Source organism: Nicotiana sylvestris, chromosome 6 (assembly GCF_000393655.2).
Source record: "Nicotiana sylvestris chromosome 6, ASM39365v2, whole genome shotgun sequence".
Taxonomy (NCBI): Eukaryota; Viridiplantae; Streptophyta; class Magnoliopsida; order Solanales; family Solanaceae; genus Nicotiana; species Nicotiana sylvestris.
Genome location: NC_091062.1, coordinates 173,715,130 through 173,787,218, shown reverse-complemented (window position 1 = coordinate 173,787,218; position 72,089 = coordinate 173,715,130).

Sequence of the window (72,089 nt, the reverse complement as noted above, 5' to 3'; positions counted from 1 at the left end):
CACGATCTTCCCCACTTCATTAGGTACTAGCTTTTGATCACTACTTAATTGAGAACTTGACAGACGAAAGGGGGAGGGAATTGAAGGATATTTAAGAGACAAGCTTAAGAGATAACATGGGATTTTTTTTAGATATAAAGAAAGAATTGCGCCCTTTAATTTGAAAAATATTTGGAAGGAGAAAGCATGGAGTTTAAATTTCAGTCGACGTTCGGTTTATCGTTCGGGTTTTTATCTCCTCTCGCTATTGTTTGTCGCTGGGATTTTCGTCACTATTGTTTAACCCAAAAAATAGTTTTCAAGGTCAACGCAATAATTTTATATGACGGGCCACAAGCAACCGATTCAATTCAAAAGATATAAAATTTCGTTAATACAACGTGATAGAGAAGTGGAAAATAAATTCAATGACAGATAATATAATAAAAATAAATCAGAGAAGAAAGAATTCTTATTGAATGATCCTTGATAGGATAATGAGCCGAACAGAGCTTGAAGGGCCGAACTATGGCTAACTTGGGAGCAATATGCTATAAATTACAATGTATAGAATTGTAGAGAAGAAAATTAGATTCCCCTGATGGTGGTAAAAGTATGCCTATTTATAGGGCTAAATCTAAGTAACTAGTCTCCTTGAATTAAGGGTCCATTATGAGCATTTACTCAATCCATCCATTACTTTTGGAAGACTTGTAACAACTATGTAAATGCTGGAATTCCGTAACTGATGAGTTAATTCCATAATGATGAGTTAATTCCATAACTGATGAATTAATTCCGTAATTAATGAGTCAATCTCGTGCCTGTTGAGTCAATCCCGTGCATGTTGAGTCAATCTCGTGCCTGTTGAGTCAATCTCGTAATTGATTGCCTTGTTCTGACCGTTACAATCATTTATTGCATTTATTAATAATTGATTTGTAACTCATGGTGTAATGATGGTAAATCCCATATAATCCGGGATGAATTTATTCCTTCCTCATTTGTAATTATGAGATATTCTCCCGCGCCTGATCTGGGCTATTTCATGATGATCAGTTTCGGGGCTAACAGGCACGATATGAGTATGTTCGGTCTCGGGGGTATTTCACATATCATTTTTACATGTCATTCTTCATTTTTCTTCAAACTTTACTGACACGTGTCGCCATTTAATAGACCCACATGACGAGTCTAATTTTCACTAATACAGATAGTCCCCCCACTTTCTGGTTACTCACTATGATGTTACCGGAAAGTGGAAGATTTTATCCTTTTCATCCTTGCCTCTGCCTCATTAAAAACCTTGCCAGAAAAACCCAATAGGGACAAAAACCGGACGAAGGAAAAAAGAGTGCAGAACTTAGATATTCAGGTGATAACTCAACCGCTTATGTTCCTTTTGTCAATAATCGGTTGGTTTACCCCTGTCTTGTTTTGGGGTTTAAAGACAAATCTTTACCTTATGTTTGCAAAGTTTGATATATATATTTCGGCTTTATTTTCTGCCTATTTTAATGTTTGGGTTTTTGTTTCACGCTTTAACTTTGCATTAAAAATGCTTCAATGCTTCGTGACTTTTTTGAATAAGCACGAATTATAAAAGAGGGCCCTTTTATGAACGACACTTAATGAAGAAGACGTCTCAACTTCATAATGGTGTAAATATACAAAAGAGAGATAGGAATTTTCACATGTTTTTCTTTAACAATATTTTGAAGAAAGTTTTTACATTTAACTTTCATAACATTTCACATGTGTTTGTGTATCGTCTATAACTCATTTTGCAATTGTTTTTTCTTTTAATAGATTCGATATAAGCTTGCACTCGTAACTGCTTTTCTTTTGCAATAGTTTTTTTTTGAATTAGTACAAGGAGATAACTATTTTTGTTTACAATAGTTTTAAATATAAGGGTATGAATTTTTACCCATAACTATTTTTATTGATAACAATTTTCAAATGAATACAAGGGTAATGCTTTTTCATCCGTAACTGTTTTCAGTTACAACAGTTTTTGAGTAAGTACAAAGATGTTCATTTTTACCCGTAACTAATATTCTGCCTTTAACCTTTTTTGAAACATTCGTTTATATTTACGAATATGTTTTCAAAGGTTTTCGAGTCATGCTTGTGTTTTTGGCTCGTGACTTTGCTCTTAACTTTCGATTTGTTTGGTAGACCTTAGGGTTGACTTAAATTTTGATTTTTCTAGTCTTCTTTGCCTTCCATATATATAGTCCCCAAGTGTTAGAGCTTTGAAGTATGAAATCTCGAGCATTTGATTATTCCTTCCACGTGGTCCATTTCCTGAAAAGGAAAAACATACGGGACTCGGAGATATATATTTAGATGATGACTGCTTAACCCCCCCTTTTTTTTACCAAAAGGGTTGTAACCTAGACCGAGATTAATACAATGTTACTCATGTCTTTCGGGTCTAATATCATCATTTGGTATTTAGAGAATTTATCCGAGTACTAATTTTTTTTGGCACTTTAAAAAATTATTTGTGTACTCATACTTAGTCTTTTAGGCTTAAAATATATATTTGGATGCATCGTTACATGTGCGATGTCTTAATATTGCACCTTTGGGTGTCTAACTTTTATATGAAAGAGGGCTCTTTTATATACTTTAAATTATAAAGAGGACGTCTCCTTTTCATTCAGGCATAAAATAGGATCAATTGATCTGAGTAGACTTTTAGTCTGAGGGAATATTAATCCCGGTAGGATTTACAAGAGTATTGACCCCATTAAAATTAATGGGAGTATTGACCCCAGTATGACATTGAGTTTGAGGGAGTATTGATCCCAAATAAATATATATCTTAGTAGATTTGTCCTGAAGAGACATTTAATCTGATTAGATTTTGAATCTAAATTGGAGTATATGAACCTACTTCCAAGTAGAGAGGGACACATGTCCAAAATAATATTTGAGATTTACGGGATAATCGATCCGAGTCATAATACAATTAGCCATTAAGAAAGGCTTAGATATTTAGCTTGAATGGTCATTGTTGGACCGAATATTAATCGCGTGTTTGTTCAAAGTGAACTTTATTCTGGTGGCTTATTTGCATACATTTTTCTTGACTTAGATGTAACACTCTCGTTTTTTATCGTGGGATTCTTGACTCTGACATGGAGTTCTTGATCCTTTTTGTGTACGTGTAGTATATGTATTTTTGAAGAACTCATTCAACACTGTTTGAAGTGTTTATGCTTGATATGAGTAATACAACTAATTGAGTTGAGCTGGTAAATAATGTCAGGTCAAATTGACTAATATTCAAGTATGAGTAATCTCCCTAGTGTTTGAGTTTTGAGGTATAAGAACTCAAACACTGGAATCATATTTTGACAGTTCGCGGTCTAGTAGTCCCCAGTAGGATAGTTAGTTTCGATATTGATGGGCTTTTAAATGGTCCAGTTCCAACATAGAGACGGTACCGAAGCTCTTTTTATCAAATATTTTATACTCTGGCCGGGAACTACGGAAGTTCCAAAATGTTCTCGAGGATCATGCCATATCTTGATTTGAGCTATTCATACTGACTTTGATGAGTTTTTGATTTGAAGCCTTATTACCAGAGTAATTTTCACTGCTTTCTTTATAAATTTCTCGCATCATATATTTGTTTGTTTAGTCCATGTGTCATTTTAGCTTTTGGAGCCTTGAATATTCTCAAATATAATTCTCCTCCAACAAGGCAGGTAGTACGGGATGAGACGCACTCAGAGTTATCGAGAGCATGCTTATCTTTGGCTAAAGTCCTATTCTGCAAGTAATAAATGAATTTATTATGCCAATTCCAAATTAAATTAGTCAGGCTTACCTTATTTTCATTCTAATTGATGATAGATCAGGAATCGCCTAAATAAGAGATGGCTCGATCCCGAGACTGTTTGATCCGGAAACGATATTTCTCAATAAGTGCCCGGAGTTACTTTCTAAGTCAGTGATATCAGCAGTAGATCTAAGACTAACACATCCGACTCGATTTTCTTGGGCCGCATAGTTTTCTTGGATTTGATCAATCGTTAAATCAATATTTTTGCTCTGAGTCCCCAAGCTAATTTAATCCCTGTAGCATATGCTTCATACTCGGCTGTGTTGTTAGTAATAAAATAATTTTTATGAATTATCTAACTACTTTCCCTAATAGGCATTAAGCATTGCCCCTAACTCGGGATGTTTAGTACTTGTGGACCTAATTGTGTAGAAGGTCCAGATCCCGAGAATTATCCTAGAAATAACATGTTCGGTAATATGTTCGAGCTAAAATTAATCATGAAATCTGCTAAATTTGTGATTTTATAGTAGTACGCGGCTGATAAACAATATCATATTCACTTAGTTCGACTACTCATTTAGCTAGCCTTCCTGATAGTTCATGTTTATGCAAAATATTTCGTAATGAAAATATAGTGACTACGGGAATTGAATGACATTGAAAATAAGGCCTTAGATTTAGGGAAACTATTAATGCCAACTTATCAAAATGTAGATTTGTAGTTTCCGTATCTAAGAGCATTTTATAATAGATAGGAGAATGTGTACCTTTATCTTCTTGAATTAAAATTGCATTTACCGAGACATCCGAGACAATTTGGTGTACCGGCAATCATCTTTTTCCTAGGGATTTTTAAAGTAATGATGCATTGTTGTTAGATAGCAAGTTTGAATGATTTGACTTTTCGGACTAAACCAATCTTTCGAAGATCTGTAACTTTATCTTTTATGATTTGACTCTAGTTTCTTCTTTTGCTTGGCCGGATTATACCGTGGGTCAATATTGAGCATATAAAACTTTTCCTCTGGTGGTACACCTACTATGTTAGCATGGAGGCAAGTAAAGCAATTTTTGTTAGCATGTAAAAGTTTAATCACCTTACCTTTAAATTCGGTGTCGAGTCTCGACCAACGTAAACCTTCCTATTTGGAAAGTCAATGATAATTTCTAGTTCTTCAGCATTTGACCTCGTGGCTTTTGATGCCTTCGGTTCAATAATTGCTTCTGAAAATATTTGTATAATTGTCCAAGGTTATTAATGAACCTTCCTTCCTCGTGTCTATTCCATCCCGCAGTTATCTCTTCTTTTTCAGTTGTTAGGTGTGGTATCTTTGTAAGCAATCTCGTGGGTGTTTTACCCATGTTCTTCCTAATCTTCATTCTTCTCTTGTGAAATTTTATAATTTAGCAAGGTAATTCCTTGCCTATTCGGGTAGAGCCGAATCTTTTCCAGCCCGTGAAGAAAATCTTGTTTCTCTTTGCTCGGACCTGTTTTTTTAGATTTTTGCATTTAGATTCGAATCACCCAAGAATCACATCCACTTGATCTCCGGACCTGTTTTTGACTTTCAATTGAATGAACGTGTCTTCCTCTATTCGAAGCTTTGTATTATATCGAATGTAAATTTTACTCCTCAGTTCCGAGAAGGTCCGACATTATTCTTATGACTCCTACAATCATATCCGGAATCACCTCAGTTTAGTTTTCGAACCTGTTTTTGGACACTTATTAGTGTCGATTCGACTTACTGTGTCTTCTTCTGTTTAAATTCCGGTGGTGCAACGGTTATGCATATCATTCTCACAGGATAGATAGGAATTCCCGGAGGTGTTCTATCCGCTCGTTCTGTTCCTTGATCTGTTTCTGTAAGGTTAGAACTAAATTTTGCAAATTAAAATTACCCGGTGTATCTGAACCTCCTGTTCCGGAACTGTTTCGTACAAATCCGTTATAATCAGCTCTGGTACAGATAGTTGCGGTACCAATATATCGATGTACATTCTCTATTTTTCTCTGTTTGTTACTTACATACCATTATCATAGCTATTCTTCCCTTTTTATTTTGCATGGTACGCCATCTCCAACTTGGTTGTCCTCAACTGTGTTGATTGGTAAATTTCGGCCATGATGAAGGTTTAAACTGAAAACAAGCGAATATTAACAAAAATTGTTACTATCTTTGGATGAATAACAAATTTGCTTGAGTTCCCGGTAACGGAACCAAACTGTTTAACCCAAAAAATAGTTTTCAAGGTCAAAGCAATAATTTTATATGACGGGCCACAAGTAACCGATTCAATCCAAAAGATATAAAATTTCGTTAATACAACGTGATAGAGAAGTGAGAAATAAATTCAATGACAGATAATATAATAAAAATAAAGCAGAGAAGAAATAATTCTTATTGAATGATCCTTGATAGGATAATGAGCCAAACAGAGCTTGAAGGGCCGAACTATGGCTAACTTGGGAGCAAGATGCTATGAATTACAATGTATAGAATTGTAGAGAAGAAAATTAGATTCCCCTGATGGTGGTAAAAGTATGCCTATTTATAGGACTAAATCTAAGTAACTAGTCTCCTTGAATTAAGGGTCCATTATGAGCATTTACTCATTCCATCCATTACTTTTGGAAGACTTGTAACAACTATGTAAATGCTGGAATTCCGTAACTGATGAGTTAATTCCATAACTGATGAATTAATTCCGTAATTAATGAGTCAATCTCGTGCCTGTTGAGTCAATCCTGTGCCTGTTGAGTCAATCTCGTGCCTGTTGAGTCAATCTCGTAATTGATTGCCTTGTTCTGACCGTTACAATCATTTATTGCATTTATTAAAAATTGATTTGTAACTGATGGTGTAATGATGGTAAATCTCATATAATCCGAGATTAATTTTTTCCTTCCTCATTTGTAATTATGAGATATTCTCCCGCGCCTGATTTGAACTATTTCATGATGATCAGTTTCGGGGCTAACAGGCACGGTATGAGTATGTTCGGTCTCGGGGGTGTTTCACATATCATCTTTACATGTCATTCTTCACTTTTCTTCAAACTTTACTGACACGTATCGCCATTTAATATACCCACATGGCGAGTCTAATTTTCACTAATACAACTATAAAATTATTTTGTAGGCTCCTCTCTTATATATTGAAGAGGCTTTGCTCTACAGGTTTTCTTCTATATTATCTATTCACCTTTTACTTGTTTTAAGGTTCTAGTTTTGCCTTTTGAAAAGTTATCTAGAGATGAATGAATTATGTGCTGTTTGAAATATTTTAAGGAAGGAACTCTTCTAAGTTTATTTTTTCTCCTTTATTTTTTTTTTCAGTTTTATTATTATGTATGAAGTGTGCTTATGATTCTCTCATTAGCGTTATTTTATATCTTTTTGACACCTTAGAATTGGGTTCATTTTGGATATAGAAATATGAATTCTAAAATTTTTTCCATGGTTCAGTCCATTATTCAGGTTGCCTAATCTTGTTTCTTTGTAAATAGTTAGAATCACTACATATATTAAATTGTTGTGGATTAAAATTTTACAACGAATTGGCTGCACAAATTAGTAGGTTGCCCATTTCTTTTCTTCTTTTATTTTTAAGTAAAGATGCATGTCAAAAGTTTTCATTAGTCTCCTTACAGATTCTTAGGTAATTAATTCATGTATTTGTTTGAAAGTTCATGTATTAGTATTAAAATGATATTTGCATTAGTTGTTAGAATAGATTTGGTGGTAAATTTGAAGGAACTCCATTGGCGTATCTTAAGGAATTTTCTTTAGTTTTTATGATAGGCCTTCAGTTGTTTTTTCCATTTGACCTCCAAATGTGCATGTCAAGACAAGCTGGAGAATAATTTTTATCATTAATTATTTTTTTTTTTTTTTCATTTGCAATTGATAAATTGTTTTAAAAAAAAATTCTTTAGGATTATTTAATTCTAGAGCATATTGGTTATTCATATTCATTGCATATAACGCTAATAAATTGGCTTGTTTCATCAAATCAATACCATGTTTAAATATTTGTATTAAGCCTAGTATATCTTTTACACATAATGAAAACTAAATGAGAGGGCCATGGGGCTGCGTATTGATTCCAAAACCTTTCTGAGAAATAAATAATTAGAGCGATAACAAATAATTATAAGGGTACGAGATGAGCCACGAACTAATTCATGACTCGTTGCAATATAAAAGAAAAAGCACATAAATAAATGTCTTGGATATGAAAGAGATAAATTATTGGAATACTCTAGAAATGCTAGAAATTTTTTAGATGTATTTTGAATATTAGCCCATGTGTTTATACCCGAACTTTAGATTGATATGCTTAAATAATGCGCATTCCGCGTCTCGATGCCTTTAGATTTAAAATAATTATGTTATAACCATGTGTACATTTTGTATCTTGGTTTAACATTTAATTTCAAAGAAGTACCTTGTGTGCGTTCTGCATCTTGGTGAACACAATTAATAAAATATAATAATTAATTAAGCGGTAATAAATAAGCCATAATCAATAAAATACAAGAATAGCTAAAAATTGATTTAAGCCTTACATTAGTCAATAAAAGAGACATTGCTAGAACCACGGGACTCGAGGGGTGCCTCACACCTTCCCCTCGGTCAACAAAATTCCTTACTCAGTCTTCTATTTTCGTAGACCATAAATTAAGAGTCAAACCTTCCTTTTGAAAGGGGATTCAAATAAAAGGTGACTTGTCGAAAGGTGTCTTTGGATTAGTTTCAAACAATTGGTATTCTATTCTAATCAATGGTCAAGCTCATGGGTTCTTTAAGTCCTCAAGGGGAGTAAAACAAGGTGATCCTGTATCTCCAACTTTGTTTATCTTGGCAGCAGAAGCATTATCTAGGGGTCTCAATGCACTACATACTAACCTGTATTTTTGTGGATTTGGGATGCCAAAGTGGAGTCCAAAGATCAATCATTTGGCGTATGCAGATGACATGATTATTTTCTCATCCTCAGATGAAACATATCTGATGTTGATTATGCAAGTGCTGAATGCATATGAAGTTGCATCTGGGCAGCTTGTTAACAAGACCAAATTAGTTGTGTACATGCATCATTTAACAGACATAGAAGTGGTCAACAAGGTGGAAAGGATCACAGGCATTCATAGGAATGATTTTCCTATCATATATCTAGGTTGTCCTATATTTTATGCAAGGAGAAAGCTGGAATACTATCAACCCCTAATTACTAAGGTATGGACAAACTGCAATCATGGCAGGGTAAGTTATTATCAGTAGGGGGCAGGGCAGTTCTCATATCCCATGTACTGCAAAGCATGCCTATGCATCTATTATCAGCTGTAAACCCTTCAAATTATGTGATAAATAGGTTGCACAAATTGTTTGCTCAGTTTTTCTGGAGCAGCTCACTAGGAGGAACTAGTAGGCATTGGACTTCATGGAATACCTTATGCATGCTAGTTGAGGAAGGATGAATAGGTTTCAGGTCACTGTATGATGTAACAAAGGCATTGTTCAGCAAGTTGTGGTAGAATTTCAGAACAAAACCAAGCCTATGGAGCTCTTTCGTATGTCAGAAATACTGTAAAAAATTAAATTCTGTAATTGTTTCATGGAAAAGGGGGTCTCACATTTGGAGAAAAATATTGGAATGCAGAGATCTGATTGAACATCAAATCTTTTGGCAAACAAAAAGAGGATCCTCACTATTTTGGTTTGAAAATTGGACAGGTCTTGGGGCACTATATTTTTTAGTTCCTCAGGACTTTGGCATTGATGAAACTGTACATAATGTACATGATGTTACCTTAGATGGTGAGTGGGATGTGGACAGGCTATTTGAAATGCTTCCTGAAGACTTAGTAGTACACATTCTGGAGAAAATCAAACCACATTCACCTCAGCAGGTTCTTGACATGCCTTGTTGGATGCTGGAAACAAGAGAATATTTCAGTGTTAAGTCAGCATGAGATTATACGAGAAGAAGAGACGAATCAAGAACAACTTATAGGATGATTTGGGTAAAGGGACTGCCTTTTAAAATAGCATTTTTCATGTGGAAAGTGTGGAAAGCAAAGCTACCTTTAGATGATTTCTTGAAAAGGGTAGGCTACTACATGCCATCAAAATGTTGGTGTTGTGTACAGCCTGACGAGGAATCTCTTCAGCACTTGTTTTTTAGATCAGAAACTGCAAGGACAACTTGGAAGTATTTTCTACCGAGGGAAGGAATAGCTGTGGAGGGATTAACATTACACCAAGCAATCACAAAATGTTGGACTGCAAATGTGTGCTTAAGGCTCAAACCAGTAATGCAACCACTCCCCTTATGTGTAGTCTGGGAACTCTGGAAAAGAAGAAATAGTATGAAGTATGGTGATGCTGTGACAACTAGCAGGGTGATTTATCAAGTTTCATCAAATCTCCAAGCATTGGTGAAAGTGAGAAAGCCTGGGATGGACATGGTACCTCACAAATGGCAAGATCTATTAGCTATGATGGAAAATTTTACTCCTAAACTTAAGGTTACCAAAGTCATGTGGGAATTTCCAAGTGCAGGATGACTAAAAGTTAATACGGATGGTGCATCGAGGGGAAATCCAGGCAGAAGCTCAATAGGTTTTTGTATAAGAAATGAAAATGGTGACATAGTCAAGTCAGTAGGGAAGGAGATTGAGGAGACAACAAACACAGTAGTTGAAGCGAAGACCATGGTAGAAGCACTAAGGTTCTGCAGATTTCATCAATACTCTCATGTATGGCTTCAAACTGACTCAATGTTATTAAAAAAGATAATGGATGGGATCTGGAAACTACCATGGATCATATCTGAGCAGGTAGAGGAAATGATGCAACTAATGAATGGGGGCAATTACACAGTTACTCATATTCATAGGGAGGGCAACAAGCTGGCAGATCACTTGGCTAATTATGCTTTAGATCATGGAGAAATAGAATGCCAACAATTCTGGCATCTACATGCACAGGGAAGGAGGTTAGTTAATGAAGATAAGCTGCAATGTCCAAGTCTAAGGGTGAAGGTGGACAGGAGATAAGAAGCAAAGAGAAAAGGAAGAGCAGGAGCCATGTCAACTTAATCGACCAATATATTCAAATCCAAAGGGAGGAGGATATAATGGTTGGTATTTCTAACTATCTTTTCTCTCGTGCAGGTGCCATTACAAGTATATTATCCTATGCTTTCAGAAAGCCAAGAATTAAAATGCATATATGGGCAATGACTTGGGAATGTCTTGTTTTCCATCAAGACAAAAGGAATGACAAAGGCAGGCACGCCTGGAGTTTTAATTTAATACAAATGCATGGGATCGAGGAGTCATCGTTAGAAGCAAAATTCGAACTTTTTTGTAAGCACACATCCAACAGCTTGAGAGAATATGAAGGCATGTGCATTGGGATAACAAAAATGGATGTAATCAGAGACATGGAATACACGCATGCTTCTAGCATTACTATATGAATGAATGCTTCAAGATGTTTGGGTCCCGGAGATTACTCGATCGACGAGCTACAACAGTTGGGAGGACAGTTTAAATTCCAACAGGGATGCACGCCTATTTTTAAAAGGAATTGCACGCTGGCATACACATGGGAAAGAAGGCATGCGCATGGGGATTCGACAAAAAAAAATGGGACATGCAATTGCTCGCTGGCAGTGTAACAAAAGCTGGACAATGAATTGGAATATGGTCAAGTATGATTTCTCACGCTTTTGGAGGGGCACGCATGGCATACGCATGGATGCAGAAAGCCATGCGCTAGTACATTGGGATGGAAACGCTGTCGAGAAAGCAAGGACAACAACTGGAGTAAGAATCGAAAGGAGCAATTTACGATGGATGTTCATTCACGCTACCTACAAGCACTAAGATATGGGGACAGAGAAATCGTGCCACGCCTGGTAAACAAAGGCTTGGCAATGTAACGCTTAACAAGACTAATGCTTTAAAAGTGTCATCGATGCAAACGAAAAGCTTAGAACCGTGGTTGCAATTTACAAGAACAAAGCTGGAAAGTATAGGCATGCACACATGGTTTAGTAACTTTGGGTGTTGTGCTAGCACACCTAATTCGAGCTGCTGGCAGTGTGTATGCATGTTTATGCACATCACTTTTCTCCAGGATACAACACACGCCTGTAGTTTATTCTTTTGGAAATGCAATGGAAAAGTTTGCAGCACATGGAAAGGACATCAAGACATTAGCATGATGCTGGTTATTTTTTGGAAATACAAACTCATGTATCAAAAGGAGCAAAAGCATGTGAAACATGGGTTCAAATACCAAACAATGAAGTTGATAATGCAGACAAGCACATTGTAGGCATGTGCATTACTTTGGGTGCAAATGACAAAGATCTTGGCCCCCTCAATAGTGTGGGAATCTCAAGGGGACATCACATGATCAGGTGCTACAGTACCGGCTACTACAGTAACCGTATGCTACAGTGCCGTATGCTACAGTACCGAGCTACCAAATTGGTTGAGTCGACGTGAAGTTGCTGAAAAGGGGCTATTCACGCAAATCAAATTTAACTCTAGAACTGGGACGCTTTGGACTGGAGATACAACGTCGACATGGACTCACTTGGGCTGTTTTGACAACTACAAAGTTTTAGTAGGCATAATGTGATATCAATTTGAGTATTATGCTCAATTTTGATAGTACGTTACATTAGAGTGCAAAGTCTATTTCCTTTCATTGAAGGAAGACAATGACAATTTCCTAATTATTGTATTTTCTTTTCTATTTTTAATAAAAAACTAGCCCTAGGCGCTTGCCTAGCGGATTGAAAAAAAAAAACTCAATTCCAAGTGGCGACTCCAAATAATAAATAATTCCTTTTCAAAACGTCACTTTAATTGGAAAAACTCTTCTCACTCAACCACATAATAGGGTTGCGTGGAACATAAAAGAGGTGTGACAAGCGGTGCCCTACCGTGGTAAGCGGTGGTTTTTGTGCGGTCAGCAGTGGTGGCAATCCTGGGGTGCACTATAAATACGAGGTTTAGGGTTTTATTTCATATTTTGACCTAGATAGCTCGGATTTTGGCAATTTTTCGAAGGCTTTTCAAGAAATTCATCGGGATAAGTGATTCTAAGTCGGATTTGGCTAGAGTACATGAATATATCATTGAATTCATCATTTAATTCGTGATTTGGGATGGAATTTGGGAAGATAATTGTGAAATCTTTCAAAAATGTAAAATGATGATTTGAAGGACCAAATGCTATCAGAATTGAATAATTTTGGTATGGTTAGACTCGTGAGGGTATGGGGATTTCAAAAATGTAAATTTTACCCGATTTCGAGACGTGGTCCCGAGGGGCGTTTTGGTCATTTTACCTAATTCCGCGTATTAGCTAAGAATTTAATTGTAGAATCAGTTACTTGAAGTGTTATTTACATTATGCAATTGAATTGAATAGATTTGGGCCATTTGGAGTCGAGTACTCGTGGCAAGAGCGTGGTTTCTAATTGATTATTGAGCCGATTCGAGGTAAGTGACTTGTCTAACTTTGTGTGGGGGACCTTCCCCTTAGGATTGATATATTTGGTAATTGAAATGCCTTGTATGTGAGGTGACGAGTGCGTACTTGTGCTAATTGTTGGAAATCTGATTTTCTTTAAGTAATTACTAGTATGTTTCCTTTCCTGTTTCTATTACTTGCACTAGTAAGCCTGTTGTTAGCTTAGGAAAGCATGTCTAAGTGACTTAATTGCTTTATTTGCTCAACCTGCCTTACTTAACTTCTGTGCAGCATGCTAGGATAGAATCACTTGTTGCTTTAATATGAAATTTTTGCCATTTCTGTATATTTTTTATTGCTGTTGTGTATTTATTTTGGGACTACGGATGTGAAATTCCGGTAGCTCCCCCTTGTCTGTTTATTTTGGGACTACGGATGTGGGATTCCGGTAGATCCCCCTGCACAGTTTTATGGAACTACGGGAATGCACTCGGTAGATTCCCCTAGTACTGGGTATTTACATTTGGGGCTACGGAACGGGATTCTGGTAGATCCTCGCGCACTATGAGTTGGACTACAGGACGGGATCCCGGGAGATCCATTGGATATGTACATATGGGACTACAAGACGGTATCCTGGGAGATCCCCGATTGTTATTATTGGTGCTGAGCTGTATTTCCTTTCCTGTTTACCTTTCTTCTGTATAGTTGTTGCTGTCCTGTACATCCTGTGTTATTTTACTGTTGTACTTATTTATATTGTTCTGTTCTATACTGTCGATCTTTATATTTTATTTAAACTTAGTAGAGCCCTGACCTTCCTGGTCACTACCCAACCGAGGTTAGGCTTGGCACTTACTGAGTACTGCTGTGGTGTACTCATTCCCCTTCTACGCATGTTTTTCATGTGCAGATCCAGGTACTGCTACTCAGACCTACCATCCTTGAGGGAGATGACTACTCTAGAGACTTCGAGGTACATCTGCCGCATCCGCAGACCGAGAAGTCCCTTTCTATTCTAGCTCTTAAACATTGCTCTTCTATATTTTCTTTCTTGTTAGATATTCTGGAGTTAGACTATTAGATATTCCAAAGGCTTGTGTTTCCATGAGTTTCGGGTTTTGGGATAGTGTACTTGGCTTTGAGAATGTTGTGTTGTATATTCCGAGCGGTATTATAACTATTGTTCCATTCAGTTATTTTGGCTTTTGATTATTTCTTCCGCAAGTTTTGTTTATGTTCCGCATTTGTTAGGCTTACCTAGTCGTAGATACTAGGTGCCATCACGACATTTCATGGAGGGCGAACTGGGGTCGTGACAATCAGATCCAAGTAATTGTATCATCCAATTCTTGAACATTCTTGCTGATTGATCGGAAGGACTTGAAAAGGATTCGGTAAGAAGAATTTGGATTGAATTAAAACTTTGGAATATTTTAGGCGAAACCAACGTAAAATCATTGTAACATCTGCCCTAGTTTTCACTTTTGGAAAAAACGTGAATTTTTGTTTTGGTGTGATTGAACCCCAGAGTGAGGCTACCTATATATCCTTTCGGAATCAGGTCAAGTGTAGTTTAATTACATGTACTTTTTTTTGACAATGACTTCCAGGTTCCAAAGGGGGTAATCAAAGGAAGGGAATCGACTCAAAGGGTTTTCAAAGGGTTTATAGTGCTTGGGCAGCGAGAAAGAAAAACTTTGTCATTCCAATCAGAGAATGTTAAAGCTACGTAGAGGGTCAAGCATAATATCTTTTGACCGCTTCTGCATTGGCAGCTGTCTCAGGGAAATTTCCTTCGATGTCTCTCAACTACATCACTTCCTTTGGTAGCACTCTTGTTACAATGTATGGACCTTTCTAATTCAGGGCTAATTTTCCTTTAGCTTCCTCATGATGCGGGAGAATACGTCTCAGAATGAGTTTACCCACTTCAAATTTTCTGGGCCGCACTTTCTTGTTGTAGGCACGGGCCATTCTTTGTTGGTACAACTGCCTTGGAAAATTGTAGCCAATCATTTTTCATCAATCATAGTCAATTGTTCCAACCGAGTTTTGACCCATTCATCATCGTTGATCTCGACTTCAACAATGATCCAAAGGAAGGAATCTCGACTTCTGCGGGCATTACGGCTTCAGTGCCATAAACCAATAAGTAAGAGGTGGCCCCAACTGATGTGCACACGGTTGTGTGCTATCCTAATAGTGCAAAAGGCAACTTTTCATGCCACTGTCTGGAACCCTTAACCATTTTCCTGAGAATCTTTTTAATATTCTTGTTTACAGCCTCTGTCGTTAGCTTTGGGCCGATAAGGGGTAGAATTACGATGCGTAATTTTAAATTGTTCACATACTTCCCTCATCAAATGGCTATTCAGATTTGTAGCATTGTCTGTAATGATAGTTTTAGGAATACCAAAAGGACAAATAATGTAGGAATGCACAAAGTCCACCACTACTTTCTTAGGGACAACTTTTAAAGTGACTACTTTGACCCACTTTGTGAAATAGTCAATGACAACCAAAATGAATCTGTGCCCATTTAAAGCTTTCAGATCGATTGGCCCAATAACATCCATTCCTCAGGCAACAAACGACCAAGGCGCTGACATAGGATGCAACTCTGAAGGTAGTGAATGAATCAACTCACTGTGTATTTGACACTGATGACATTTTCGAACAAAACTGAAACAATCTTTTTCCATGGTCATCCAATAATAACCTGCCTGGAGGATTTTCTTTGTAAGGACATGACCGTTCATGTGAGGCCCACATACTCCTGAATGCACTTCGTTCATGATCCTGTTAGCTTCTCGGGAATCTACACATCTTAACAAATCCAAATTTGGGGTTCTTTTGTACAAGATTTCTCCACTCATAAAGAAACTGCTTGCAAGTCATCTAATAGTTCTCTTTTGATCCCCACTGGCCTGCTCGGGATATTCTTTCGTTTTCAAGAACCTTTTGATATGATGGTACCATGACTCACCATCTCGCTCTATTTCAATTACATTGCAATAGTCATGCCTTTCTCGAACATTAATTTCCAACGTGTCAATATTAACATTACTCGGGTATGGCAGTATTGAGGCCAAAGTAGCTAGTGTATCTGCTAGCTCATTGTGGAATCGAGGAATATACTTGAACTTGATGAACTTAAACCGTTTACTTAGATCTTCCACATGTTGCCTATAAGGGATAAGCTTGATGTATCGAGTTTCCCACACTCTTGCTTGCCGAATGATTAAATCAGAATCCCCCCATGATTAATAACTCATGTACATCTAGATCAACTACCATATTCATACCCATGATGCAAGCTTCATACTCGGCAGTGTTGTTTGTACAATATAATCGAAGCCGGATGGTGGTCGGATAGTGCTGACTTGTGGGCAAAATCAGAAATTCCCCAATCCTACGCCTTTTGCATTCACAGCCCCATCAAAAAATATTTTCCAAGCATTGATGTTCTCTGGAATCGTTTGACTAATTTTACTTCCTCGTCTGGAAAATAAGTGCACAAGGGTTGGCATTCATCATCAACCAGGTTCTCAGCAAGATGATCTGCCAAGGCTTGAGCTTTCATTGTCGTGCGAGTAACATAGACAATGTCGAACTCGATGAGCAGGATCTGCCACTTTGCTAACCTTCCAGTGGGAATTGGCTTCTAGAATATATACTTCAAATGATCCATCCTAGTTATGAGATATGTTGTGCAAGCCAATAAGTAGTGTCTCAACTTCTGGGCGACCCAAGTTAGGGCACAACAGGTTGTTTCCAACAAAATGTACTTGACTTCATAACTGGTGAACTTCTTGCTCAGATAATATATGGCTTGTTCTCTCTCCCGACTACATCGTGTTGCCCCATAACACAACTGAAAGAATTTTCCAAGACTGTCAGATACAAGAACAAAGGTCTTCCTGATTCAGGTGGAACCAATATCGGAGTATTTGATAGATAATATTTGATTTCATCAAAATCTTCTTGACACTAGTTCGTCTATTTGATTGATGCATCTTTCTTCAACAACTTGAATATTGGCTCACAAGTGGTGGTAAGCTGAGTGATGAATCTGCTGATGTAATTCAATCTCCCTAGCAGACCCACAACCTCTTTTTTGCTCTTCGGAGGTGGTAAATGCCGAATAGACTTTATCTTTGTCAGATCTAATTTGATGCCCCTCCGACTGACTCTAAACCCCAAGAGTTTCCTAGATGGAACTCTGAATGCACATTTAGTTGGGTTTAATTTCAAGTCATACCTGCCCAAGTGCTCTCGCACATAGTCTACTTGCGTTCTAGATTTAATGATCACATTATCCACGTATACCTCAATCTCTTGATGCATCATGTCATGGAAGACGATAGTCATAACTCTCATATAGGCTGATCCAACATGTTTTAGACCAAATGGCATGACCCTGTAACAGTAAGTACCCCAAGGTGTGGTAAAAATAGTCTTTCTGCATCTTTTTCAACCATCAAAACCTGGTGATACCTGGTATAAAAATCTACAAAAGATTGTATCTCGTGTTTAACACAATTGTCAACAAGAATGTGGATATTTGGAAATGAAAAGTTGTCCTTGGGACTTGCCTTATTTAAATCACGATAATTAACACAAACTCGGGTTATTCCGTCTTTCTTTGGCACTGGTACCATATTAGCTAGCCATGTGGTGTATCGAACCACTGATCACACCAGCTTTTAATTATTTTATGACTTCTTCCTTAATCTTATCACTAATGTCAGTTTTAAACTTTCTCTGCTTTTGTTGGAGGGGCGGATAACTGGGATAGTTAGGAAATTTATATACAACCAAATCAACACTCAGCCCTAGCATATCATCATAAGACCATGCAAATACGTCTATGAATTCAAACAAAAGTTGGATCATGGCATCTCTAGTTGTCTCATCAGCATGAATACTTATCTTGGTTTCTCGGACCTCTTCTGAATTGCCCAAATTAACTGGCTCAATTTCATTTAAGTTTGGCTTAGACTTATTCTCAAACTGTTCCAATTCTCGATTTATTTACCTAAAATCTCATCTTGATCATATTATGGTTCTTGATTCATACATAGATTCATAGTTTATAGAATAATTTGTAAAGTTAATTAGTTGTGTTTTAATCAATCATGTTGTATATTAATCATTTATGTGGACACATTTTCAGTAAACTACTCTATTGAAATCAGATATAGGAGACGAATGTTTTTGGCATGATTAGTAGTGATGTTGTTTGTTAAATGACTAAACTCTGAAAAGTTATAATTCCTAATGCTTTCCAATATGGGCCTGGCGAGAAGATGGCCCAGTTGGTAGGCCTTAACGAACAAGGACTCCCAAGCCTGTCACGACCCAAACTGGAGGGTCATGACTAGCACACGACCATACTTGTTCCGAGGGTCAAATATCCATGGTGATACTAATATTGTCTCCTTTTGTCTTTTTGTTTTCTTGAGCCGAGAGTCTTTCAAAAATAACCTCTCTACTCATTTGGGGTAGGGGTAAGGTCTGCGTATATACTACCCTCCCTAGACCCGACTATGAGATTTTACTGGGTTGTTGTTGTTGTTGTTGAGTTCACGTATGAGGAATCCTTGTTAACAAGACCTAGCAATGGGAATTTTCTGCATTTCCATTCCACATTGAGGAAATCGTTGGTGGATATACATAGATTCATAGTTTATAGGATAATTTGTAAAGTTAATTAGTTGTGTTTTGATCAATCGTGTTGTATATCAATCATTTATGTGGACACATTTTCAGTAAACTACTCTATTGAAATCAGATATAGGAGACGAATGTTTTTGGCATGATTAGTAGTGATGTTGTTTGTTAAATGACTAAACTCTTGAAAAGTTATAATTCCTTATGCTTTCCAATAAGGGCCTGGCGAGAAGATGGCCCAGTTGGTAGGCCTTAATGACCAAGGACTCCCAGGCCTGCCACGACGCAAACTGGAGGGTCATGACTAGCACACGGGCCATACTTGTCGAGCACCAACATACATTTTATCTAACCTTCCTTAATATCTTTAAGGGCCGACGAGACCAATATAAATGGTAGATATGAATCCTAAACAACCAAAAATGACAGATAATGACATGAACATATATAATATGGGCCGATAAGGCTATCATGAAGCTATATATAAGGTACGAGCTGACAAGCTGCCATGAGAGACTATACAACAAAAATCAGTCGACAAGACAATCCAAACTATACATGAGTCAATACATGTCTATGAACCTCTAAAGAAACATAAGTGTTGCAACATTGCCGGAACAGGACCCCAACATACCCATAATGTCTATAACAAAAATGCATACCAAGACCACAGCAAGTCCGGAGAAGGGATCTTGCCAATAACCACTGAGCTGGGCAACCTACTGTGGTGGGAAAGCTGTGTTAACCTATCTATCAGGATTTGCAGCATGACATGCAGTGTCCACAAATAAAAAAGGCGACAGTATGAATAAAGTACTGAGTATGTAAGGTAGGAAAGCATAAGTAAGAATAGTAATGTATACGGGGATAGAGAATGTACAACATGTAACATCTGGGTACCTCTGAAGGCTACTGAAATAAAATGCATGATACATACATATATATACATAAATTTTTAAAACATACGCATGTGGGAATCGTCATCATCATATCATACCCGGCCATAATAAGCTCGGTAAAAATGTACTCAGCCATCATAAGGCTCAATAGAATCGTACCCGGCCATGTGAAGCTCAGTAAAACCCAACTGATCAGCGGTTGCACAATAGGTGTCGTATCCGACTGACTATAGCATGACTTGATAGAGTAAAATAGATACATATATATAATACATGCTAGACATATTGGAATCACATTCTGAACCTTTCGGAGTGACGTAAGGTCGGTATCCTCCGTACACATTATTAGGACTAACTCTTCATCATGAATCTTATAAGATGCAGGAAGTAACAACAACATTGATAACATAAGAATAAGAGAAGAAACCTCAACATCAATTGTTCCATAAGAAGGGAATCAATGTAAACACTGCTAGCTTCTAAGAGTAGAGTATCTTTGGAAGCTCGTTCATTACATTATGTAAAATAGGAGTCGTGCAAAAGAAGGAAAGGGATAGCCTCACATACCTTTTATATACTGCCCAACCTCAAGCTATGTAAATGTCACAACTCCTTAGTTTAAAATAAGAGAAATGATACTTCCGTTATCGTTTAAGCGTCGTAACTATTATATATCGACCGCAACTTATTTTATGATGAAACGGACACCACATCCCCTTTTTATATGACTTCCCACAACGTAAAAAATTATGAAACTTCCCAAAACATCAAAAATAATCATATTAAGCCTCCCAAAACAGTCCACCAACCAACAACATTACTAACAAGCCTTTCGATAGTTATTTCACAAGTTCTAGCTTCAACGACTTAGCTGTAACTTGGATAATCTTAAATACATGTAGGGTAATAGGTTCCTTACCTTTAAACAAAAAGAACAACTCCAATTTGACCTTAATTGACCATGAAACATCTCTCCAATACTATCACAAGAATAAGAAAGCGAAACTAGCAATCAATTAGGATTTTCGGCACTAGAATCACTTTAGAAGACTTGAAATCACCTAGGGTTAATATTAAAACTTGAGGGAGTATTTACAAAACAGAAACCACTTAAAAAAAACCCCCCACACGAGCTGGAACAACACAAAAATCAGCAACAACAAGGAGAACAAGAAACTTACTAGTGCCACGGGATTCCCGACACTTGATTTGTGTTGTTTTCCCTTTGTTTGGGTCTTAGATCATGAGAGAACCTTGGGAGAGTGTTTTTAGGATTCTAAGGTCTGAATATACTGAAACATAATGACTTAAAACGGGGCTGAGGTGTCTTTTATATATATACATATATATATATATATATATATATATATATATATATATATATATATATATATATATATATATATATATATATATATATATATATATATACATACATATGTCTTAAACCGCCTACGTGGGCCCCATAGAGAGCTGCTTGGCGTAGTCTCGTAAAAATGCGAATATCTCTCTACTCCGAGATCATATCGACAAATGGTTTAATTAGTTGGAAACTAGACTCATAGATATTCAATTTGGGGGTAGATCACCCCATAATTCTAAGTAAATTAGGAGAAAATCTTAGTAACATTTGACCTAAAATTTAGGTAAAATTATGAACGTAAGTTGCAACAACTTTTGTTGACTTTTGTTTCATAACCCGTTTGACTTTAAGACTTATGATACGGATATTATATAATTCAAATACCTTAAACATGACCTCTTGAGAATATTAAGCACCTCTAGTGTTACACAAAAATATGAGTTACAACATCCTTGATTTGCTTAACTTCTAATACTTGTTAACCACTCTTATACACCCTTGTATCATTTAAGACCAAATAGGATTAACTTCTTATTATCTCAAATATAATCTCTTCTCGGATATACGTCGACTAATTTATGACATGAACGAACATACGTGAATATGGGTTGTAACACCCTCCCCCCTTTAGAAACATTCGTCCTCGAATGTAACGGTGTATGGGAAGTCTAACTCATCGTGGATTCCAACGGAAATTTCCGGCCGAGTTTCCCCTATAAAATGGACACTAGCCAAACTTGCAAGCAGTTAAACCCAACGTATGGCCTCACAAGGCTACACGAAGCATTATGGATATGTACATTATCTGTGTATCACCATTTTGTACTAGGGAAGAGTATTTTCAAGCTATTGCTTACCTCATAGAGCCATTTCACCTTCTAATGCGTCCTGCGTTCCCTGGGCATCCTCTTATCTTGAACCTGGAACAAGTAAGGGTATTTAGACTTCATCTCCTCTTTTTCTTCTCATGTCATTTCATCCATGTTCTTGTTCCTCCACAATACTTTGACGGAAGCTACATTCTTTGTTCTCAGCTTGCGGACTTGTCGATCTTATAGCCACTGGCACTTCTTCATATAATAGATCCTCTGTAACTTGTACATCTTTGATAGGGATGACCCGAGAAGGGTCTATAATACATTTCCTCAACATAGATACATGGAATACTGGGTGGACAAATTACAATGTGGATGGCAATTCTAACTCATAAGCAACCTGTCCAATTCGTCGAAGAATTTTGTACAGACAGATATATCGCGGACTTAGCTTACCTTTCTTCCCAAAATATATACCACCATTCATCGACGAGATCCTTAGGGAAACCCAATCACCAACCTCAAACTCCAGATCACGATGTCTGACATCGAAATAAGACTTTTGTCTGCTTTGCACCGTCCTCAGTCGCTCTTGTATCATTTTCACCTTCTCAATGGCTTGGTGAATTAAATATGGCCCATATAATTCTTATTTCACCAACTTTAAACCATCCAACTGGTGATATACATCTCTTCCCGTATAATGTCTCGTACAGGGCAATTTTAATACCGGAATGGTAGTTATTATTGTAGGCGAATTCTATGAGTAGAAGATGGCCATCCCAATTCCCCTTGAAATCTGGAACACATGATTGTAGCATATCTTCAAGTGTATGAATGGTACATTCAGCCTGTCTATCAGTCTGCAGATGGAATGCAGTTCTGAGATTCACTTGTGTTCCTAAACCCTTCTGAAAAGACCTCCAAAGGTTAGCCGCAAATTGAGCTCATCGGTCTGATATAATAGATACTAGTACACCATAAAGCCTAACAATCTTTTTGATATACAAATTCGCATAATCTTCATCTATGTAAGTTGTCTTAACTGGCAGAAAATGGGCACATTTTGTAAGTCGATCAACTATCACCCAAATGGACTCAAGCTTATGATATGAGCGAGGTAATCCAATAATGAAGTCCAAATTAATCACCTCCCATTTCCAGGTCAGAATCTCTATATTCTGAATTAACCCACCAGGTTTCTAATGCTCGATCTTTACTTGTTGACAATTAGGACACTGGGCTACAAATTCTGTAGTAAACTTCTTCATGTTATCCTACCAATATTTCTCCTTAACGTCATGATACATCTTTGTCAAGCCGGAATGAATGGAATATCGGTACTGATGCATCTCAATCATAATCTTCTCTCGCAACCCTACCATATTAGGCACACATAATTGGCCCTGGTATCTCAGTTCCCCATCTCCTCTGATCTCAAAAGAAATAATTTTACACTGCTGAATGCTCTCAATCAATCTTACTAAGGTAGGATCTTCATATTGTCGTGCTTTTACCTCAGCTACCAAAGATGATTCTGATGTATTTTGTATAGTAACACCTCTGTCATCAAAGTCTAACAATCTGATTCTCATATTGGCTAACTGATGAAGCTCTTTAGTCAACCCCTGTTTACCTGCCTCAATGTGTACTAATCTTCCCATTGACTTATGACTGAGAGTGTCTTCCACAACATTGGCTTTATCGGGATGATGCAATATCTCGACATCGTAATCTTTCAGTAATTCAAGCCACCTACGCTGCCTCAAATTCAACTCCTTCTGCTTGAAGAGGTATTGTACTCTTGAGATATGTGTAGATGTCAACATGGATACCGTATAAGTAGTGTCGCCATATCATCAAAGCATATATTACTGCAACCAATTCCAAATTATGAGACGGGTAATTATTTTCATGCTTCTTCAATTGTCTGGATGCATAAGCAATCACCTTCCCATGTTGCATCAATATGCACCCCAAAACTATAACCGAGGCATCACAATATACCACATAACCTTATGTTCCTTCTGGGAGAGTAAGCACCGGCGGGATGTCAATCGATTCTTTAGCTCTTGAAAACTTTGTTCACAAGCATCAAACCACTAGAACTTGGTAGATTTCTATGTTAACATAGTCAATGGTGTTGATATAGAGTAAAACCCTTCTACAAACTGCTTATAATATCCTACTAGCCCGAAGAATTGCGGACTTCTGATGGTGTTATAGGTCTCGGCTAATTCTTTACTGCATCGATCTTCTAAGTGTCGACACTTATACCCTCGTCAGATATCACATGGCCAAGGAATGCTACTGAGTTCAGTGAGAATTCACATTTGGAGAGCTTAGAATATAACTTACGATCTTGAAATGTTAGTAATACTATCTGCAAGTGGGCCGCATGTTCCGCCTCCGAACGAGAATACACCAGAATGTCATCAATGAATACGATCATGAACACATCAAGATAGGGTCTGAATACACTATTCATGAGATTCATAAAAGCTGCTAGGGAATTTGTTAGCCCAAACGACATCACCAAGAACTCAAAGTGCCTATATCTTATCCGGAAGGCCGTCTATGGAATATCCTTCTCCTTAAACCTCACGTGATGATACCCTGAACATTCAATCTTGGAGAAATGCTTTGCACCTTGGAGTTGGTCAAGTAGGTCGTCAATCCTTAGAAGTGGATACTTGTTCTTTATAGTAAACTTATTCAACTGTCGATAATCGATACACATCCTTAATGACCTGTCTTTCTTCCACACGAATAAGACTGGTGCACCCCAAGGTGAAGTGTTAGGCCTAATGAAGCCCTTATCCAGCAAGTCCTTCAACTGCGCCTTCAACTCTCTCAACTCTACCGGGGCCATCCTATATGGAGGGATAAAGATTGGTTGAGTGTCAGGCAACACATCAATGCTAAACTCAATCTCCCTTTTAGGAGGAAGGCCCGGGAGTTCATCTAGGAAAACATCTGGAAATTCATTGACCATAGGGATTGATTGTAGAGTAGGCAGCTTCGCCTCCACATCTCTAACGTGAACGAGATGATAAATGTAACCTTTTGAGATCATCTTCATTTCCTTAAGATAGAAAATAAACCTATTTTTCGGTGTAGCAATGTTCCCCTTCCATTCAATGAGGATTCACCAGGAAACTGAAACCTAACCATCTTCGTACGATAATCAACATTTGCATAGCATGAGGCCAAACAGTCTGTTCCCATTATCACATCGAAAAATTGACCATTTCTAACTCAAATAAATTTTTCGAGGTGTGACGACTACAAATCATCATAGTGCAACCTCTATATACTCTTCTAGCAATCACAAAATCTCCCATTGGAGTAGATACCGCAAGTGGTTTACTTATCAATTTCGGTTCAATGCCAAACTTATTAACCACAAAGGGTGTAACATATGATAATGTAGATCCCAAATCAATCACCGCATATACATTGTAAGAAAACACAGACAATATACCCGTAACAACATCCGGAGATGACTCGAGATCCTGTCGACCTACTAGAGCATAGGTTCGATTTTGAGCACCACTCAAACTCGGCACTACACCTTTTCCTTTACCATGACATATCGATTGCTAAAAACCTCGTGCTTGAGGTCAAACTGATGAGGAGGAACCAGAAACAGATCCAATCGGCTGAGACATACCACCACCTCCTCTATCAGCACAATCCGGCATCATATAGTCAGGCTATCCACAAGAATAGCACGCATCAGAACCTCGACGACACAGTCCAAAATAGGCCTTGCCGCACTTATCACAATGGGGTGTTGGGGGTCTCATCTGACTAGTATCCCTATGATATTGTAAGCCTGATGCCCGCAAAATTTGCCTGGACTAGAATAGATAAATCGATCATATCGGGGCCTCTGAAACTGTGGAGGAGCACTAGCTATAGGTGGTGCCAAACTCCTCAAAGACTGGGGCCTGATACTGCCTCTGAAGTCGTTAGAATACCCTACGAATCTCGCCCTCTTATGCTGGCCCCTATCCTGATCCCTATTTGCCCTTTGCTGGCGCTTATGATCCTCAAGGGTCTGGGCATAAGCCTGAATACAGGAAATATCCATGGCCTCCACCAAAGAGGCTGTCGTGCACTCATTTATCAGATATGGTCCCAACCCGTTCACAAATAGATTCACCCTACCTCTCATCTTGGACACCATATGGGGAACATACCTTGCTAAAGAATCGAACTACATACTATACTCTCGTACACTCATATTACCTTGTCGAAGGTTCAAGAAATTATCAGCTCTAGCTCGTCGTATATCAACTGGCAAGTAGTGACGAAAAAAGGCCTCAGAAAATTCCATCCACACAGCTGGAGGAGCATTCGGACCCCTGGATCTCTCCCAACTATCATACCAGAAAACCGCTAAATCTCGTAGTTGATAAGAATCCAACTCTACTGCCTCTGTATCACTAGCATGCATAACCCGCAGTGTACGATGAACCTGGTCAATAAAAGTCTGCGGGTCCTCCTTGGGGTCTGATCCGGTAAACACTGGAGGGTCTAGATTAATAAAATCATGAACTCACACACTAACTAGTTTATCAGGAGCACCGATATTCTGCCTTTGAGCCTGAGCAGCTACTAAGCTAGTCAACAACTGCACCACACTCCGCATATCCTGGTCTCTAGTGCATGACGGAGGAACTGGAGGTGCTGGGTGCCTCCTAATATCCTCTGGAGGAGATGGAGTAGATGAGGTATGAGACAACATCTCACTTTGAGCCTTACTTTGGCCTACTCTGGCTGGAGGCACCTGACTGGTACCCTCTCCCGCAGATGTATCAAGCCGTCTACTAATTGCTTGCTTCCTAGTCGAAGGCATCACTGAAAGAAAACAAGGTAAATATAGAGACCAACACTTACGACTCAACTCTACATACGATCTAGATTCAAGAACAAGTTAACAACCCTGGATGTCATGTAGCCTCCTGATTATAAATATGGCGTGCTACACATCCATAATAAAGACTCTGCTAGACACGGCTCGTAGACAATCCCTAGGAAAGACTTGCTCTAATACCAAGTTTGTCATGACCTAAACTCGAGGGTCATGACTAGCACCCAGGCCATACTTGCTAAGCATCAACATACATTTTATCTAACCTTCCTGATTATCTTTAAGGGCCGACAAGATCAATATAAATGAGATACATGAATCCTAAACAACCAACAATGACAGATAATGGCATGAACATATATAATATAGGCCAATAAGGTTGTCATGAAGCTATATACTCCATCCGTTTCAATTTATGTGAACCCATTTGACTAGCTACGAAGTTTAAGGAAAGAGAGAAGACTTTTGAACTTGTGGTGTAAAATGAAGCACATATATTTTGTGTGGCTATAAATTATTGCATAAAGATAAATTGTTTCATAATAGGGAAAGAGGTCATTCTTTTTGGCACGGACTAAAAAGGAAATAGGTTCGCATAAATTGAAACGAAGGGAGTATAAGGTACAAGCTAAAAACCTAGCATGAGAGACTATACAACAAAAATCAGTCGACAAGGCAATCCAAACTATACATGAATCGACACCTGTCTATGAGCCTCTAAAGGAACATAAGTGCTGCAACATTGCCGGAACAGGGGCCCGACATACCCATAATGTCTATAACAAAAATGCATACCAAGATAATGGCCAGTCTAGAGAAGGGATCTCGCCAATAACCGCTGAAATGGGCAGCCTACTGTGGTGGGGAGCTACGTTTACCTGTCTATCAAAACCTGCAACACAATATGCAGCATCCACAAATAGAAATGACGTTAGTACGAATAAAGGACTAAGTATGTAAGGTAGGAAAGCATAAGTAAGATCAATAATATAAATAGGGATAGAGAATTTACAACCTGTAACATCTGGTACCTCTGAGGACTACTGACATAAAATGCATGATACATACATATATATACATAAACTTTTAAAACATACACCTTTGTGGGCATCATCATCATCATATCGTACCCAGCCATAATAGGTTCGGTAAAAACGTACCCAGCCATCATAAGGGTTGGTAGAATCATACCCGACCACGCAGAGCTTGGTAAAACCCAACTGATCAGTGGTTGCACAATAGGTGTCGTACCTGGCTGACTATACCGCGGCTCGGTAGAGTAAAATAGATACATATATATAATACATATTGGACTAATTGGAATCATATTCTAAACCTTTTAGAGCGGCGTAAGGTCGGTATCCTCCGTACACGTTATTAGGACTAACTCTTCATCGTGAATCTTATAAGAATCAAGAAGTACCAATAACATTGATAACATAAGAATAAGAGAAGCAACCTCAACATCAATTATTCTATAAGAAGGGAAACAATGTAAGTAATGTTATCTTCTAAGAGTAGAGTATCTTCGGAAGCTTGTTCATTAAATTATGTACAATCGAAGTCTTACAAAAGAAGAAAAGGGATAGCCTCACATACCATGTATATACTACCCAACCTCAAGCTATGCAAATGTCACGACTCCTTAGTCTACAATAAGAGAAATGATACTATCGTTACGTTTTAAGCGTGGTAACTATTATATACCGATCGCAACCTATTTTACGATGAAACGGACATCACCTCCCCTATTTATATGGATTCCCACAAGTTTTCCAAAAAATGTAAAAATAATCATGCTAAGCCTCCCAAAATAGTCCACCAACCAACAACATTACTAACAAGCCTTTCGATAGATATCTCACAAGTTCTAGCTTCAACGACTTAGCCGTAACTTGGATAATCTTAAATACATGTAAGGTAATAGGTTACTTACCTTTAAAAAAAAAATAAAAACTCCAATTTGACCATAATTGACCAAGAAATATCCCTCAATGCTACCACAAGAACAAGAAAGTGAAACTAGCAATCAATTAGGGTTTTTCGGCACTAGAATTACTTTAGAAGACTTGAAATCACCTAGGGTTAATATTAAAACTTGAGGGAGTATTTACAAAACATAAAACACTTTAAACAACCTCCCACATGATCTGGAACAACACAAAAATCAGCAACAACAAGGAGAACAAGAAACTTACTAGCGCCACGAAATTTCCGACACTTGATTTTTGTTGTTTGCTCTTTGTTTGGGCCTTGGATCATGAGAGAACCTTGAGAGAGTGTTTTTAGGGTTCTAATATCTATATATACTGAAAAATAATGGCTTAAAATGGGGTTGAGGTATCTCATATATATCCATATATCTTAAACCGCCTATGTGAGCCCCATAGAGAGCTGTTTGGTGCAGCCTCGTAAAAATGTGAACATCTTTCTACTCCTAGATCGTATCGATAAACAGTTTAATGATTTGGAAACTAGGCTCATGGATATTCAATTTGATGGGTATATAACCCCATAATTCAAGGTAAATAAAGAAAAAAGCCTAGTAGCATTCGACCTAAAATTTAAGTAAAATTATGAACGTAAGTTGCGACAACTTTTGTCGACTTTTATTTCATAACTCGTTTGACTTCAAAACTTATGATACGGATATTATATGATTCAAATACCTTAAAATACGATCTATTGAGAATATTAAGCACCTCTAGTTCCCTGAAAATAAGGGTTACAACATCCTTGATCGTTTAACTTCTAATACTTGTTAACCACTCTTATACACCCTTGTATCATTTAAGATCAAATAGGATTAACTTCCTATCATCCCAAAGATAATCTCTTCTCGGATTTACGTCGACTAACTTACGGCATGAACTAACGTACGTGAATTTAGGTTGTAACAAGGCCTATATGAAACCTGGGCACATTGTGATTGGGCCAGTCTTTAGGCCCACTGATGTCATTACATGGTTTTGAATGGGAAAATCTACATGATTAGATTGTTCAATACAACAAAAAGGAGCTTCAATCTACTTGTCTGCTTGATACACGAATTGTTTAAGTAGTCATCACTAATTTTGTAGATATGAAATAAACGTTTTTTTCTTGTCTTCTGCCCGTTTAATTTAACAATATTCAGAATTACCCAAGCTCCCACAACTCTAAGAAGTAGGCCAATAATGATACATGTGCTCTATGACTTTATGAAAGTTCAAGTCTGCCTCACGCTTCAGTGTAAATGTGAGTCCTTCCACGATCATTCCATAAACTCTTGACCTTTATATGCAATCCCAAACATAGGAGTAATCAAATTTATAAATATTATAGTTTGCTTTAGGCGCAATCAATAAAAAATTATTATGGTTATGGGTAGGGTTCCCGTGGCATAGTCATAATACGTAACCCAAACTTGAGTGCACGTGTGCGTGACTCGACCCCAACTTCTAATAATAAAATGAACATGTTATGAATTGCGGGTGCATTTCATGCGGTACGATTTGCAATATGTGCCAAAACAACAAGTATACAACATCGTAACTTATTTAAAATAATTCCAATAAAATACCAAAAATAATTTAAATATATTATTAAAAGCGGTAAGAGGTAAGAATGCATAATATGTCTAAAACATGTAATAATCAGGTATTAAGCCACGTGTAATTGTAAAGCGACCGTGCTAGAACCACGGAATCCTGGAGTGTCTCACACCTTATCCTGGATTAACAGAATTTTTTGCCCAGTCTTTTGTGTTCGCGGACCATAAATAGAGTCAAAATTTTCCTTAATTTGGGATTCACAAATAATTGGTGACTTAGAACACTGTTAATTAAACAATTCTAAGTGGCAACTCTAAAAATTAAAATAAAATAATGTTTTTCAAATAATATCACTTTAATTGGAAAAACTCCTTATTTTCGGGAAAAAATGAGTTGTGACCGCTCTAGCAATTCTACTGGAGAACGAACCAAGAATCTCTAGTTCGGGGTTCAAAATTCAAGCTTAGAATAACTGTTATACTTAGATTTCTTGTAAATGTTTGATTTTACGAGTTTGGGCATAATGTGCTAAATGTCGCTCTTTACCACTTTGATATTGTTTGAACTGTATATAAAACTGTTACGATAGCTTTCTTCTTTCTAAGTCTTCTAAATCATCTGTGTAGTTTGAGCTTCATGTGGCTTCTTTTATGTTCGATGTCATACCCTAATTTTAGAATGAGGTTCGGACTAGTTGCAAAGCTGGTGAAGCTTCTGAATTTCCGGTACGCTGCCCCCCCTCTCCCCTCTTGAGTTGTCCGCTTGGGTAAGCCTTATCTAGAACTCCACACCGCAAGGTTTAAACATAGAATAAGAAAGCCTCATGCCGGATCCCTAGTAGGTACGCTTATTTGTATCACGTGCATTTGACTTTGAAGAATCAACACAGGTGTTGGGTCCGTCTAGGACAGATGTACCCCCAAAATAAAAGACCATCTCGATGCATATTACGTGTTACTTATTGCATTTTTGTTTGTTTTGGTTTTCATGGTGACCAATTTATAAAATAGGGGTAGAAAATCAAGAAAAACTAGGAGAAAGAAAATTTACCCGATTCCTAAGATTTCCCATTTTTGTAAAAAAAAAAAGAGAAAATCATGGTACTCTACCGAATTTTTTTTAGAAGGTTGTTACAAAATGATTCAAAATTTTCAAAAAATGACCTTTTCCCTGATTTTGAAAATTTTCCCGAACTACGCACGTCTGATTCTCACTGGATATGAGATACGTAGGCAACCCACATCAGGTCCGACCCCATTTTTGCAAAGATAACCAAAAATGGGAATATGGTAAATTTTTTGAAACATGGTCATCACCCTAGGTTGTTCTTGTCAAAAGAACCTCAAAACGTTCTCCTAGGATGCCAGAGGGCTATTTTTGCAAGAATAGCCAGATTGTTAACTCAAGTCAGCCTTTTCCCCTTAATCAACACCATTTGAAAAAAATAGCCCAAAAAACTGTCTTCAAGCGCTAAAGGGACATATTTGCAAAACATCCCATGTTTTGTCGCCAAGTTATTAAAACTAAATTTTAAAATTTAGCCACTTAGTGATTTTGGAAACAGTGTCGGTTTGGGCCCTTTGTCCTAATTTACGTGTAGAATGAGCACTGTTGAGAATTTACCTTTTTTGGGTCATAGATGAGATTCCATTAAGACTCCACATGTGGTGGAATTACCTATGGGAGGTCAGTCAGCGTTCCGTGACCAAGGGATTAGGTGGTCTCACAGGACTTTTGAAGATTAAGCCCATGGTTGATCTGATTGAGGCGTTGATATCGTTCTGGGACCCGACATATAATATTTTTCACTTCTCGGATTTTAAGTTGACCCCTATGCTAGAGGAGATAGCAGGTTATGCCAATATGGCAGGAGTCCTAGGAATCAGTATCCAATAGCCCCGAGAGTTATGACCCCTTACAAATTTTTAGACTTTTTGATCATTAACCGACAAATTAAAAGTGAAAATTCAGCCAAAGGTTACTGTACCTTCCATTTTCTATATAGTCGGTATGTGTTCCAACACGGATTTGAGGCCCCAGACACTGGTCTTTGTCATCAAGGGAGGAAAAACATGTGGGAGTCGCGCCGAGGCTTAGCCTTCATAGTTGAATTGTTGGGCACTCTGATATTCCCAAGAAAGGACGCACATATGGATTTGGGCCTTGCAGGGGTGGCTAACTTTCTGTCCAAGAAGGCAAATGGTACTCTAGTGCCGATGATTCTCATAGAAATTTATTGAGCTCTAACCGCTTATCGAGCTGGCGCAATTTTTTTTGAGGGTTGTAATTTGTTATTGCAAATGTGGCTTATGAAGCATCTTTGTCACCACCCAAGATACATGAACTATGGGCTAACCGAACTCAGTTGCATTAAGGAATACAGAAACAAAGATAAGTGGCTATGAGTTGTCGGAGGGTACTGAGGCTTGGTTTACACATCTGTGTTCACTAACTACAAATCAAATAGAGTAGACTTTCAGTTGGCTTTCGATCAAAGAGGTTATCTACATGTCTGCTGATGTTTGCTTTCTGCTATTGATGGGTCTTCGGAGTATTCAGCCTTACGCTCGACATAAGGTTCTATGTCAGTTGGGAAGGTATTAAACGGTCCCTCATGATAAGGATTTGAGTACACAGGTTGTTGAGTTACGCCCAGGGGCTGCTTTTCCGGAAGAAAAGGTCCGCCAGATTTGGCATTAATGTAGGTTTCTGGATCCACAGACTCAGGTGCGGGATTTATCATCCGGGAAGGTAGAGTCTAGCTATATGGCATGGTATGGTAAGAGATCTTGGTCAATCAAAAGCCGGAACGGCTCGCCAATAGGCCTCATGTCCAACAATTCACAGAAGGGGCACAAGAACAGTGGGTTTGGGCAGCCAAAAAAAAAAGAATATCGTGTCACCATCAGGAAATTAGAAAATCAAATTAGAGCCATTAAATTTGAGAGAGATCTGCAAGCCGCCGAAGATGAGGGAGAGAAGAAAAGGTTAGCTCGTGAAAATGAAGCCCTAAGAGCCCAACTCCGGGAAATGAGAATAGACATTGAGATACCTGTAAGAAGTGAAAGGGACCAAAGAATCATGGCCAACTTGAGGAAAAAAGTGCACGACTATACAGACGATCTAACAAAGGACGAAAAATATTTAGCATGGTCCAATTGGGGAAATATGCGGAAGAATAGACAAGGTTAGTGTATACGGCGAATCTAGGGGCCTGATTCCCCCCGTCATAGAGCCATCTCGCGGTCGTGCCCCTTGAAACTTGAAGCCAAGGTCGAAACTCATACTCGAGGCTTGATATATATATCGGTCCGAAGGATATCGTATTTTGACAGGTACAGCAAGCTATGACAGGTGAGAGGGGGGTTCCCAAGGTACGCGACTTAAACCTGACATGGTTGGTCTATCCGGGGCCTATTTTCAAGATGTCATGTCTAGCCATCCTATCTCCATACCTTTACGATTACCACGTTCTGTACCATAACGGATACCCCTCCTATATTAAGGGGATCCCCATTACTTTACACTCGACTGATTTTGCTCCATTTCTCCACAAGTGCAATAATACCTCTCTCTTTCTCTTTTCTTTTTAACTTGCTTGTTCTCACTAGCCTGAAGTCGCCTTAATCTCCATTTCTTTCTTACTAGTTCTTCATCGTATTGCTTAGTATTGGCCACGAAGATCCTTGTTTAATTATATCCTCAACTATTATCCCATCACCGACTATCCCCGATAGCTCAAGCTCGACCTTGGCCCCGAGGTCCCCCATCGATCAGACCTATACCCGGGCAGCAGGCCCTTCGGTTCGATTACTATCTCATTTCAGTTCGCCTTTAATATTTAAACTCCATATTACAAGCATCAACTGCTCTAACAACTATCTTGGGAATAGATCACGTATTTTTAGAATCACATTTACAAACCAAATTGTTGTTACCATTTTAACAGTAAACAGTTTAGCGCCCACTGTGGGGCTAAAAATAATAGTGATTATTTTCTTGCTGGTTCCATTGCACAAACGCACGTTATCTTTCACGCTTTTTCTCTCCCAAAGATCTCTTTTTTCCGGACGAAGCGTCTGGTTCGACTAGGGAAATAGGAAGTCGGAACCTCAAAGGCGATTGAGAAAAGAACACGACCGACCTAGAGGCCGGTGTCCACATGATTATTGGGGAGCCAACGTTCCCCGAGGACCCGTGTCCAAACAAGCGAGAATGTCTGCTACAGAGGAGGGGTCATCCAAAGAACGCTTACCTGGAGTAACCGTCATATTGAGCGAAGAGGATCTCGAAGCTATGATGGAACCGTACAACGACACACTAGTAATCTCGTTTCTCTTAAACAACACCAGAATAAAGCGTGTGCTCGTGGATCCAGGCAGCTCGGTCAACATAATCAGGTTAGAAGTAGTAGAACAGCTAGGTCTGCTCAATCAAGTTGCTCCCACCCCTCGAGTCCTCCACGGTTTCAACATGATCGTAGAAGAAACGAAGGTAAAAATCATTCTCCCGATCGACGCGTCTGGCACGACCTAGAACATCGAGTTTGACGTCATCGATGGCGACATTAGATACAATGCCCTACTTGGCAGACCTTGGATACACAACATAAGGGCAGTGCCCTTGACCTTGCACCAGGTGATAAGGTTTCCCGCCAGGGATGGCATCATGATCATACATGGGGAAAAGCGGGCAGCGAGGGAAATTTTCGCGGTCCACCACAAGACGCCAACCCCCGTATGCCGGCCTCGGATGGGTAGGGAAGCATGCGGGCCCTTGAACACGACGAGGAAGACTTCTTCGTACCCCGAATCTTCGTCGCCCCCAAGGAATCTAACGCGACCAGGTCAACAGTCGAGGAGCTGGAGCAAACCGTTTTGATCAAACACCTCCCGGATCGCAAGGTTTACCTGGGAACGGGGCTGACCCCTGAACTTAGAGCAGAGTTTATTCAACTCCTTAGTAATAGTATCGACTATTTCGCTTGGTCCCACTTAGATATGAAAGGTATCCTAACGGAAATAACCTCCCACAAACTAAGCGTTGACCCCAAATTCAAACCCGTGAAGCAAAAATGAAGACCACAGTCCGAGGTAAAGCATGCCTTTATCAAATAGGAAGTGGCGAAACTCCTTAAAATCGGATCCATCAGGGAGGTAAAGTATCCCGAATGGCTAGCTAACATAGTGGTAGTGCCAAAAAAGGGAAATAAGCTAAGGATGTGCGTAGACTATAAAGACTTGAACAAATCATGCCCAAAAGATTCCTTCTCGTTGCCTAACATTGATCGCCTGATCGACGCAATGGCCGGCGGCGAGACCCTCACTTTCCTCGATGCCTACTCGGGGTACAATCAAATCCAGATGAACCCTAAGGATAGGGAAAAGACCTCATTTATCACGAAATACGGTACATATTGTTATAACATAATGCCCTTCGGGCTAAAAAATGCGGGAGCAACATACCAACGGCTAGTTAGCAAAATGTTCGAGCACCAAGTAGGAAAATCAATGGAGGTATATATTGATGATGTGCTAGTCAAATCTCTACGCACAGAGGACCATCTGACCCATTTGCAGGAAACCTTCGACATCCTCAAAAGCTATAACATGAAGCTCAATCCTGAGAAGTGCGCCTTCGGAGTAGGTTTGGGAAAATTCATGGGCTTCATGGTCTCAAACAAGGGGATCGAAATCAATCCCAACAAAATAAAGGTCATCGAAGAGATTACGGTGGTAAACAACGTAAAAGTCGTTCAACGGCTAACGGGGCGGATCGCGGCCCTGGGCAGATTCATATCGAGATCGTCGGACAAAAGCCACCATTTCTTCTGCCTACTCAAAAGAAAGAACAACTCCGAATGGACTCCAGAATGCCAACACGCCCTGGAAGAACTGAAACGAAACCTGTCTAGCCCGCTTTTGTTGCACACACCCAAGAAGGATGAAGTGCTATACCTATACCTGGCCGTATCCGAAATAACGGTAAGCAGCGTACTGGTCTGAGAAGATCAAGGTACACAAATTCCTGTTTATTATGTGAGCTGAACCTTGGGGGATGCCAAAACCTGGTACCCCTATCTGGAAAAATTAGGTCTCTCACTAATAAGCGCCTCGTGCATACTGAAGCCTTACTTTCAGTGCCACCGTATCTGTGTCCTGTCAACTTATCCCTTCCGGAATATACTGCATAAACCTGAGTTATCGGGTCGATTTTCCAAGTGGGCCATCAAACTCGGAGGGTATGACATCGAGTATCAACCTCGGACAGCCATCAAGTCCCAAATCTTGGCAGATTTCGTGGCCGACTTCTCGCCAACCCTCGTGCCTGAGGTAGAGAAGGAGATTTTATTAAAATCAGGCATATCCTCCAGGGTATGGACCCTGTTCATAGATGGTGCCACAAATGTAAGGGGATCCGGACTCGGTATAGTCCTAAAGCAGCCCGTTGGCGGCATAATCAGACAATCCATAAAAACCACAAAATTGACTAACAATAAAGCCGAGTATGAGGCTATGATTTCAGGTTTAGAGTTGGCCAAAAGTTTGCGAGATGAGACTGTTGCGGCAAAATGTGACTCGCTCCTCGTGGTAAGCCAAGTAAATGGAAGCTATGAAGCCCAAGAAGACAGGATGCAAAGGTATTTGGACAAAATCCAAATCGCATTGCATCGCTTCAAAGAATGGACCTTAGTCCATGTACCTCGAGATAAAAATTGCGAGGTCGATGCCCTCGCGAACCTAGGATCTTACGCTGAGAAAGAAGACCTGCTCCCCAAAACCGTCGTTCAACTGTTCAAATCTGTGGTCGAGGAAGGTCACGCAGAAATTAACTCCACCAGTCTGACATGGGAATGGAGAAACAAATACATCGTTTATTTGAAGGACGGAAAGCTACCCACGGATCACAAAGAATTAAGGGCCATGCGAACCAAAGCAGCCAAGTTCTCACTCAACGAAAATGGGGCTCTTTACAGGAGAACTTTTGATGGTCCCCTGGAGATATGCTTGGGGCCGGGTGACACGGATCACGTGCTCCGGGAGATCCACGAGGGCACTTGCGGAAATCACTCTGGGCCCGATTCCTTAGTCCGAAAAGTGATCAGAGTAGGCTATTATTGGGACAGCGTGGAAAAAGATGCCAGGGAATTCGTCCGAAAATGCAACAAGTGTCAGAGGTTTGCTCCCATGATTCACCAGCCCAGGGAACAACTGCATTCCGTTTTATCACTATGGCCATTTATGAAATGGGGGATGCACATTGTCGGCCCTTTGCCGACGGCGCCAGATAAGGCCAGATTCATTTAATTTATGACTGACTATTTCTCGAAGTGAGTAGAAGCGCAGGCCTTCGAGAAAATAAAAGAGAAGGAGGTCATCAACTTTATATGAGAACACATCATTTGCCGGTTCGGAATCCCGTCCGAAATAACATTCGATAACGGGAGGCAATTCATCGGGAGCAAGGTAACACAGTTCCTTGAAGACAACAAAATCAAGGGAATCCTATCGACGCCATAACACCTGTGTGCAAACGGCCAAGCCGAATATACAAATAAAACCATCATTCAAAACTTAAAAAAGAATTTGGAAAGTGCCAAGGGAAAATGGAGAGAAACGTTGCCCGAGGTGTTGTGGGTGTATCGGACAACTCCAAAATCAAGCACCAGGGAGACACCCTTCTCTCTAGCTGCTCGACGAAAGACGGGAAGCCTCGCTAGTTCGGATGGCTGCCCAGAAATAGAAAATCAAAAGATACTACAATAGAAGAACAAATCTCCAATACTTCGGAATCGGAGACTTGGTCCTAAGAAAGACCCTCAACACCAGAAACCCTAATGAAAGGAAGCTGGGACAAAATTGGGAAGGACCGTACCGTGTCCTTGGGATAGTTGGCAAAGGATCCTATAAGCTTGGTACTATGGAGGGCGAGCAGCTTCTGAGTAACTGGAATGTATTGATGCTTAAGCGGTATTACTACTAGGGCGGTCAGATGTGGAACCCCACAAATGTCTTTGAGCAAATGTCGCACTCTTTTCCTTTGACCGGGTTTTTTACCCCGAAACGGGTTTTTTCCAGTAAGGTTTTTAACGAGACGGCGCCCATACATTTCCCTAGAAATATTCGAGGAACCTACAAGATTTCTTTCGCAGTTAGCCCTACCCCGAGAAAAAGACGAACAAGGCTCCGATAGGGAACAACGTTTGAGCTGAGCTCGCAAAAACAAAATAGCATGTATCTACACCAAGCAATAAAAGGATATCTTTTCAAAATCTTATTCTCCAAACAAAGAAATCTCAATTATACCCCCGACAGGATCCTCTCCGCCGAACGCATCCCAAGATACTCGAAGACTTAGTGTCAGCAATTCAGCACCCGCACGACCCTAGGGTCGGAACTCCGGGCTCATAAACCCCTACAAGGCAACTCCGAGCTCACGAAAAATAGTCTTCAAGCTTAAAAAAATTCGATGACTCGGAGACTTTCATTCATCGCCAATCGCCATGCACTAGGAAACCCGAAACTGTAAGACCCCTAGTGGGCAGACTCAGCGTAACCAGATCTATTCTATATTACAACAAACACTGTAAGAACTCAATAAGCATGACAAACTGTAAGACCTCAACAGGCATGACAAACTGTAAGACCTCAACAGACATGACAAACTGTAAGACCTCAACAGGCATGAAAATCCTGAAGTTCAAGCTATACGTCGCATTTGTAAGAGTCCTGAAAGGGCATACCCTCGGTGTAGACCCCTGAACTATCACTCGGGATCAAAAATGACTCTGGCCAAATACATATGGCTACAGTCAAAACAGCTGATACAGCCAAACTAACGTGACTCGGGGATGCCTGATCATCGCTAAACAAAAATCGCAGGCCACTACTTCGAATATACTTCGAAAAGAATCGGTTAAAACAGGCTTCCCTCAATAGGCAAAAACGAGCTTCGACCATGTCAGCTCCAAATCAAAAAGGCTTCAACCTACTCAGCCTATAAGCTATGAACCTTCCGAGGTGCTCGAAACATCACCGATAACGACTTGAAATTGAGGTTATTCTAGAACCAACGATGGATCAGGCAAAATTATTTCAAAAGACCTTAATGAGCGGAAAACAAAGCCTACAAAAATCCCACGGGAAAAATAGCATAAGATCCATTGTCACCAGCAAAATGAGCCTACGGGCCGCACAATAAAAGGTCTCTACAACCAAATAGTGTAAGAGCCATTGTCGCCAGCTTGCAAATTGACAACTTGAGGATTAAAATGAGCTCGAATCGTAACCCGATTCGAAGACCGAATCCAAAATAGTTAACTATGAAAGCCTCTGGGCCACATATTGAAAGGTCTTGACGACCAAAACAGCGTAAGAGGCACTATCGCCGGTCCGAAAATACTTAATGGTCAATTAAAGCTCGAGTCGCAATGTGACTCGGAGACTGGACCCGAAATAGTTAAACTGCAACATGCCTAAAGGCACGGCATAAATGCCATTGTCGATCGGTCGAGTGAGCCTCCGGGCCACGTGCCTGTAAGGTCACTTCGACCCGAAGCAACAAAAGGTCATTGTTGCCCGCCCATGCAGGCAGGAAAGAACTTTAGGGTCGATTAAAGCTCGAATCACAATGCAACTCGGAAACTGGACCCAAAATAGTTGAAACAGCAAAATGCCCAAGGCCAAAAGATAAGAACCGTCATCACCCGACGGCGTGGGCACGGGAAAGCAGAAATCAACCAGCCACGCGACAAACTCCCGAGCCAGCCCAAAAGGGCCATAGGGCTGTATTGGAGGTCTAAGGTTTTTTCGCCAATCATTGGTGAATTCAAAATAGAAAGGGAAATAAAGTCGCAAAATTCTCCTCATACAAATGCAAAATTAAAAAGTATTGTACAACAAAACAGGGAGATCAATAGGAAAAAACAGCAGATCCTAATCTATTGCCAAACCAACTACCTCAAAAGTTGCATCCAGGCGATTACAGATCCCTCGATGGCCCTTGCTCGACTGCATCCCCCTCCCCGGGGATCCACCCCCATTTTTAACCCTGCTCGAGCTGCCTTCCAATACTCCCTCGACGGTCAGCCCTTGGAAAACTGGCCAAGCATGACCTACGGTTCAAGGCAAATTCGGGCCAGCCCCCTCGAACGCCCTCTCAATGCAGGAATCTGTGACAACCGCTCCTCCCCCATGCGAAGATACAAGCGCCTCGGCCTCAACTTTGATCCGGAGCAATGAATCCACCAACTCGGAATGAATTCTCTTATACTTGTCGTTATCCTCCCTTGTGCCCTGAAGCTAACGCTCAATCAGGGTAACTCTCTCCCTGAGGTTGTCCCTTTTAGAAGACGCCTCGCTCGCACGCCGGCTAAGCTCAGAGATTTCAGCATCCCTGGCCCGAAGCTCCCCTCTCAGTAGGGCATTTTCCTTCTCAAACTGCACAGATCGAGGCACGAAGAGTTAAAAGCGAAATATATATATATATATATATATAATTTTACAAGAGCTCAAATGATAGCAAAAGCAAGGGATAGATAACCTGTTCGGTGAAAAAAGCTTTTTCGCGCTCACGACGACTCACCTAATCCTGACACTGGGCGAGGGCCTGGTTATAAAGCGCCTCGGCCTGAAATCGCATTAAAAAGTTAAGAAGATAAAGGACGGAGAAGCCTGAAGCAACAAACAAGGCTAGATGAAGTTACCCGCTCACAAAGCCTACCCATCTTGCCAAAAATAGATGAGGCGTTGACCTCGAAACTACCCTTAAGGATGATCACCGGCCTCCTAAGTGCGTCTCACCTTTGATTAGTGCTCCCACCATGAAAGGCTCCTCGCGATACTCCTCTTGCATTTCGGAAGGTGGAAGGACATCCCCCTTTGGAGAATCAACGATATCCAATGGGCTAACGGGGTTAACCTAAATCTCCGTCCTCTATTCATCCCGGGACCCAGCTCGAGGACCCTCTAAACTGCCTGTCAAGGGCATCCCAGTTTGGGGAGAACTCCGGCCACTTGTCAATTCAAAGTCAGTTCTCGATTCCAATCCATTGCCTCGTCACCACGAATCTGAGTCGCGCCAGCATCAGACTCATATCCGGAAGTATCTATTCCCACGGCCCGAGGGTCAATCAACCCCAAACGCTCTTCAAAGGGTGCCGAAAAGTTGCTTTCTCCCTCACCTTTAGCACGAGGATTTCCCATCGTCCCGGATACTAGAGCAAATGGGTCAACCTTGGAATCCTCCACTCTGATCCCTTTAGGATCTGGCGGCTCAAGCAGTAGGCTCTCCTGCCTCTTCCTCTCCTCGTCATGCATTTGAGTGTCCCCTCCAATAGATGGCACCCCTTACCAGTAGGGTTCCTCCCAGACCTGTGTAGATGCAGATGTTAAAATGCACAGTACGGAGAAAGCTACTAACATCAAGCTACATCAAAATGCACGGATGCATCAAAACTCAAGGGGCCACCGACCTCCCATCCAGCTCGGGATAAGTCCCGCCACGCTTGGTCGGTATATGAGCAGATAGAGTGCAAACGACCGACCAACCCTGAAGGTCCGACATCGCACCGGGGTAGATTGCTGCAACTAAAAAGACAAGAAAGGCAGATTCAGATATATAAAGAAAAGTTACCAAGAAAGGGCAAGGGCGCCACGTATACTTACGCCTATTGTTCTATTTCTCAAGGAACGACATCTTTTTCGCTGGAATCAGATCAGACGTCCTCACTCGAACGAAATGTCTTAACCACGTTTCATCCCCGAATTCCTCGGTGGGGGCAAAAAAGGACCTTGAGGCTCGACAGCGAAGCTTGACTAAGCCTCCACGAAGCAGATGAGGGTTATACATCCGGATCAAATGGTTCAGGGTTCAGGGCATTCCCTCTATCATGCGTGAATAATGCCTGATCATATAAACCGCGCGCCAGAACGAAGGGTGGACTTGACCTAGAGTCACCTGGTAACTCCGGCAGAAGTTGAGAATCACGGGGTCAATTAGGGGCGAGGACAGCCCTACCAACCCCAAAGAGAATGGGTAGGTATACACACTCAGAAAGCCTGTTTTATGAGCCTTAATATCTTTATCTCGAGCGGGGATCTCCACGAGCACGGTATCTCTCCAGCAGCAGGCTACCTTCATTCTTTTGATATCCGTTATAGAACTAATATACTGAGTAACAGGCTCGCAGTGCCCTGACTTCGAGGAGGGTCACTCGACCCTAAAATCGAAAGTCATCACAAAGGGTCCCGGTACGCACTCCTCAGCACGGAGGGAGTGGCCACTTTGCCTCGGGAGAAAAGCGAAGAGGATGAGCCTACAGCCTCCTGGGAAGCAGAAGTGGTAATATTCGTCATCCATGGAGAAATCTGAGGAAAGAAGAAAAAGGGGATTGCGTCCCTGAGAAAGAATGAGAATGAGGGGAAACAGACCTCATTAAGGGTTTTGAAGACAAGATGGAATCTAAAAAGGAAGAAACAAGTATTTATAAAAGCAACCTAGGTATATTGAAGGAAGCCAACCGTTGTAGTCAATGCCGAAATCTATAGGAACGGTGCATGTAATGAGCCTTAATACCTTGTATCTGTTCGCAAGGTCACTAGAGGAAGCAGGGGTTCAGAACCATTTCTTATCATTTCTTGTCGCCTTCACTCTAAGAAACACGGAAACTATCTGTATACGGCCCGATTCCCCTTGTCATATAGCCATCTCACGGTCATGCCCCTCGAAGCTCGAAGACAAGGTTGAGACTCATCCTCGAGGCTCGATATATATATAGGTCCGAAGGATATCGTATTCTGACCGGTACAACAAACTATGACAGGCAAGAGGGGGGTTCCCAAGGCACGCAGCTTAAACCTGACATGGTTGGTCTATCCGGGGCCTATTTTCAAGATGTCATGTCTAGCCATCCTATCTCCATACCTTTACGATTACCACGTTCTGTACCATAACAGATTCCCCTCCTATATAAAGGGGATCCCCATTACTTTGTACACTCGACTGATATTGCTCCATTTCTCCACAAGTGCAATAATACCTCTCTCTCTCTCTCTCTCTCTCTTTTCTTTCTAACTTGCTTGTTCTCGCTAGCCCGAAGTCGCCTTAATCTCCATTTCTTTCTTACTAGTTCTTCATCGTGTTGCTTAGTATTGGACTCAAAGAGCCTTGCTTAATTATATCCTCAACTGTTATCCCATCCCCGACTATCCCCGATAGCTCGAGCTCGACCTTGATGTTGGCCCCAAGGTCCCCCATCGATCAGACCTATACCCGAGCAGCAGGCCCTTCGGTTCGATTACTATCTCGCTTCAGCTCGCATTTAATCTTTAAACTCCATATTACTAGCATCAACTGCTCTAACAACTAGCTTGGTAATAGATCACATATTTTTAGAATCCCATTTACAAATTTAATTGTTGTTACCATTTTCACGGTAAACAGTTAGCCCGCGTGGCAAAGCAAAGTTACGACAAAGAAGTCGCAGTTTTAAGGAAAGAGTTGGCCGCTCTCGAAAACAAAATGGGTCAGCAGGTAAAAGATTTCAAGATAGAGAGAGAGATAGAGCATTGATATGCATTAATTAACAAATTGGGAGAGAGTGTGTTGAATTTGCAAAATCGAAACAACAAGGCCATGCAAGTAATGGAAGTCTCCAGAACAGCAGATTGGACGATTGCTCTAGGAAAATGGTTCTATTAAGCTTAAAATCAAGGAAATAGCTGACTACACTACGATGAAATGCAATGAGTGTGAGAATATGACTAGTGCGATGTTCTTTGCTTCAGTGTTGACTTTCGCTTGCCAGGTCATGGCCTACCTGGAGTTCCTTCAAGATGAGCTTACAAGCGGGCCTACACCGAGACCGACTGATGTCACCCGGGCCCCTTGAATAAATTTTGAGATTCATCTATGTTCTTAAATGTTCAGTCATCGAGTTTGTAGTTTACTTTTTTTCTCGCGTTGAGTTTGTTTGTCCTTCGTCCATTTCGAGTTTGTTGTTGTTTTGCTTCGAGTCTGTATGTTTTTCTTTTGAAGTTAGTTGTCGATGTTTTTGAGTCATTTTAATGAAAAACCCAAAAAGATTTTATTATTGAAATATTGAAAAACCCTAAATAATTTATTTGGTTTCATTTTACATTCATTTCCCTGAACTACGTAATGATCTGATTCATGTGGCACCATGATACGTAGGCAACTCCCATCAGATGCGATCATAGCTATAAACAAAACTAAGCGAAAAATCAACAAAAAAAAAAGAGAAAAATTGAGAAAAAAACAAAGAGCGATAAAAGACAAGAGATACAGACCAGGAGCAACAAATAAAAAAGAAAAGAGAGCGAGAAATGGAAGAAAACAGTTACAGAGTGGAAACATACATTTAAAAATCCAGGATGAAAAGGTTCTGATGGCCTCTGAAAGCAATCTACACATTATCAACCCTGAGGCTTGGCTGACACCGGCTATTTCATAACCAGAATTAGCAACAATTGAAGAGAATAAGATATTGCATCTCCGCATGTTGGAAATGTGAGATGCCTGGTCTAATGGTAGGGAACCGCCAAGTGCAATTCCTCGATTCCCTGAGTTGATCCCAAGGTTAGGTGGGTCTACCCACATCCCTACATCCAACCCATTTATCCCATGTGGGTACCCTACCAATGTCATCTAACTTTCCCGGCATGCCTTCTGTGGTTCACCCCCAGGCACCAGTTTTCGGGGCACCTCCAGCATTGTTCTCAGTAGCGTCTGTCTTCACCGCTGCGCATCCAACTATGCCCAGGCTGTATTTTGAACCTATTACATTCACATTCCAAAGCCCTAAATTTTAGCAGGATATGACTTACATCACTCCGGACTCGTACACCCAACATCCACAGTATGAGTTTCCAGCTGAACTAGAAAGAATAGTAAAAAATCCCGAGCAAGAAGAAATGGCTTGAAAAATGAAAAGCCTAGAGCAGAGTTTAAAGAACATACAAGGCCTGAGTGGCCAAAAAAGTGTCTCCTACTCCGACTTATGTATGTTTCCACTTGTCCATTTGCCAAATGGTTTCAAGACGCCAAAATTCGAAAAGTACCACAGGCACGGAGACCTAATTGCTCATTTGAATATGTACTGCAACCAGTTAAGGGGTTCCGGTGGAAAAGAAAAACTTCTGATGGCCTACTTCAGAGAGAGTTTGGTGGAAATTGCTTCTGAATGGTACATGGACCAAGAAATCGCTCACTCGCACATATGGGATGACTCTGCCAGAGATTTCTTCTGCCAATTTCAATACAACGTGGATATTGTTCAAGATAGAAACTCCTTATCAAATCTGAGAAACAAATCCACGAAAAGTTTTCGTGAGTATGTTGTTAAGTGGCACGAGCAGGCTGCCCGTGTGAAGCCTCCGATGGATGAGACAGAGATGGTCACGATTTTCTTGCAGGTCCAAGAGGCTGATTATTTCCAGAACATGATGTTCTCCATGGGAAAACCATTTGCTGAAGCCATAAAGATCGGGTAAATGATTGAAAATGAGTTGAAAATAGGATGTATATTGAGTCAGGCAACCCTTAAAGCTACATCGCAAGCCATCAAGAATGTCTTTGGGGGTCTATCTAATCGAAAAAAGAGAGAAGAGGGAGCCATGATGTCTTCAAGCTTGAGGAGGTATCACAGATCTTTTAACGAGACGTATATGCCACCCCAAATCCCATAACATTACTACCCGCATCACAATGCTGCATATGCCATGGCACTTCCTTCCTATGTGGTGATGAATGCACAACCCTACACACGACCCCAACAAAACTACACTCAAAATCGAGCTCCCCCACCCAGAAACAACCGTCCTTACCAAGCTCTATATAATCTTTTCCCACCATAAAATACACCCAAATATAATCCACATCATCGAGAGCCTTTCAGAAGAAACCATTTTACCCCCATTGGTGAATCGTACTCGAGTTTGCTCCAGAAGTTAATCCAATTGGGTTTACTACAACTTGTGGCTCCAAATCGATCAAATGTTAAGTCTCCAACATACAGGACTGAAGCCAGATATGCATACCATTCAGGGGTAGTAGGTCATGATATAGAAGAATGTTGGACCCTTAAGAGGGCGGTTGAAGACTTGATTGAACCGAAAAGAATTGTGTTGAGCGATGAGGAGGCTCCTAATGTGACCAATAATCCATTGTCTGCTTACAATAATGTGCCAGTTATCGGTATGATCTATGATGATAAAGAATTTGACCCGGCACTAAAGGTCATTATTGCTATCGTTAGTTCGAAGGCTAAACCTAAAGCGGCAGCAAAACCCGCAAAAACTGAAAAGAAGATAGCTCCGGTCCCTCAAGCCATTGAAACTAAAGTTGAACCAGCACCTGCCAAGAATTTGGTTATTTATGTTCCAAGAGCCCCAAGGAAAGAACAATTTGTCCTCATCATTCCAAAGAAGTTTGACGAAAGGAAAGTTACGTTGAATATGCCAAGGTTGTATGTACTGAAGAGAACACATGTGGCGCGGGGGCCAGTGATTTCACCAAGGCTGAATAAGCCCGTGGTTATCATTCCCGCACCATATAGTCCTATGAAAGATCCTACTTTGGCCCCTTTGAATTATAGAAAGACAGTTGTCACTTACAAAAGGAAAGAAGTTGTGGGGGAAGTCAATGAGATGACTTGATCGGGGAGGTACTATACCCTAGATGAGCTAAGGAAAGCCAAACAAAACAGGTACAACCTGATGCCACCCAATAAACTCGTGAGTAGTGAAGAAGCGGAGGAGTTCTTTAAGAAAATGAAAACTTCAGATACTCGATAGTCGAACAACTCCGGAAGACTTCATCTCAGATCTCACTTTTATCTCCATTGTTGAGTTCAGATAAACACCAAAAGGTGCTCCTCAAAACTTTGAATGAAGCGTATGGTCGAAAGATTTTTCGAGGTTAATAAGATCTCATTCAGCCATGATGATTTTCCTGTAGATGGAGCTACCCACAACAAAGCCCTCCACATAACTATTAAATGTGAGGGCTACTATGTGAAAGGGTGATGCTGGATGGCGGGTCTGGAGTAAATATTTATCCTCTCTAAACACTCCGGAGGATGGAAATCGGTACAGAAAGAATTTTGGGCCAACAATGTATGTGTACGAGCCTTTGATGGGGTCAACAGGGATACAACCAGAGATATCAATCTAATCTTAACTATTGGCCTCGTGGACTTTAAGGTGACCTTCCAAGTCTTGGACATGGAAATCTCGTACAATTTCCTTCTTAGTAGACCATGGATTCATGTCACCGGAGTTTTTCCATCCACTCTCTATCAGATGGTTATGTTTGAGTATGACAATCAAGAAATCATTTTCCATGGAGAAAACGAGAAATCTATTTACAGGAACCCTTCATTCCCGTGTCTTGAAGTCAGGGAAGGCAGTGAGCACATCGTATATCAAGCTTTTGAAATTGAAGTTGCTGACCAATTGGAAGAGGGGGCCCCACTACCTCAACCTTGTTTGTCTAATACTTCAATTATGGTTGACATCCAAATGATGAGAAATGGGTACAAGCCCGGAAAGGGGGCTGGAGCATCGATGCAGGGTATTACCGATCCTATCTCCACAGTTGTGAATGAGAAGTCTTTTGGGTTGGGCTTCCGAGCTACAACGGTTGATAGAACATGGGTTGACAAATGCAAAGAAAATGGGTGGGTCCTGTCACAACCCATCCCACATCTTGCCCCTCATTTGTCAAACAAAAGTATGTAGAGAAAGAAGAACATGCCTTCACGGATAAAGAAATTGATGATATATGCAGAGCTTTGAAATAAATGCTCTATGAATCAAACATGGTCCAGCTAGAAGAAGGCACGTGCCATGCGGAGGTTCAGTATATGGGACCAGATTTAAAACTCCAGAACTGGAAGGCTACCCCATTCCCGATCTGGCGGGTGTCCCGGTAGTTTAGTCTTGCTATCTTTTCTACATTATGGGTTATTTCAGGTTGTAGCTCGAATGTTTTTACTTTATTGACTTTAAATTCAATGAAATGAAATCAATATTTCATCGTTCATATCTATTTCGTTTTCTAATTTTGCAATTTTTCTTATATTTTTCTTTTCAATAATGAGGACTTTAATAATATGACATACTTGCGGATTTCATGCTTAGATCCTAAAATGCTATCTAATTTTTAACGATTTCCTCAATGTGGAATGGAAATGCAGAAAATTCCCATTGCTAGGTCTTGTTAACAAGGATTCCTCATACGTGATCTCAACAACAACAACAACAATCCAGTAAAATCTCATAGTCGGGTCTAGGGAGGATAGTATATACGCAGACCTTAACCATATCCCAAATGAGTAGAGAGGTTATTTTTGAAAGACCCCCGACTCAAGAAAACAAAAAGACAAAAGGAGACAATATTAGTATCACCATGGATATTTGACCCTCGGAACAAGTATGGCCGTGTGCTAGTCATGACCCTCCAGTTTGGGTCGTGACAGGCTTGGGAGTCCTTGGTCATTAAGGCCTACCAACTGGGCCATCTTCTCGCCAGACCCATATTGGAAAGCATTAGGAATTATAACTTTTCAGAGTTTAGTCATTTAACAAACAACATCACTACTAATCATGCCAAAAACATTCGTCTCCTACATCTGATTTCAATAGAGTAGTTTACTGAAAATGTGTCCACATAAATGATTAATATACAACATGATTGATCAAAACACAACTAATTAACTTTACAAATTATCCTATAAACTATGAATCTATGTATATCCACCAACGATTTCCTCAATGTGGAATGGAAATGCAGAAAATTCCCATTGCTAGGTCTTGTTAACAAGGATTCCTCACACGTGAACTCAACAACAACAACAACAACAACTTAGTAAAATCCCATAGTGGGGTCTAGGGAGAGTAGTATATACGCAGACCTTACCCCGACCCCGAATGAGTAGAGAGGTTATTTTTGAAAGACCCTCGGCTCAAGAAAACAAAAAAACAAAAGGAGACAATATGAGTATCACCATGGATATTTGACCCTCGGCTCATACGTGAACTCAAATATTTGATAATCTGATATGCGAACATAACATGTTTAGCATGAAACCCATACTTCAACCATCAATTTTCGAATAGACAAAAACATCAACGACAAAAAATCACATTAGTAAGCAATGCCTAATAGGATTACATGCTTTAACTGAAGCATAACACTTGCAACAAAGATTAACATAGAAGAATTGTCACTCCCCGAACCTGGGGCGAGGCCGGCATCCGGTGCCCCACCTATCCTTGCATACCAACTTGCGACTAAGGGACTCTGGACGTATAATGTCATACTTTAGCCATGGGCCACATTACAAGACAACTGCGAATGCTGACTAAATATCATTATAAAGCCGGGCCAACATGACCGCCATACTTATTTCAGCTCACAAACCAACCAAATGTACATACAAGGCCTATAAGACCAACATATTGCACTAACTGACAGGATATGTCTACAAGCCTCTACTGATAGATATACTGTGACCGGAACAACTCCCCGACCTACGTATATCATATATACATATATACACAAGATGTACATAAAGCTATATACCCGACAACTCTGAATGACATGGAGCTTACCGTTAAGATAAACTTGAGCAACACTTAATGAAGAGGTCTACCCGTCTGTCTATTTGAACCTGCACGCATGAAATGTAGCGCCCCCCAAAAAAGGGACATCTGTACAAAATATGTACCGAATATGTAAGGCAATATACTGAAAGCTGAAACTGAACTGATAATATAATAACTGAAAGTAACTGGGAGTAAAAGAAAATCTGAAGATATGCTCACATGTTGTTACTGACTCAACTCTCTCAATATAGTAAGTAAAATAGTCGTCTGACCTTATAAGTCTCGGTAAATATATATAATTTCCCTGCTGTAGTATGCTCACTCATAGGCGCTCGGCCATAATAGGCTCTGTATCTCAATCAACTGGGCTCACTCAAAGGCGCTCGGCCATAGCAGGCTCAGTATATAACTTACCATCTGATCAGAGGTTTCTCTATAGGGGCCTGCACATCGATTATAGCTCGATGGTAATGAAAATAATGTAATACTGTATATATAGAGTCTCTACTCTCTTGACTGGAAGAAGAAAATAGTCAAATGAATATGAAGTCCTGATAAAAAGAATATTGTAACTTACAAACTAGGAAAATATACGTAAATTCCAGGATATAAATTTTTCTTTGTGCCTCGTTATCCAACTTATGTAATTACGAGATCATGCCAAAATGAATAAAGAGCTTACCCTTAACATACCTAGAGTAGGAAAAAATTCGTATGATATTCTTGGAAAAGGTTGCACCGTACTCTCTTAGAATCGCAAAATCCCGTTGCTATTACGCATTGTAACTTTGTATAAAAAATTTTGCCCAAAATTTGTCAATTTGCTTAATTAGTTCACGTTTCTTTGTGATTAATTAGGAGTCTTATAAAGTCTTGGAATGTGAAGCTTTACCCCGTAAGCTCTTTTTGCAAATTTATGCAATTTCCTCTTAGTTAATTCAAGAAATCCTTGTAAGCCACCCATTCTACTAAATATGCCACCTAGCATATAAATGAAATTTCATCATATGGGCTTTGCATGGCTGCCACATAAAGCTTAAGACTTATCCAAATTATTATTAATTACCAGTTTCTTAATTAACTTGGTAATTTCCCAATAATCCAATAATAAACCAATTATCTCAAATTACTTAAAATATTACTCACTTTTAACACACTATATACACCTTACTATCATGGTCATGTGGTACCTTGTATGGTACTAGTCTATAAATACCGGGTATTATAGCCCGAATCGTATTTTTTCTCTAAACTGACAACTTTCAACAAAACTCATTTTCTTCGATTTGCTTACCCTTTCACCTTCAAGAATTTACTTATCCCTTGTTTAACATAACATAATACTTATAATCTCATTTCCGAGCTTACGTCGATTAACTTATGACGAAACTTTAACGTACAAAAATACGGGATGCAACGTCTCATTTCCGAGATTTCATTAATTTATTTATGGCATACTTTCACGCATGTAAATATGGGGTGTAACATCATTCCCCCCTTTGGAATATTCATCCTCTAATGTTGACTGATGCACTTATCATTCTCATAATCCATAGCTCTTGCGAATAATTTAGTACTCCTCTTGCCATCTAGGCAACTGTTCTGAGAATGAATCCCAAAGGCCAAGGCATTCCCCCCTTTAAGCCTCTTTCTCACACTACGACTTGTAGTCGGAATCCTTCCAATCTCGTAACTGTTGCCACCTTCTATCATGCAACCTGTACCACTCTAACCTTGTATGTGCACCTATGCGACTCTTCTCTTCTCTTTCCTCCAGCTTTTAGCCATTTTCTAGGCTTCACTTTGTGAACATATACAAAATTATATCAAGCCGTCCCTCTGGGCGTCATTAGCTTTAAGCCATAGTATAGTATAATTCTTACATCGACTTATCATTGCGTAGGTCTACTACAAATCCCAGCTTACTCTTGTTGCTTATCCCATATGTATAAATCTAATTCATTTAATGCTCCCTCGTTACTGTTCATCTTACGAATGACGACCTAATGTCATCTTATACTTTGTGACTATTGTCCATCCATTATGATTTGCCTCAATATTGATCTACAACATATCATTGATAATTTGAGACTTCTTACGTAAAACCTTGCCACTAGGGCTTACGTTGCATCGATGAATATTTGAAATGATTTTCGTAATCGTATTTCATAGTATCTCGATGTGATTCATCTTATGGGGGTATTCTAATCTCATGCCGTCTACGAAATATCTTCTCCTCCTCCTTTGTATCTTCAAATAATTATTCAATCAAAGGCCCAAACATCAACATTTACCTGTCACAATTACACCCTCATTTTATTACTAGGTCAACATTCCATTTCTTCTAAATCCTACTAATCTTAGACTCCTTTGAGTTCATCCAGGCTATACTGAGCCTGTTGATACCCAATTTTTTCCTATAATATTTTAAAGTGCATATATATCTTCAAAACTATGCATTAGCATCAATGGATATTTTTTCATAATCTCTATATTTTAAATTAATTTATTCTAGTATTTTATTTAAATAATTATAAAATTGCATCACAAATTATTTTAAACATTTCTTGATTTAATATTACTATTTATGGTCCTATTAAGTCCAAATTATTTCACAAATAGCCAAATTTGCACATTTTGGTTATAATTGCAATAACTTTGCAATTATAGACTATGCATACAATTTTAGCATTATTTTACCATAAATTAGTTCATTATATTTCAAAATACTGAAAATTATTTTTAAAATATTTCTATGCATGAAAATCATTTTTTTATAATTAGTTAATTATTTTATAAAGTAATTTTATTCAATTGCTTGGGTATTTAACAAATAGCCCTTTTGTTTTCAATTTTAACCCAAGAGACCAGCCCAAGACCCCATATAATTTGGCCCAACTCCTTAAGCCCAAAACTTAGCCTGCCCGACCCAATACCATGACTAATCCTGGTCGTTGATCATTTTTGATCAACGGTCCAGATTTCCCCTACCATAATTAAACCCTAATGACCCTCTTTACACCCTCTCATTTCACCCTTTCCCCTGTCGTCACCCTCTCTCTTCTCTCTCAAATGCTCTCTACCTAAACCCTAATCCTCAGGCGCCGTCACCGGCTTAGCCCTCCGTTCTATGATGTTTCTTTGTCGTCTCAGGCCTACACTGGCCTCCTACTTGCTATGGTTCATCAGTTTCCTAGATCGTTGAGAAGATCTCAAGGGACCTAGGTGGTCTGGTTTGCAACTTTGATTTCTTTGCCTGTTTTAGGCCGTTTGCTCGACCATGAGTAAGAAACCTTTCTTATTTTGCTATGAATCCATGGTTTTCTATGCCTATGTTCTCGTCTCTATTATGCTTTCTTAAAAACCCTAATTTATTATCTCCGATCTTCTCAGGTCTGTATAGATCTGAGACGAATCGAGCAACTCTTACATGATTCCCTTGAAATTTTCCGGTTTCAACTAATTTTCCGACTTTTCCCTAAACTAGGGTTCATTATAAGTCATTTTCTCAAGGTTTTTCTGATTTTTTAAATGTTTAATCGATTATCCTTTAGTGTTCTTGACTGATTTACGTAAAAGTTGCTTAAACCCTAGTCGATTTATATGAAACTCTGATTTTCTGATTTTTTGCTTCGATTTTGAGTTTTTCAATGTTACCAGTTGTATTGATTCACTCTGTATCTTTGAACTACACGATTTCCTTTGTTAAATGCATTTCTTTGTGATTTTTGCCCAAACTAATCTCTATTAAGGATTTTGAATCAATTTTTCGATTAACTTCTCTGTGTTTATAAAGTTTTACTTAGTCTACTTTATTTATGGGAATCGATATATTCTTTCCAGAATTATTTTTAATCTGGTTGATTGATTTGCTTTATTAAGAATCTGTACTCCTAAGTCTTGCCTGTTTCTATGATTACGACCTTAATTAGTCTTTCTTGCCTTATTTGATTGTTGTATATTTACTAATTCTTTACATAATTCTTTTCTTAATTAGACCCCTGATTATTTACTCCTTTATTTGGTCTGATTTGAACCTCTTGCCTTACATAATCATGTCATTACCTTTGCCTAATTGCACTTAATTAAGGGAGACTATGCTGAACTCTTTGCATGATTAGATTCTGAGATCCCTTAATTGCTGATTATTGATTCCTTTACCTTATTTGCTCTACTCTTGAACTACTATATAAACTCTCTTATTTTTACTTCTTAACACATGAACACAAGTTCAAAGAACACACACTCACACTCAAGCTCTCTTTTCTTTCTCTGTTACTTTTGATAATTACTGTTCTAGCCAGCTGAAAGCCAAGGCTAAACGTTGGAACTGCACCTGCTTTACATTTTGTATTCTTTTCTTCAACTCGTATGTCTCTAGTTCAATTTTGAAACTCAACTTTGTTTGTTCTATGTTTACTCTTGTACTAGTTCGATTGGTTATGCATTCAAGTTGTCTTTTTTGTTTACTACTTTACCCTGCACATCCAAATTCTGTCTCCTTTTGCTCAAGCATGTAATCAGTATGTCCTGACTTCATTTGATGGTTTGGTACTGGCTAAGCACGTTTCTGTTACTCCCTTAGATGGTGTGATCGTGATTAGTAGCTGAATACCATAATGAACTTAACTGTTTGTCTAATCCTGTCTAAGACACCCTTGTTTTCCACATGATTTTACTACATCTTTGCTCTATGTCTTAATTGGCTATTATCATGGCTAGCCTATTAAGTCTCTAAGACTCCTAAGTGTCATGTGCAATTATTGTCTATATGTATTCCTTGTACCTTGTTCATGTGCCCCCTTAATGTAATTTTTATATGTTCCCAACCCCCTTCACCCTTGTGTGAGATCTACCTGTCTCTGAATCTGGGTATTCTACGACTGATTGCTTGTTTACTGAATTTGCTCTCTTCAGAACTGATTTCAAAATGTTCTCAGTATCCTTCTAAAAACTGGTTTTCATTCTTAGCATCTTCTTAAAACTGGTCTATTTTAGAAAATTTTTTCACTCCTAAAAGTTATCTCCACACTGTTTTCACTATGTTTTTCAAAAATATGTCAACCATTCTCACTTTATTCTTAGGAAATTAGGTTCTGCCTTTCCAGTGTGTGTACTACCTAGGAATCCCCTGAGATTCCTCCAAATTCTGGAACACTGGGGTTGTCCCTTTCACATTGTACATAACCAGTGCCTATTTTGAGAAAAGTCTTGGTGTGAGCACTGCCCGGAATCCTTGAGGTCCTTAAGAAACTCTGACACACTTGGACACTTATTGGCTATGATATTCTTGGCACTTGTGACTACACTGAAGGCCTGGTACTCCCAGGTTTACTTTGGGCCTGCTTTAGGCTCCCTATAGTATAAGTTTACATTTCATTTATGTAATTTACTCAATCCCGGTCTCTAATAATCCTTTATAAATAGATATTAGGGTAACTAGTATAAAAAGGGAGGGTAGCTATATGATTATGTGGGGTAAACTGGGTAGAAACCATGTTTTAGGCTTTATAATATGTTGAGTTGCTGTAGAAATCATGTTCTAGGTTCGTGTGATGCATCAAATATCATGCTTTAGGATTTCTATGCTTTTTCGCATTAAACCATGCTAAATTTGTGTATTAGATACCCTGTCTTAGGATAATCATGTTTACTGCTTCGGCATATTACATGTTATAGTTCATCACTTCACTTCTGATTCTGCATATGTCGCTATCACTTAGAAATCCTGCTATTAAGTTAATCATACTGCTTAATAAAATGACATATCTATATGCATTAGAAATCCTACCTCAGGACTCTATTTGCATCTGCTTTAAATCACATCTATATCGCCTAAATAAACAACTGTCTATGAAAAGGTTAAAAAACAACCTCAGGCATAGGAATCATGTTCTGGTATAAATTATTAGAAAATCACTTGTTATAACCTTTATCACTTAGATCAGCGTGCCTATAGGTTGAAATAACTTCAAATTGTTTAAACGTTCCCTATAACTATGACCGCATATAGACCCACACCTAGGCAAGCCTTAGGTAATTAAGTAACTGTAAAATCAGGTTCTGTTTATGTGTGTAATTGTCCAAGTTTGACAGGCTATAGAATCAATAGGCAAACTAATGAGAGTTCTGCCACTTCGCTCTTAAACAAATGCTTCATATTCTGTGTTTATGATGTTCATATAGATATCATGTTCTAGGGCTTTCTGATTTTTTTAAAAAAATAGTTGTGTTGAGACATGCTATGTATTTGATTATGTGCGCAGGGAAACATGAGCCCCTAATTGTTTCCTATTTTACAGTCCTATGTGTTCTATGTTGTCGCTTAGATTTTACCTTTTAAATACCTTAGGATTGTCTAGAACTGCCTAAGTATAGAGGTCCTTGTAACGACCCGACCATTCGTTTTGAGCTTTTACACTTCGCTCGCTAGTTCTCGGGCATGACTAGCCCCTGTGATGTATTATGACTTATGCAAATCATCGGTTTTGATTTTCAGGGTAATCGAAATGAATTTGGAAGAACAGTTCTCAGTTCTCATCTTCAAATTTGAAAGGTTTGACCAAGTTTTGACTTATTAGTATATGTTTTCGGATTGGAATTTCTGTGATTTGGTTAGCTCCGTTAGGTGATTTGGTACTTAGAAGTGTGATCAAAATGTATTTTGGAGGTTCGTGGAAGGTTTAGGCTTGAATTGGTGAAATTGGAATTTTGGCATTTTTCGGTTGATAGGTGAAATTTTGATATAGGGGTCGGAATGGAGTTCCGGAAGTTGGAGTAGGTCCGTTGTGTCATTTGTGATGTGTGTGCAAAATTTCAGGTCATTCGGATGAGGTTTGATAGACATTTTGATCGAATTCGGAATTTGGATGTTTTTGGAATTTATAGGTTTAAATTTGATGATGATTTGATGTTTTGATGTTGTATTGAGTATTCTGAAGGTTGGAACGAGTTTGAATGATGTTATGGGATATGTTGGCATGTTTGGTTGAGTTCCCTATATGTGGCAAAATCAGAGGGCCTAATTTCTTGCTATCAAGTCACTTCAGAAGAATGTCTCGAGACCTCGAGGACGTGGAGTTGCGGCCGAGTTCCCTCCCTCGGAGCTCGTTGAGGCCCGACACAAATAAGACAAAGATTGAGGCTGGAGAAAAATGGGGAATTTCCAAGGCACACGGCTAAGTCTGACAGGCCGGCCTACCCAAAACCTGTATCGAGGCATCGCATCTGGCCGTCCCATCTCCATGCTTTTACAATTAATATACGTTGTACTATAATAGGATTCCCCTCCTATATAAGGGGAATCCTCACCACTTTGTAAAGGGCTGTTGTTGATCCAACTACTCTACACAAGATCAAGAATAACTCTCTCTCTCTCTCTCTCTCTCTCTTTTCTCTAACTTACTCGCTCGAGGCTACTCTTTCCATTTTTTGCTTTCATACTTGTTCTTCATTTATTGCTTGATATTGGCCATAAAGAGCCTTCTTTAATTATATATTAATTGTTATCCCCTTCACGGTTACCCCTGATTGCTCGAGCCGGGTATCGACCTCGAGGCCTTTCATCGATCGGTCCGAAGCCCGGGTAGCAAGCCCCTCGGTTTGATTACTACCCCGTTAACTTGTATTTCGTCATTAAACTTCATACGCCTAGCATCAACTGCTCTAACAACTAGCATAAAAATAGATCACATATTTTTAGAGTCCCATTTACAAATTTAATTGTTATTATCATTTTCACGGTAAACAGTTTGGCGTCCACTGTGGGGCTAAAAATAATAGTGATTATTTTCTTGCAGGTTTCATTACACAAACGCAAGTTACCTTTCACGCTTTTTCTTGTCCAAGATCTTTTGATTTCAGGTCAAAATGTCCGGCTAGGTAAACAGAGTTGAGAACAACTACCTTGAAAATCATGGAGAAAATGGTGTGGCTGTTCCAGTCGTTGGCGCGCCACCGCAGCACCTCGATGATGCACCTGGACCGATTCCAACAAATGCGGGTTCGCAATACGCGCAACAGGTCGACGAAACCTCACACACCGACAGAAGCATACAACATGGGGACCAACAGGAAGCCCAGAAGACCCCAGCTCGGGAAGTATAGGAAGTTAGTCTTCATGATATTTTTGAAATGTTGCAGGCACAACAGTTGGCTATCACTTTGTTTCAAAGCCACCCGAAGACTCCCAGCATAGTAGCGCCGAAAACTACTCCCCCGGCCGAACAGGTACCGAAGAGATAGAGCAACAACAGATCAGTAACTGATCCTGTCATCGTGAAAATGCTGGAGGACATCACCAAAAAGATCAAGTTAGGCGAGAAAATGATAGCAACCAACGATAAGAAGGTCGAAACTTATAACTTTAGAGTCGACCAAATCCCGAGCGCGCCCCCGGTCCTGAAGGGTGTAGATTCGAGGAAGTTCGTTCAACGGCCTCTCCTAGAGGAAGCGGCTCCGAAACCTATTCTAAAAAAGTTCAGAATGCCAGAAGTCTGAAAATACAATGGGACCTCGGATCCCAACAAACACGTCACTACCTATACGTGCGCGGTGAAAGGCAACGACATAAAAGACGATGAGATCGAGTCCGTCTTACTGAAGAAGTTCGGAGAAACGTTCTCAAAGGGGGCCATAATGTGGTATCGCAACCTAGCCCCCAACTCCATAGATTCATTTTCCATGCTAGCAAATTCCTTCGTAAGGGCGCACGCCGGTTCCATCAAGGTAGCAACAAGGAAGTCTGACGTATTCAAGATTAAGCAGAGGGAGAACGAAATGCTACAAGAATTCATGTCTCGTTTCCAGACAGAACGAATGGAACTACCTCGGTCTCCGATGACTAGGCAGTGCAGGCCTTCACTCAAGGCCTAAATGAACAAAGCTCGGTGGCCTCAAGGCAGCTGAAAGAGAATCTTATCGAGTATCCCGCCGTAACCTGGTCGGACATCTACAATCGATACTAGTCAAAGATCAGGGTCGAGGATGACTAGTTGGGAGCCCCCTCAGGCTCAATGTATCCGAGCAGACTTTTAGCAAAGGAATCAAGATCGAATAAAGAGAGGTACTAGCCGTACCCCGATAATAGGAGGAATGCTCTGAGATGCAATCCGCCTTTGAACAATCATCGTGTTTGCCATCAGCAAAATCAGAGATGCCAGATGGCCCAGGCCGATACACTCGGATCCTTCCCAAAGGAACTACAACTTGATTTATGAGTTTCACAACTTGCACGGGCACAAAACCGAGGATTGTAGGCAACTCCAAGAGGAAGTGGCTCGATTACTCGATAACGGGCACCTTTGGGAATTTCTCAACAACCGGGCTAAAAACCAGTCCCGAGAAAGAGAAACAACCAAACAGAACAAAGTAGACGAGCCCCAACACGTCATACCATACAATTTTTTGATGCTCGCTCCCGGACGTATTCAAATTAAGGACCACTATCTTTTACAACACGATAACTCTTGCGCAGGCTAGTGACCAAGGAAGTCGGGACACCGCTCCGGCTCAAGGGCCCTGAGGTTTCAAAGCATCCATTGCACTCTTTTCCTTTGATCGGTTTTTTATCCCGAAATGGGTTTTTGCCAGCAAGGTTTTTAACGAGGCAACATCCACGCACTTCCTAAGAAGGACTCAACAAGACTACCGAATTTTCTTCGCAATCAACCCTATACCAGGAAATGACAAACAAGGTTCCAATATGAAATGATGTACCAGACCATACAATCGAACGAACCGTGTCCGCATAAGCCGGGCTTACGGCAACACAATGACATGTATTTATGCCAAGCAATCAAAGAATATCTTTCGCTAAAAGCATCTCGTACTCCAAGAGAAAATTCAGCATGCTCACGGCAAGGATCCCTCCACCGAGTACGTCCCGAAATACTCGGAGACTTAGCGTCAACAATTTGGCACCTACACGACCTCAGGGTCGGAACTCCGTGCTCATAAGGCCCCAATGAGGCAATTCCGAGCTCATGAGTAATAGCCTTCGAGCCTAAGCAAACTCGATGACTCGAAGACTGTCGTCAATCGCCATTCACTGGAAAACTCGAGGCCGTAAGACCCCGAGCGGACAAACTCAGTCTAGCCAGATCTATTTTACATAACAACAAAAAATTGTAAGACCTCAACAGGCGTGAAAAAACTGTAGGACCTCAACAGGTGTGAAAAAACTGTAAGACCACAACAAGCATGAAGAAACTGTAATACCTTAATAGGCATGAAAATTTTGTAAGACCTTACTACAGACATAAAACTCAATCTCGAAGTTTAGGCTATGTGTCGCATTTGTAAGACTCCCGAAAGGGCATACCCTCGATGCAGATGCCTAAACTATCACACCTGTGATCAAAAACGGCTCCGGTCAAACACATATGACTACGGTCCAAACGGCTGCAACAGCCAAATTAACATGACTCAGGGACACCCGACCGTCGCTAATAAAATCACAGGCCATTACTTTGAATCTACTTCAAAAAGAACCGGTTAAAACAGGCTACCCTCAACAGGCAAACGAGCTTCGACCATGTTAGCTCTAAATCATAAGGCTTTGAGCTATTCAACTTATGAGCTAAACCTTCCGAGGTGCTTGAACATCACCGCTAACGACTTGAAATCGAGGTTCTTCCCTAATCGACGATGGGTCAGGCAAAATCATTCCAAAAGTCCTCAATGAGAGGAAAACAAAGCCTATATATACCCACGGGCAAAAGCGTAATAGCCATTGTCGCCAGCCAAACGAACCATAGGGCCACACACTAAAAGGTCGCAACGACCAAAAGCGTAAGAGCCACTGTCGCCAGCCAAACGAGCCTTAGGGCCACATACTAAAAGGTCGCAGCGACCAAAAGCGTAAGAGCCGCTGTCGCCAACTTAAAAAATTGAAAACTTGAGGATTAAAATGAGCTCGAGTCGTAACCCTATTTGGAGACCGAATCCAAAATAATTAACTATACATGCCTAAAGGCAAGGAGTAAGAGCCATTGTCATCCGCCCATGCAGGCATAAAAAATAACATTAGGGTCAATTAAGCTCAAGTCACAACCCGACTCCGATACTGAACCCAAAATAATTAAAATACACATGCCCAAGGGCAAGGTGTAAGAGCCTTTGTCATCCGCCCATGCAGGCACAAAAGATTGGAGGTCAAGTAGGCTCGAGTCAAAACCTGACTTGGAGACTAGACCCAAAACAACTGAGCTAAGCATAAGAGCTCTAACGCTAGCTTGCGTTAAAAGTCGCATTTAACCGAGCATAAAAGAGCCTCCGTGCCTGCCTGATGAGCTCCAGAACTGTATTACGAATCTAAGGGTTCTCGCCAAACTCTGAAACCAACCCGCCTTGTCAAAAGCAAAGCAAAAAGGGATACATAAGAGATAAATCTTCAGGTTTTCTTTTATTTACATACGCAAAAGGTGTGTTCTCCATCTGCAAACGTGCTCTACGAATATCATGTACAAAATGACAAAATCTACGCTCCGCTTTAGAAGGCTACGACCAACCAGCCCCATCTTCACTCTCCATGGCCTCAGTAAGAAGGGACCGAGCATCACGCTTGTCCGTCCTCGCTTGAGCCAGCTCTTCCAAGAGAACAAAACCCCTGGCGCCGATCTCTGCGAGTACCTCTCTTTGGGATCTGCAATGAACATATTCCTCGATCCTCTTTTCACGATCGAGGGCCCTTTTCAACTCGTCTTGGGAATTAGTAGCATCCTTCAAATGAATTGCCATCTCCTAATCAGCCTTAGTCCGACTCAGTGCTGCTTCAGACCGAGCATCGACAATTTCAGCCTTGAACTTCAAGAGTACGGACTCGTGCTTTGCAATCATATCCTTTTGAATTGAAGTGTTGTCATGAGCCAAGCAGAGTTGGGTATCGAAGGCGGGAACTTTAGCCAAGGCACCCTTCTCCTCTGAGGCTTGAGCCTGCACTTGAGCTCTTTGTCCACCACAATCATTCCTAACTCTGTCGGCTTCACCCCTAAGGTACTCCAGAGCCTCCGTCTTTTTCTGCAACTGAGATAGGCAAAAATATTAACCATAAAAGTTAAAAAAGCAAAATGCGTACTACAAGAGGTTACGTGTCCATCAAATAGATCTCGTAATTTGAGCTCCGGTACGCCTCATATCACCAGTGCATCTACTCAACCTCCTTCTCCTCGCAGAGGAGCCTAAGGGACTTACCCTCATCCAGAACTTTCCGAAGCCTAGCCCCATGACGGAGCAGCTCAGACTTGAGCCTATCAAAGGCCTGCAGAAGAAAAACTCGATAAGGAAGGGAAGACATGAGATGCGGAAGGACTATGCTGAAACTCACCACAAAGTGAAGCCGGCAGACTTCCTCGAAGGCTGAACACACTCCTGTTGGTCCTGCCCCTCGGCCCTGGAAGAACCAACCTTGGTCGAAGAATGATCACTCGGAGGAACCACTGCTCCGGAACCAAAGACTTCAGGAACAACATGCTCGAGCGATGTTTTCTCCTCAAAGACACGGACCCGTTTACCCCCGCTAAAAGCTCCATCGTACTGTGAGTGAATATCCCGTTTATCACCATTATCCCTTGGCCCGGAGGCCGACAACTCCTCCCCCTCTCCGGAGGAGAACAGCCTCGCCCCTAGGGACCATCTGATACCTATGACGGCAAAGCCAATATAAAAGAAAGAGGAAAATGTCATCTCAAATATACGAAGACCAAGGTAAAAGCAGTGTACACACATACCTTGGTATTTCGCTTCCCATCTGCCCCGGAACATAGCTCACCACCTATGCTCGTCACAAGTCGAATGGGTCATGAACCTTCGAACTCAGCCGGGCAAATCAGGAACTTCGCCCGGTGCCCACGAAAGTTGTTGCAAAAAAAGAGGAAACACAATTACTAAACTGGTTTTGCTATAAGATAATCTAAGAAAGCACGAGACACTCCACTCAGGCGCATAATTCCATCCCTCGGGAAATGGCATGATCTCCACGGGGATAATGTCAGTCGTCCAGACCTAGACGAATCGACTGACCCACTGTCGATTCCCATCTTCCTCATCATCAACAACAAAGGGCATAGACGAATGACACCATAAGGTTAGCAGGCCTCGATGATGAAAGGGCTGGTACAGCCTGACGAGGTGACTAAGTATGAATTCAAGCCCAGCCTTGTACGCAAAGAATCTTATCATCAGCATCACTTGCCAAAACAACAGATGTATCTGCGCCAAAGTAACCCGATACTTTAGGCAGAAATCAAGCACGACCCTATCAAGGGGGCCTAGTGCGAAAGGGTATAAGTATACATTCAGGAATCCATCAGCAGGATCCGTAATACTCTCATCCGGGGAAAGCGCATGCAACGCTACCCCCTCTCCCCATCTGCAGTCTCTCCTCACCATCTCCAGATGTTCCTCTCTTATTGAAGACATAGTCTTCAGAGTAAACTCCCATGGATCTTGAGCACTGGGAGTGGAACTCTCCCTTCTCTGCCAGGCAGGCCCTGAAGTAGTAGTCATAACTATGGTAAAATTGGCAAACTGAAGTAGGGACCCACATGAACACTCTTACAGTTAAGGTAACAAAGGACTCGATGCCAAGGCGTGAGCATAGCTATCTAAAATAATGGGATCTTCCAAAGAAGCAAGAGCCTCCCCATGTATATGTGGGAAACAACAACGACTTGCCTACCCAAGATAAGCCTCGGGAGGCCAACAACCTCGGTACGGATCCCGAGCCCCCTTATGAGTAGCAGTATATACTTTGAAGAACTTTTTATGAGAGAGGAAAGTCGACCCCGTATGTCATCATCTCGAGCCAACAAGGACAACGATAATGACATCAGACGTAACAGCAACCACAACAGCGACAGAACGACACAATCATGCTCAACGAAGAGGAGCTCAAGCAAAGGTCCATGGAACGACCTATTGGAATGATGCCAAACGACCTTGAAGCCGTAGACTTCGAACATGGTGATTAACAATAGAGGAAGAAGATAAGGAAAAAAGGGCGAATGAGGAGATGAAGGCACTTGGATAGACAAACAATGCCAGATCGCCTCTATTTATAGGAGATAACAATACAGTCATCGAGGCCTTTGGAAGACTGACTGGCGGATGCAATTACTGCATTCTTGAAGAATTGAATTGATAGCGGTACTTTCACCTTGGAGGAAGGGAATCGACAGTACATTGAATGATGTCGAAAACACAAGTCCATGGGATGTCCTAGTTATCACAAAAACTTGTGCCATAGGTTGAGTCATCAGTACGACGTCATCACGAGAAGATCGAGGAGTCGGGTGTCAGAGTCATTTCTCATCGCTTCATTCTGAGAAATGCGGAGACTATCTGTATGCGGCAGAATCAGAGGGCCTAATTTCTTGCTATCAAGTAACTTTAGAAGAATGTCTCAGGACCCCGAGGACGTGGAGTTGCGACCGAGTTCCCTCACTGGGGGCTCGTCGAGGCCCGACTCAAAGAAGATGAAGATCGAGGCTGGAGCAAAACGCGGAATTCCCAAGGCATATGGCTAAGTCTGACAGAGTCAGCCTACCTAGAGCCTGTATTAAGGCATCGCGTCTAGCCATCCCATCTCCATGCTTTTACAATTAATATACATTGTACTATAACAGGATTCCCCTCCTATATAAGGGGAATCCTTACCACTTTGTAAAGGGTTGTTGTTGCTCCAACTACTCTATACAAGATCAATAATAACTCTCTCTCTCTTTTCTCTCTAACTTACTCGCTCGAGGCTACTCTTTCCATTTATTGCTTTTATACTTGTTCTTCCTTTATTGCTTGATATTGGCCATAAATAGCCTTCTTTAATTATATCTTAACTGTTATCCCCTTCCCGGTTACCCCCGATAGCTCGAGCTCGAGCCGGGTATCGACCTCAAGGCCTTTCATCGATTAGTCCGAAGCCCGAGTAGCAAGCCCCTCGGAGTTAGTAATGCCCCATTTCAACTTATATTTTGTCATTTAACAACTAGCATAAAAATAGATCACATAGTTTTAGAGTCCTATTTACAAATTTAATTGTTATTACCATTTTCACGATAAACAGTCCCGAGGGCCTCAGGTGAGTTTCAAATGGTTAACGAACTAGTTTTGGACTTGTTGGAATTGCAGAAAAAATCTAATGTTCAGTTGCTAGTTTCCTCCTTCGCGTTCGCGGGGGGAGATTCACGTTCACGAAGGGGAACTGGAGGCAAGGGGGGATTTGTGCTCTGCATTCGCAAAGTGGGAGCCGCGATCGCGAAGGTCCGTTCAGTGGTGCATCGCGTTCGGGAGATGGTCCTCGCGTTCATGTGGAAGAATCTTTGGTCAGTAGATAATTGTGCTATGCGAACGCGAGTGTGAGGCCGCGTTCGCAATGACGAAATACCTGGGCAGTCAGTTTATAATTTTAAAATCGAGGGTTTAAGTCCAATATCACAAAAATCATTAGAGAGCTCGGAAGAAGGTGAAATTTGAGGAGATTTTCAGTGGAGCTATTGGGGTAAGTATTCTTCACTCATATTTGGTTTAATTCCATGATTTAGTCTTGAATTTCATCATTTAATTTGAGAAATTAGAGTGGAAATTGGGGAAAAATGGAAGAAAAGTTTGAGGATTCTTTTGGGGATTTGAATGGGCATTTGATGTCGTATTTTGATGATTGTGGTATGTATAGACTCGTGTGAGGATAAGGATTCTACTGATGTGATTTTTATCGAATTCCAAGGCGTGGGCTCAGGGGTCGAGTTTGGCCAATTTCAGGATTTTTGAGTTAATTCGATTATTTTTGCTTGGGCTTTGTTCCTTTAGCATGTATTAATGATGTGGAACTGATTTTGGTTAGATTCAAAGAAATTGGAGACTGATTTGAGAGACGAAGGCATCGTGGGCTAGAGTTTGAACAGGATTGAGGTAAGTAACGATTGTAAATGCTGTCTTGAGGGTATGAAACCCCCGATTTCACATCGTTGTGCTACTTTGAGGTGACGCACACGCTAGATGACGAGCGTGGAGTCGTGCACCATTGGGAATTGTGACTTGGTCCATCCCGTATGACTGTTAAGTTGCGTATTTGATTGAAAGCTGTTTGGAATCATTGTGTTTCGAAAAGTATTACTATGTTTTGGGTGGAATGCCATATTTGGGCCTCGTGCCAACTGTTTTGGATTCTTGTAGGACTTTTTAGCTGATGTTTAATAATTGTACTCAGTCATGCTGTGCTTTATTGATTTCTTAACTCAGCCTTATTTACTAAATTTTGATACTATAAATGATATTTTAAGCTGAACGCTCTATTTTAATAATAATCCGAGTGGCTTGTGAGGTTGATGGCTAAGAGAGGCCAAAGGCCTGATTGTGAGGTTGATGACTGAGATAGACCGAGGGTCTTATTGTGAGGTTAATGAATGAGAGAAGCCGAGGGCCTGGTTGTGAGGATTATATATTTATGGATCGGGCTGCATGCCGCAGCGAGATATATATGTATATATCAATCAGGCTGCATGCTGCAATAGTTATGATAAGGTACCCATTGAGCGTGAGTGCTAAGTGTGAGCACTGATTGTTGAGAGTTGAGTCATGAGTGACTGAGTGGCTTGCCCGAGGGGCTATATATATACACACACATATACGAGTGATGCTTTGCATGAGGAGCCTGTTTATGAACTTACTATTTTTCACTCCTCCTTAAAGTGAGTTTCTGTTGAATATGTTGATTAAATTACTGCGTTCACTCATCTTTAGACCGAGCCTATATTGAAAATGTTGAACAAATTCTTTAAGCAACTTTCAGTTAAACTGAAGTTTTTAAGTTATGAAATGGTTATAAATTTCTGTTTTGCCTAGGGGCTGTATACGAACTATGTTTTGCCCGAGGGGCCGATTATGATTTTCATCACTTTCACTATATATATTTCATTAAACCTCTATTGAAAAGGTTAGAAAGATATTTTCTAAAGGATTTTACTGAAGTTGGAAATTTAATGAAATGATTTGAATGGTATCCTGTTTTGGGAACATACTGTAATCACTGTGGTGCTATGACGTGGTTTACATGATTTCTTACTGCTCAGTCTTCACTTACTTTTATTACTTACTGAGTTGGTGTACTCACATTACTTCTTGCACCTTGTGTGCAGATTCAGGTATTTCTGAGCTCGGTGGAAGGTTCATCGGAGTTAGCAAGATAGCTGTCTGGCGATCGCAGCCTTGCTTTTCTCCCTCCTTATTCTTTCTTAATGTATTCTTGTGTTTTTCCCAGCTATGTTGGTCTTTATGTTGTTAGACAATGTAGTAGATGCTCATGACTAGTGACACTCCGATGTCGGGTTTGTGTATTAATTCTGCACTATTCATTTAGACTTACAACATGAGATTATTGATTAATAAATGGTATAAAAATGACATTTATTGAATAATGTCTAATTCGGGAGTTGTGTCAGCTGGCCTAGTTCTAGATAGGCACCATCACGACCGGGTTGGTTTTAGGGTCGTGACAGTCCTAAACGCCTTCGGGATCACAAGGAAAGGACGGGTAAAGCACGCTTAGAGTTTGTTAATTAAACTCGCCTATATAACCACTAAGGGGAGGGTAATGGGTAGTAAAAGGATATGATGACCTGCGCGCTAATGTCACGTGTAGCCCCTCTAGTTGAGGAGGATTACCGGGCATTGGATAGATTGATCCTATAGGTTAATCAACTTAGGACCTCCTTTTCCCAATTCACATATGTGTACTTAGACTGCCTAAACATTTTTAGTTTGTGTATGTATGCTTGGACTGTTCAAACCTCCTTAATTTATGTGTGCTTAGACCATCTAAAGCTTCTTGATTGAATATGTGTAAACTACCTTTATTCGCAAATATATGCTTAGATCGCTTACTTGTTAAATGACTAATTCACATAACTAAGTTCGGTCGGGACTCACCGTTGTGGACCGCGAGGAGTGCCTAACACCTTCCCTTTAAGGTTATTTCAAGCCCTTACCCTAATCTCTGGTTATATGAACTGGTTACATGAGTTAATTGCTCTAGGTGCCCTAACGCACCTTAATCTATTCGGTGGCAGCTCTTCAAATACCCAATTTCCAAAAGGAAACGAGTTGTTCCCAATGAATGTCGAAACCCGGACTCCCACGAAGGAAAAAGGGGGCACGATAGCATGGATACTCTACTGGGGATTTTGTTTAGTCTCTTACCATAACGAACTTATTTTAGTGAATTAGTCTTAAGCATGCCTTATCCCGTGCATCTCCCCCTTATTTGGATTTAACTACCTATTTTAAGCATTTATGATTTCCTTTATTTCCTGAAATTGACTTGTCTCTTTGTTTTCTTTTTCCGCAATTGTCTTTCAATTATTTGAATACTGCATTTACCATTTTTTACGTGCAAATATGTGACAACATGCTATTTATTGTTGCATAAATCATGCTCAACATCATATTCCACTCATGCATAATCAATACTATAGCAACACTTGACGAGTGTTTGCGCTCTTCCCATATTTCACCCTTTTAAATAGGATATTTACGGTAAAACTAGTCGTTCAACGGTGCGTTCGATGATTCTGTGCCTTTCCCCTCATGTTGTCCGCTTGAGAGTCCCAGTCTAGACCTCTATAGCAACCTTACTCTGATTAATTGTGCATGCATCATGGTCAAACCTACCCAGGCTAATATGTTGTCCGCATAATAACCCTTTAAAACAAGCCTCGTCCAACAGTCCATCAGGTTTTCCATAATCCCAACGGACGCAACCATGATTGTGTGCATTAATTTTGGAGAAATAAGTGCCAATGTGCTAATCATTATTGTATAAATAGACGAACCTGGAGGGGGAAAGGGCTTTACCATCTTTTGTTTTGCAGAAAATGAGGCATGAAGTCCCCAAATTCGGTATGGTCGGTAGAGTACCTCCACTATTGCTAGATTGGTGGAGGGATCTTCCCTCAAGTGACCAAAATCATGTGAAAAGAGTCTTAGGAATTTGCCTTCATTGTTGGATCTTCAACAAAACAAAATGTTGATCGAGGCCGCCACTCTGTTTTGGGATAAGGAAAGGGTTGTGTTCCACTTTGGGGACATAGAAATGACTCCCCTTCTAGAAGAAATAGGAGGATTTGCTGGGTTGACTTGGGATAGCCCTGGTCTGTTAGCACCTAAAAATCGCACCGCTAGAGGGTTCCATAAGATGATGGGACTAAAGAAAAATGGTGATTTGGAGTGCCTGAAGAACTCCTACATACCTTTTGACTTCCTCTATGAAAGATACGGTCACAGTAGCTCTTACCGTATTTTTGATGATGAATTCTCAATCACCTCCTTGGGTTGGGTTCATCGTAGGGTCTTCGTGTTCATTGTGTGCTTCTTGGGCATGTTGGTATTCCCAATCCAAGGGGATAGAATCCATACTAGGCTGGCCATGGTGGCCAAAACTTTGATGGACATAATCGAGGAGCAGACATATACTATTGTCCCTATGATCATTGCGGATATGTACCGGGCTTTGGAACAATGTCAAAAGGGGTTCAGATTCTTCAAGGGTTGCAACTTGCTGTTACAGATCTGGTTGTTAGAACATCTCCAAAAGGGACAATACCGTTAGGAATTTCTAGCGAAGGTCGTAGAATGATCACTTAGCTTTCCATCATCCTAAAATAATGACCTATATCCCAGACATGTTTTCTCAACCAGAGGACGTTGTAGGATGGGTACAACTCTTCAACAATTTGACCGAGGACCGGGTTCAATGGATGTTCGAGTGGTTCCCTACTGACGAGTTCATCATCAGATCTAGAGACGTTCCATACCTGGTGTTGATTGGGTTGAGGGGCATACACCCTTATGCTCCCCTCAGGGTTATGAGACAGGCAGGCAGGAGACAGGTCATACCACGAGTCGCTAAGATGAGTCACTTCATAGCTAATTTTCAGGGTAACGCCATCCCATATAATAATAAAGCACAACATATGTGGAATTTGAAGATTATTTTGGAAAAGGATACCATCGAGCCGGACCGATATCATGCGGGCCACTCATACTTTTACCCCTTGTGGCTAGATGATAACATAGCAGGAATCTTTGAGCCAAGGGTGGGTCCAGGAAACAGGGTCATAGACGAGGTTGCTGAAGTAGAGGCGAAGTATAACAAGCTGCGCAAAAGGGTTTGTGAGTCTGAAATTGAGCATATGGAGCAGCATAAGGCCGACATGGAGATGATAAATGACAGGAAAGAGAGAGCTGCTAAATCCAGCGAAAGGCTGGAATATCTGGAGTATAGTCTGATGGAGTTGGAAGGGGATATGAGAAAAATGGTCACCAATTGCCAGAAAGCTGAGGGAAATGAAGGAGGACATTTGGCTAGGGCTTTCTTACTGCTAAACTTGCGAGATCTAGAGGAACTGATCAACAAGAGCATTTAATGTGAAGAGGTTCCTTCTAGGACCAAGTAGATTAGGTTTACTTGCTTCTCTTTTAAATGTAATAAGGCCAAGTGTCATTAGTAACATTATCTTATTTAGTGTCGTTTTGGGGCGTTTATTTTTACATTAATGAAATGAGGCAATTATTGGCACCGAATTTCTCCAAATATATTTGTCGCTATGACTACCTCGGGCAGAAAGACGCTCCCAAAATAGGACGCGAATTTACTTTCCCACAATATGTGTTTAAATACTGCAAACATTTTGGAATCCTTACTGGCTGGTTTACCTTTTTATTTTTCTTTATTCTTTTTTATTCCCATTCCCTAAGGTTGGTTCGCACATACTGGCATCATCAGCATATCACACCAAATCTAGAGGCCCTCCTCCTCCTCCTCATCCAAGAAATACGAAAAGCAAAGGGAAGGCTATTGACGACTTAAGTGGTATTCGAAAGGAAAATGTTGAGAATGTGGAAACTTCAGATGGTCGTAGTACTCCGACACCAAATGATTTGGTTTTACGATTAGAACAAAAGATACTAGAGCTACAAGGAGAACTTGAGCAGGTCCGCAACTTAGCAAACCTATCCCTTACCCTGAATATACCCGATATCAACCAATAAAACACCAAAAACCTAGCGCCACCACAAAACGCACCAAACCAGCATCCACAAAACCCTCCCGCACCACATCAATACGCAACTCCACCTCAAAATCTCAATCCCTTACCGATACCAACTCCACCACAACACCATCACCAACCTATCCAGTACCCACAAACCACTACCTATCATACTCCTCAAAATACACCATAGCCTATTCCCAATCCTCAAAACTCTACCAAAGATCAACACTACACCCTAATACCTGGCACTCACCGAAACAACCCTATATATGTGGAAACCATACCTCACTCTACCCAACCAATCTCCTATACACCAGAATCCGCTGAGAAGGACCTGCTCATCAAGAACATAGCTGAGGAACTCAAGAAATTAACAAGCCGAGTTCAAGGTGTCAAAGGAGGCAAAGAGATAGAAGGTTTGAATTATGAGGATCTATGCATATTGCCGGATGTAGAACTGCCAGAGGGTTACAAACCTCCCAAGTTCAAAATGTTTGATGGTACAGGTGATCCCAGGGTTCATCTAAGGAACTATTGTGACAAACTTGTTGGGGTCGGAAAAGATGAAAAGATCCGGATGAAGCTTTTCATGAGGAGTCTTACGGGTGATGTTCTGTCCTGGTACATCAGCCAGGATCCTAAGAAATGGTCCAACTAAGTGAGTATGGCGTCTGATTTCAAGATCGATTCAGGTTCAACATAGAAAATGCACAGGATGTTTTCTACATTCAGAACCTTAAGAAGAAGTCCACCAAGACTTTCCATGAGTATGCTACCCGATAGAGGTCGGAAGCAGCCAAGGTTAGGCCAGCATTGGATGAGGATTAGATGAACAAGTTCTTGGTCAGAGCACATGATCCGCAATACTATGAAATGTTGATGGTTATTGAAAACCATAAATTCTCTTATATCATCAAACTTGGTGAAAGGGTCGAAGAAGGCATCAAGAATGGGATAGTAACAACTTTG